This window comes from Triticum urartu, chromosome 1 (assembly GCF_003073215.2).
Source record: "Triticum urartu cultivar G1812 chromosome 1, Tu2.1, whole genome shotgun sequence".
In the NCBI taxonomy this organism is placed as follows: Eukaryota; Viridiplantae; Streptophyta; class Magnoliopsida; order Poales; family Poaceae; genus Triticum; species Triticum urartu.
In genome coordinates, this window is record NC_053022.1 from 410,432,960 (window position 1) to 410,504,876 (window position 71,917).

Here is a 71,917-nt window from a genome sequence, read left to right on the forward strand (position 1 = left end):
CCTATACTGATGCATAGCCTGTCCTTGCTACTACTGTTGTTACCTTTACCTGCAATCCTAATGCTTAGTATAGGATGCTAGTTTATCATCAGTGGCCCTACATCCTTGTCCGTCTGCCATGCTATACTATCGGGCCGTGATCACTCGGGAGTTGATCACGGGTATATACTATATACTTTATACATGATACATGTGGTGACTAAAGACGGGTCGGCTTGAGGAGCACCCGCGAGTGGATCTTTGAGGCGGAGCGACAGGGCAGGTTCCGACCACCTAGGAGAGAGGTGGGCCTGGCCCTGGTGACGTTCGCGGATACTTAACACGCTTAACGAGATCTGGGTATTTGATCTGAGTTTGGCCATTTGGTCTATACGCACTAACCATCTACGCGGGAGTAGTTATGGGTATCCCGGCGTCGTGGTATCAGCCGAAGCCTTCGTGACGTCAGCGACTGAGTGGCGCGCGCCGGATTGGAACGTAAGCCTGCTCTTGTATTAAGGGGGCTAGTTCTGCTTCCGGCCGCGTACGCAACGTGCAGGTGTGCTAAGGGCGATGGGCCCAGACCCCTGTGCGCTTAGGTTTAGACCGGCGTGCTGACTTCTCTGTTGGTCTAGGTGGGGCTGCGACGTGTTGATCTTCCGAGGCCGGGCATGACCCAGGAAAGTGTGTCCGGCCAAATGGGATCGAGCGTGTTGGGGTATGTGGTGCACCCCTGCAGGGAAGTTAATCTATTCGAATAGCCGTGATCTTCGGTAACAGGACGACTTGGAGTTGTATCTTGACCTTATGACAACTAGAACCGGATACTTAATAAAACACACCCTTCCAAGTGCCAGATACAACCGGTGGTCGCTCTCTCACAGGGCGACGAGGGGAGGATCATCGGTTAGGGTTATGCTATGCGATGATACTTGGAGGACTTCAGTCTACTCCCTTCTACATGCTGCAAGACGGAGGCTGCCAGAAGCGTAGTCTTCGAAAGGATTAGCTATCCCCCTCTTATTCTGGCTTTCTACAGTTCAGTCCACCGATATGGCCCTTTACACATTTACCCATGCATATGTAGTGTAGCTCCTTGCTTGCGAGTACTTTGGATGAGTACTCACGGTTGCTTTCTCCCTCTTTTCCCCCTATCCCTTCTACCTAGTTGTCGCAACCAGATGTTGGAGCCCAGGAGCCAGACGCCACCGTCAACGACGACTCCTACTACTCCGGAGGTGCCTACTACTACGTGATGCCCGCTGACGACGACCAGGAGTAGTTAGGAGGATCCCAGGCAGGAGGCCTACGTCTCTTTCGATCTGTATCCCAGTTTGTGCTAGCCTTCTTAAGGCAGACTTGTTTAACTTATGTCTGTACTCAGATATTGTTGCTTCCACTGACTCGTCTATGATCGAGCTCTTGTATTCGAGCCCTCGAGGCCCCTGGCTTGTAATATGATGCTTGTATGACTTATTTTATTTGTAGAGTTGTGTTGTGATATCTTCCCGTGAGTCCCTGATCTTGATCGTACACGTTTGCGTGTATGATTAGTGTACGATTGAATCGGGGGCGTCACAAGATGCCCTTAAGTAACATGGCCATGTTGCAACTCGATGGAAGAGATAGCAAGAAATCAAAACATCTTGAACGATAAGTTAGCACTCATCGATGCTCTTGAATTATTCATTCCTGTAGATTCTTCCTAAAATTAGATAGGTTCACAAATTGCAATTTGGGAGGAGGCACATCATATCTCAAACCCGAACATGGCATTTGAATCCCAACATCAAACAGATTAACTGGAATTGAATGAATGTGTGTAGAAAAATAACCTCATGTAGTAAATCTTTCTTACCCAAGTGAATAATTTGAAGCATGAGGAGAGAACAACAGTCGGATTTACTAGCTTTCCAATTAGTACCATGGCATGAGGTAGTGGACGTAGGTTGAAACCAGGATGGAAAGGGCAAAACAAACCTGTTTTCAGTTTTCCTATTGCTCGTAGGGAAACCCTACGATGCACCATCGCCCACCTATGGTGGAGGCAAAGTACGTACAAGAGGGTGGCACCACACCCAAAGGCCAAAGGCGCACATACGTCAGACGGCTGCGACAGGCCTAGGAAGCAGATACGTCGCGCTGTCGGTGACGGCGTGGAAAAAGGAAAGGCACTAGACGGTTGAAAGATGAGAGACGTTGGGAGCCTATGACCATCGTTCATGGCCTTTCAGCTAGGTTCATGAGAAGACATCTAGGTCGATTTGCGGAGCAACGACCCAATTAATTTGGGTTGCGGTCTAGCATGGAGTTATGGGTGATAAAGGCCCTACATGACGCCAAGAGGATATGGGACGTGAGATGGGATGGTTATAAAAGAACAATTAGCTGCGAGCAGGTGTGGGTGGCTCAGCTTTACTATTTTGTAATTTAAGAGATGAGATTGATACTCCCTCTATTCCCTTATACAAGGTCACTGTGAAAAATACATTTTTCATGTATACAAGGTCACTAATAGTAATCGAGGTAAAAATTAATGATGTTTTCTCGAACTAGCAACATGTTTAATATTTGCATGCATCTAGTCATAATGACATTGTGCTAATTCCTTCTCATTCCTTCCTTATATGCATGCAGACATATTAATGATCTCGGTTAACAAGAAGAAAAGTTGGCTTGCAAAGCAGTCATTAAATTTTATCTTGGTATATGTAATTTGAGTTTGTGGCTGTAACAGCCACGATGCGGCTATATCTCCCATGTGTCGGAGCACGACTTAGAGGCATAACCGCATAGTAGGCATGTCGCAAGAGGGGTAACCTTTACACATCCCATGTACTGAATAAGAAAGAGATAAAGAGTTGGCTTACAATTGCCACTTCACACAATACATAAATATAGCATTACATCATCCAGATACAATCAAGGTCCGACTACGGAACCAAAATAAAGACAACCCCAAATGCGTAGGTCCCCGATCGCCCCAACTGGGCTCCACTACTGATCGAAAGGAAACGAAACAACCCAACGAACACGATCTTCATCGAGCTCCCACTTGAGCTTAGCTGCGTCATCTGCACTGGTATCAATGGCACCTGCAACTGGTTTTGGAAGTAAACTATGAGTCATGGGGACTCAGCAATCTCACACCCTCGCGATCAAGACTATTTAAGCTTATGGGTAGGGAAAAGGTAGTGAGGTGGAGCTGCAGCAAGCACTAGCATATATGGTGGCTAACTTACGCAAATGAGAGCGAGAAGAGGAGCAAAGCACGGTCGAGAAGCTATACAGATCAAGAAGTGATCCTAAAACTACTTACGTTCAAGCATAACACAAGAACCGTGTTCTCTTCCCGGACTCCGCCAAAAAGAGACCATCACGGCTACACACACTGTTGATTCATTTTAATTAAGTTGAGTGTCAGGTTTTCTACAACCGGATATTAACAAATTCCCATCTGCCCATAACCGCGGGCACGGCTTTCGAAAGTTCAAAACCCTGCAGGGGTGTCCCAACTTAGCCCTTCACAAGCTCTCACGGTCAACGAAGGATATTCCTTCTCCCAGGAAGACCCGATCAGACTCGGAATCCCGGTTACAAGACATTTCGACAATGGTAAAACAAGACCAGCAAAGTCGCCCAATGTGCCGACAAATCCCGATAGGAGTCGCACGTATCTCGTTCTTAGGGCACACCAGATGAGACATCCTACGAGTAAAACCAAATCTCAAGTTGCCCCGAGGTGGCCCCGCAGTCTACTCATTTCGGACCAACACTCAGAGGAGCACTGGCTCGGGGGGGTTAAAATAAAGATGACCCTTGAGTCTGCAGAACCCAAGGGAAAAAGGCTTAGGTGGCAAATGGTAAAACCAAGGTTGGGCCTTGCTGGAGGAGTTTTATTCAAGGCGAACTTTCAAGGGGTTCCCATTATAACCCAACCGCGTAAGGAATGCAAAATCAAGGAACATAACACCGGTATGACGGAAACTAGGGCGGCAAGAGTGGAACAAAACACCAAGCATAAGGCCGAGCCTTCCGCCCTTTACCAAGTATATAGATGCATTAAAGTAAATAAGATATAATAATGATATCCCAACAATAATCATGTTCCAACAAGGAACAAACTCCATCTTCACCTGCAACTAGCAACGCTGTAAAAGGGGCTGAGCAAAAGCGGTAACATAGCCAAACAACGGTTTGCTAGGCAAGGTGGGTTAGAGGCTTGACGTGGCAATATGGGAGGCATGATATAGCAAGTGGTAGGTATCACGGCATAGCAATAGAGCGAGCAACTAGCAAGAAAAGATAGAAGTGATTTCAAGGGTATGGTCATCTTGCCTAAGATCCCGCAAGGAAGAGGAGCGAGTCCATGAAGAAGACAAATGGACGTAGTCGAACGAATCCTCACAAACGCGACGTTATCGGAACTAACCCGAAGAAGCAACACCGGAAAGAAGCAAACAACATAGTGAACAACCATCACATAAACATGGCATGATGAACAATCAAGTATGATGCATGTCCGGTTTAAATATGCATGGCATGGCAAAGTGCACAAACAAAACTACAAGTTAAGTGGAGCTCAATATGCAACGAGTTTCATATTGACGAAACACCACATCAATTATTTAGTTCTCTCCCGTTTATGTACCCAACAATATTAAATGTTGTTAAGCATGGCAAGAGGTGAAGCATAACAAAACTATACCATCTAAACAATTTAAATGGGGCCGGATATAACAAACAACAAATTCGGTAAATCCCCATATGCATTTAGCAAATTAATACAAACAACAAATTAAACATTCTTGATGTTATTATCATGATGCGGATGACATTTGTAAGTTTTATGCAATTTTATGAAAATGTTGATATGAACATAGATATGAAGCATTTGTCGCCATGGCGGAAGGAAAAGGGTGCCACGGAGGCGAAACAGAAATGTTACCATGGCAACATATCGGTTCCGGTAGCTCATGGAGATACCGGTGTAGAAGGAAATGTGACGTGAGCGTGTCATGCAAGATGGTGGGGTGATCCCAGTAACCGGGTTCCCACGGGTTAGCGGCAAACGAGGAGGACCGAGCAAGTGACCACTCGGACACGGTGAAAACAACGGGTGCATCTCATACAACACATGCAATTATTCTCGGACGGTCATCTCAGGGTTATACCTTCGAAGCATGCGTTTCGGAGCGGATCGGTTCGTAGAGGAAGTAGTCGTTCACGGGTCGTTGAGGGAAGTAGTGGTTCATGTCCGTAGATGTTCGGGGTCACGACACGGAACTTGACGTCCACGGGGTCTTCAGCAATGGTAGTGATACATGTTTCGTAGACGTTCGGGCGGCGGTAGTGGGACACGTTTTCATAGAGGGACTTGACGAAAAGCACGTCGATGGTAGAGATACAGACGTTCTCGGGGTTACTTGTCGGTCTGGTCTTGACGGTCTCGTTTTTGCGACGATAGTCATACTAGTCGGCGGTAGTGGAACTTGACGGATCCGAGGACTCCCGGCGTCGTGGTACTTCGCAACAACCGGGGCGGTCTTGACGCATTCGACCCGAGGGACTTGGCATGTCCAAAACGTAGCAGCATAAATGTCTCAGTCGGGAGCACTTGTTCTGGTGTCATTGGTCTTGCGGGTCATGGTACTTGGCGGTCTTCGTGATTCCGGAGACGTGGTGGAGGTACTTTCCGCATCATCGTGTAGCCATATTCGGTGTCCTCGGGGCATCGGCTATAGACTTGGTGTTTGGCATTCAACAAACTGTTGACCAACAACGTGAACAGGAGACGAAGAGGTCTCTTGCGGTCTTCTGGTCAACGTGAACAGGAGGCCAGATCTGGCAAAAGGAAGGGTAGGCGGCCCCGACCCATGGACCTGGCGTTTGACCGGATTCGAGTCCACGGGGACAAGCTGGCAAGCTACTGCTACTGTTCAAGATGAAGCAGGGGCGCGGGTCAGTCGAAGCGGAGGCAGCGGCGGCGGGGCTTGGGGCTCACGAAGAGGATCCTGGCAAGGGCAACGTTCTCCAGCGAGGTGGCGACAGACTTGGGGTGCAGGGGTGCTGAGGCGCTGAGCTGCAGCTGTTCCCTGCAGAGAGAGGCAGCCAGGGGATGCGAGGAGGCCAGGAAGACGGGGAGGTCGAGGACGGTGGCGCTGCAGCATGGCGGCACGGCGGCCGGATGTCACGGCGGAAGCTAGTCGCCGACAGGGGCGGCTGGAGTTGGCCTCCAGTGGCGCGGGGAGGCACGGCGCAGAAACGAGAAGGGCGGTGCTGCAAGGTCGCCGGTCCGGCAGGGCCGCGGCGAGGGAGCGAGGCGGTGGAGATGGATGTGGGCGCGGGTGGCAGAGAGAGGGAGAGGAGTGAACGATGGAGAGAGGCTTCGGGCGTGGGTGATGTAGGCGAGCAAGAGGAGGGAGGAACGGGCGATGGGGCCGCCGGAGTTGGCTTCCTGGAGGACGAGTGGGGAAGGGCGAGGAGAGGGGCTTCTCTGGCGGCGTGAGGGGAGAAGGTGAGGAAGGGATCGAGCAGAAGGGAGAGGCGGTGCAAGGGAACGAGGGGTGACGCCTAGGGTTAGATAGGCAGGGCCGGCTGGGCCTTGGCCTTGGGCCGAATGGGCCGGCCTAGCTGCAGGTTGCAGCTGGCGCAATAGTAGGGAGGCCCAGCTAGCTTATGGGCTCTCTTCTCCCTCTCTTACCCTTTTCAAAACAGCAGAAAAAGAGGAAGAAAATGGAAGAAAAGAAAAGGGGTATAGAAAGTTTTCGGGCACGGGGATAATTTTTATGGACTTGTAAAAATGTGCACGGTCCGAGAAAATAGAAAAGGTCAAGTTTGAAAGATTAAATTCAAATTCCTTTGAATTTAATTCAAAAGGTTTGAACTAGGATAGGTTTTTCAAAGTGCCCAAAAATGTTGAGAATTTAGGTGGAGCTCCGGAAAATGACGAAAGAACATATGGCAAAGTTAGAGGCCAAGAGTTGTGATGACTAAAGCATTGGGATTTTTGCAAGTGTGTTATGGGTGATTCCAAGTTAATGGAATATTTTATAATAGCTCCCTAAATATTAGGAGGATATGTTATAAAGAGAAACCACCATGTGAGTTCCCTCAATTTAAATGGATCGAAGATCCATATGGTTTATTTAGTTGAGTTGGAAAGATTAAAGACATGATACCATGCACATGATGCAATGATGAATGCAACAAGCAAAAACAAATCACACAACGATTCTCGGAAACCCTGGAAGGAATCTGAACCTCCGGTCTTGGGGCGTCACAACACTCCACCACTATGAAAGGATCTCGTCCCGAGATCTAGGATGGCACCGGAGGGAAAAGGAAGAGAAAAAGGAAGGGGTAAAACTAAGTTGCTTCTTTGACAAACGAGTGAAACCATGAACCTTGAGATGTTAAACAATTTTGAGAAAAGAATACAATGTAGATGAACAAAGTTGAAAACAATCCGTTAGAAAAGAGGAACAAGGAAGAACAAATTCGGGTAGCACTCCAGTTGAAAAGAGATGCAAGACTTTATAAGGCGAAAAGAACTTGAGCAAAGGGCACTACACTCCGGTTAAATGGATAAGCACGAAAAGAACACGATCCTCACAATTCGAGATGATTAGAGAAAAGAGCAACATCACAATGCCTCCGAAAGAAAGAAAGACTGGAAAGAAATGAACGGAGGGAAACAAGATTTTGAGAGAGGACGTTTGCAACAAATGCTAGAACGGAGTTGTTGGAAAATCAACAACGAAAATAGTAAGCTTGATGTGGGCTTAAGGAAGACATCTCAAAATTTGAGGTGAAATTCTGCCACCAACGGAAACAAAAGATTGGATTGATATCAACAAGAAGACGAGAAGCTTATTTCACCGGGAGGATAAATGAAGAACTTGGGTCATTTATGAGCACCATAAATAGCAACAATCCTTAGGGAAGGCTTTAGGTGAAACATGACACAAGATAACTCCAACGAAGAGATTGGTGGATTTTAAATATCTCATTCTTGACAACATGTGAATCATGAAACACGAGCTTAGATTGTCAAGAATGGCATAACACCACTTCAAAAGATAAGGTAGAAAGAATAGCACTTCGGAACGCAAGAAGAAGAATAGTTGAGCTCCTCTGAAAAGAATCTTGATGAGCACTTCGAGAAGGAATTTAAATCCTTGGTGAACCACCATGTGGAACCTCCATGAAGAACTCCGGTAACAAAAGAATGATCAAACGAAATGAAGGATGAAAAGAATAAGGTTGAAGCCTTGCAATGATTAGATGGATCTTTGTGATGATGAGAGCTTGGAACTCCGGGAAAGTATGAAGCACTTGAACCGAGAATTTACTCATCGTGAACAAACTCTGGAAGATGAGTCCATTGCTTGGATGAAGCAAGAATAAGAATTACCTTATGCTTATCCTTCACCAATTTAAATTGATGACAAGTAGCGTATTTGGCATACTACTTATTCCCGTTGCAAAGGATTGAAGAGAGATATAGCACAGACTTGCGAAGGTCTTCACGGAACCACCGGTAGGACTGAAACAACGAATAAATTAATATGATAAAGAAGGAAGAGAAAAATCTTGAATGAACCACCATAAGAATTAAAAATGAAAGTGGCAAAGGCACAAATCACCGGGAAGAATTGGAAAACGAATGACGATACTTGAGGGGATTTAGGTACAAGTGAACGAAGATATCGTGAACTGATTAGATAATACTTGAATGATGCACCGGTAAGATTTCAAGAATGAGAGCTGAAAGCTAGAATGAATAATTCTTCTGAAATGATGGGCTCCGGAGGAAAGAAATGAAAACAACTCATGAAATACTCCGGATGGATGAAAAGAATTCTCACAATCAAAACAATTATGAGAGGATGGCATCACGCTTGAACTGAGAATCCTCGAAAGAAGGCACAAGATTTAGAGGAAAACACTTCTTTAGTCTTCAAATCCGAGAATGACGACGAGAAACACCAGCAAGAATTGTTGAGGCACTCCAGAATGAAGATTAGAAATGTTGAACCAATGATGAAAAGAATTTGAAAGATCTTGGAGAAAGACATATGACTGATGACAACTCATTCTTATGTCAAACTTTGAAAGATTTGAGAATAACTCCGGTAAAATTATAAGAGTCAGGTAAGATCCTGGAAAAAGACCTGTGGGTTAGGGCCCACTCAAGAGAAACACCGTTGAAATGATTTAAAAGAGAGAATGTGCCGGTTGAATTAAATGGCTTGAAAGAGATTACAACCTCGAGATAGCTTGAACGGTTTAGGAATGAAAACACGAATCTCCTAAGATATCTTCGGCACTCCGGAACAATTGAATAGCGAGAAGTGGATGATTAAGAGGTGCACCGGCATGGGAAAGCATTTGAAACAAGGAAAGGATAAGATCAACACCAAAATCTTGATTTGAATCCACCGGAGAAGAAAAGAATGAAGAATAATGAGCTTGAAGCTTCCTTAGCATCTTCTTGAGAATCACCGGATAAGAACATTGAAGGAAAATAATGAAGAGTCTTCACATCAATAACATGATAGTTGGTTAAGAAATCCGAATCCTTGAAGGAAAAGGGTGGTAGGGCGGGAAAACAAAGGAAACTTGGGGCGAATGAAATGAACATCATTGAGAAGAACTGATCATCGATCTTGCGGATGTTGAAATGATCGGATCCACTTGAAGAGAAACATGTCGGTTGAAAAGGATGGACATGACAATCTCGATTAACAAGAAGGATTGGTATTTACATAGGAGTATAAGAACACCATTTAGGAAAGGTATGGAATCAACACTTGACTTCGAAGCAACTCGAATACCACAAACCAAAGCGAAAACAAAGGATTGACTTAGGAAATAAGCCGGAAACAAACATATGATAGATCCCATATCGTATCATGTGTCTGTTGGAAAGATATCCTATGTGATACTTTAATTCCCACTTATAAACTCCCAAAACTTTCTGGTTATGCAATTAGGTGTTGGGGATACAGGGGAAGCATAATATCTCACCCAAAAGTAGCAAATCCTACATCCAATTGTATCCATCCTTCAACACATAACCAAGAAACCTTCGGAAATCATATACATCAACCTTCGAAAAGCATCCGTTATACGAGTTATGGCAATACTCCCGAACTCCCGCCCCAGTACTGGGTGGCGTCGAGGTTATCCGACCAACAACTGCATAAAAGAGATTTTCAATGTCGGCGAACTCAGGTATTCCAGAACTGCAACGATAAAATTGTGACGACAACACCTCGGAGCACAACTCCCCGGGACACTGCCACAACCCCTAAATGTCAGGAGGCACCAAGAACAATGTTCTCGTCACAAAACCATCGGAATGATTCCAAGATACCTGCGTGATCCTAGAAAAAATCATGAAATTTGAGGAGAGAAGAGTCAAAACTCTACGCCATGAGGCCTCACCAGAGCGATGAAGGGACTGAGGAGTAAAAAGAATCCTACTCTCCGATATATATAATCCTAAGACTCAAAACATTTTGTTCTAGACTCAACAATGTCAGCGATTCGATCAAGCAGGGTGCTCCTAAGTCGGGGAAGGCTCTGATTACCAACTTGTAACACCCACGATGCGGCTATATCTCCCACGTTGTAACACCCCGGATGTATTTTACCTTATCTGTACTCCAACTCTTGCCGTTTCCGGCCTAAGTTATTTTATTTTCTCCGTTGTCGGGTTTTTGTCTTCGTGTGTTGTTGCCTTTTTCATGCATCTCATATCATGTCATCATGTGCATTGCATTCGCAAACGTGTTTGTCTCATGCATCCGAGCATTTTCCCCGTTGTCCGTTTTGCATTCCGGCGCTCCTATGTCCTATGGTGGTCCTTTCTACCTCTTTTCGTGTGTGGGGGTTAAACATTTCCGGATTGGACCGAGACTTGCCATGTGGCCTTGGTTTACTACCGGTAGACCGCATGTCAAGTTTCGTGCCATTTGGACTTCGTTTGATACTCCAACGGTTAACCGAGGGACCGATAAGGCCTCGTTTGTGTTGCAGCCCAACACCCTTCCAATTTGGACCAAAACCCACCTAAACCCTCTCCATCGTCTAGAGTGTTCGATCACGATCGAGTGGCCGCAAACCGCACCTCATTTGGAGCTTCTAGCTACCTCTATGCCTATAAATAGATCCCTTAACAAAAAATCCCGGATCCCCTCCTTCCAAACCCTAGCTTTTCACCTCGTGCGCCGCCGGACATGTCCGAAGCCGCGCCGGACAGATCCCCGCCGCCAACCGCCGCCTGACACGTGGCGTCCACCGCCCCACATCGCCGCCAGCCGTGCCAGCCCGCGAAGCCCGCGGGGAGCACCTGCGGCCCATCCCCGCCGACCCGCGCCCGAGGCGCCAGGGACTCGCTCCGCCGCCCGCCTACCTCAGCGCGCCGCCGCCTCCATCCAACTCCGGCGCCGCCGCACGCCATTGCCGGAGACCTCCAGCCGCCGAAGCTCGCCGTGGTCGGCCACGAGCTCCACCCACCGCACCGGTCTCCTCCTCCAGCGTCGTTCGCCGCCCGAGACCGCCGCCCTCCGCTGCCGTCCTCCTCCCCGCCGTCTCGCCGGAACCGGACCGGCCGGCAACCTCGCCGTCCCTGCCGGCCGTTGCCTCTTCTTCCCCGATGTCGCCGACGATCCTCGTTTTCCGTGCCCTGCTACAATAACCGCCCGGATCCAGATCTGCATCTGGGAGACGGTTGACTTTTTATCCCTGAAACCCTAATTTTTGACAATTTTCATCATGTCGTAACTCTGCATCCATAGCTCCTATTTGGGCATGTAGCATATCAAAATGTTCGTCTCGATGAGTACATCATTCCATCTCATTGCATCATTTTCATTTGAGCTCATCTTGATGCCCGAAATGCTATTGGAAGAGGGCTATGTGATGAATTTGTCAGATCTGTTTCATCAAATAGCTTTTTGTCATTTTTGCCATGATTAATGTGTGCATGCTATGATCCTGAGCTCTACATGAGTTTTGTTATATGCCATGCCATCTTTACAGAGGTGCTTTCCATATATTTTTTTTGATATTTGTGGTGACTAGCACAAGCTTGCAAAGTAGCGTAATCGGTATTGCTGATTTCAGGGACTTAGAATTTCACAAAGTCCTTGTCCTGATTTTGTTGCTATGCCATATGTTCATGTTGTTTCCTAGTGATCCGTGCCTCTTTGAGGATGATCAGTAAGGATGTTTTGTTAACATTGTGGTGCTCTATCCATCCATGTCTTTGTTTGCATTTATGGAGCACCCTAGCTTGAGTCAATCGAGCTCTACTTTGGCTATAAATTAATCCTGGCGGATAGTTGACATGTTTAGCAATTTTGCCGAGGATGTTGCTATTCATCCGTGCATGCTATGTTGTTGTTCTTTCCATGCCTAGCTTCTATGCCATGTATTCTTGATGGGTGTATTCTTAGTTTGTCATGGCATGCTCTGTAGTGAGTGCATCGAGCTCGTAAACATGCCTACTCGTTAACTGATTTGCATGCTCCAGTTTTTTGCTAAGTCTGGAATCTGTTTATGTTTTTGCTATGTTCACATGCTTGCAATTGTATTTTCTGGTCCCTTTTGGCTCAAGGTCACTAAGGGACTTTTGTTAAGTGCTTTGAGTAGCTTCATTCCATGCCTTGCTTTGCCATGTTTAGTTCCTGTAGCATGTAGTTTTCATGCTCTAAAGTGTGCTTCCTGATGATAAATTCCAGAATTGTGTTAATTTCACTAAGTCTGAAACCTATTATCATTTCCATTTTTGCCATGCTTGTTTGAACCTGTTAATGGATGAATTAGCCATAGCTCAGTGTTCATCTTTTGTCAAGCTTCACGAGTGGATCCCTACCATGTATTTTGTTGTCATGTTTGAGTGCTGTAGCATATTTATCTTGATGCATTTAGTTGGTCACTTGTTGATTATCACAGACCGGTGCCATATTTGGTTTGCTTGCCATTTCCAAACCGTGCATCCGATTCCGGTGATCTTTATATTGATTTCAACCGAAATAACCTCACCTTTCCAGTGGCACTCTTGGATTTCCAAGTTGAGGCCAGGTTCAACCATTCCTTGTCAAATCTTGCATATGCATCACATACCGCATCTCGCATATCATACCATGTTTGCATCATGTTGTTTGAGCATTGCACGTGGTTGATTGTGTTCCGTTTGCCTGTTGTTCTTGTTTGGGTAGAGCTGGGAGACGAGTTCGTGAACGAGGAGCCCATTGAGTTCGCTTATGAGGATCAAGTCAACTCTGACAACTTTACAGGCAAGATGATCATACCCTCGAAATCACTTCTATCTTTGCTTGCTAGATGCTTGCTATTTTGCTATGCCTATGCTACGATGCCTACCACTTGCTTATCATACCTCCCAAATTTCCATGTCAAACCTCTAACCCACCATGTCCTAGCACCGTTGTTTGGCTATGTTACCACTTTGCTCAGCCCCTCTTATAGCGTTGCTAGTTGCAGGTGAAGATTGGAGATCGTTCCTTGTTGGAACATTGTTTATTGTTGGATATCACTATATTATCTTGTTATCTTAATGCACCTATATACTTGGTAAAGGGTGGAAGGCTCGGCCTTTTGCCTAGTGTTTTGTTCCACTCTTGCCGCCCTAGTTTCCGTCATATCGGTGTTATGTTCCCGGATTTTGCGTTCCTTACGCGGTTGGGTTATAATGGGAACCCCTTGACAGTTCACCTTGAATAAAACTCTTCCAGCAATGCCCAACTTTGGTTTTACCATTCGCCACCTAGCCTCTTTTTCCCTTGGGTTCCGTGGACTCAAGGGTTATCTTTATTTAAACCCCCGGGCCAGTGCTCCTCTGAGTGTTGGTCCAACCCGTCAGCTGCCGGTGGCCACCAGGGGCAACTCTGGGCTGGCCTATCGGAACCTTGGACAATCTGGTGTGCCCTGAGAACGAGATATGTGCAGCTCCTATCGGGATTTGTCGGCACATTCGGGCGGTGTTGCTGGTTTAGTTTTACCATTGTCGAGGATGTCTTGTAACCAGGATGCCGAGTCTGATCGGAATGTCTCGGGAGAAGGAATATCCTTCGTTGACCGTGAGAGCTTGTGATGGGCTAAGTTGGGACTCCCCTGCAGGGATTTGAACTTTCGAAAGCCGTGCCCGCGGTTATGGGCAGATGGGAATTTGTTAATGTCCGGTTGTAGATAACATGAAACTTAACTTAATTAAAATGAATCAATCGCGTGTGTACCCATGATGGTCTCTTCTCGGTGGAGTCTGGGAAGTGAACACGGTGTTGGAGTAATGCTTGACGTAGGTTGTTCTTGGATCACTTCTTGATCATAGTTGTTCGTCCGTGCTTTGCTTTCTCTTCTCGCTCTCTTTTGCAAATAGGTTAAACACCATATATGCTAGTCGCTTGCTGCAGCTCCACATCATACCTTGCCTTACCTATAAGCTTAAATAGTCTTGATCGCGAGGGTGCGAGATTGCTGAGTCCCCGTGACTCACAGATTACTTCCAAACCAGATGCAGGGACCGATGATACCGCTCCAGACAATGCGCTTGAGCTCAAATGGGAGTTCGATGAAGACTCTCGTCGTTACTATGTGTCTTTCCCAGATGATCAGTAGAGGTGCCCAGTTGGGGCGATCGGGGACTTTGTCGCATGTGGGGGTTGATCTTTATTTTGGTACCGTAGTCGGACCATGAGTGTATTGCATGATTGTAATGTATTCATGTATTTGTGTGACGTGGCGAGTGTAAGCCAACTATGTATCCTTTCCCCTTTTTATCTATTTACATGGGTTGTTGTGAAGATTACCTTACTTGCGACATTGCTTTCAATGCGGTTATGCCTCTAAGTCGTGCTTCGACACTTAGGAGATATAGCCGCATCGAGGGCGTTACAAGTTGGTATCAGAGCCTTCCCCGACCTTAGGAGCCCCCTGCTTGATCGAATCGTTGGCATTGTTGAGTCTAGAAAAATGTTTTGAGTCTTTTAGGAATTATATATATCGGAGAGTTAGGAATTCTTTTTACTCCCCAGTCCCTTCATCGCTCTGGTGAGGCATCTTGACGTAGAGTTTTGACTCTTCTCTTCTCAAATTTCACTAAAAAAATTTAGGATCACGCGGGTATCTTGGAATCGTTCCGATCGATTTGTGACGAGAACATTGTTCTTGGTGCCTCCTGTCATTTAGGGGTTGTGGCAGTGTCCCGGGGAGTTGAGCTCCGAGGTGTTGTCGTCACAATTTTATCATTGAGATTCTGGAATACCTGAGTTTCGCCGACATCGAAAATCTCTTTTATGCAGTTGTTGGTGAGATAACCTCGACGCCACCCAGTACTGGGGCGGGAGTTCGGGAGTATTGCCATAACTCGTATAACGGATGCTTTTCGAAGGTTGAGGTAAATGATTTCTGAAGGTTTCTCGGTTATGTGTTGAAGGATGGATACAGCTGGACGTAGGATTTGCTAGATTTGGGTGAGATATTATGCTTCCCCTGTATCCCCAACACCTGATTGCATAACCGGAAAGGTTCGGGAGTTTCATAGGTGGGAATTCTTGTAGCTCTAGTTCTTCTTCCGCGGATATTTGGTTTGGGATTGGGTAATCCTCACCAAGTATTCGGTCTTGTTCGTACCTTGTTGGTTTTATTCTTCTACCTCAAATTTTAAGTGGTTTCTCAATTTATGGATATGTGACCGTTTCAATTGGAATGCATTCGTTCATTTTGTTCGGATGTGAAGACTATATGTTGCAATTTCAACCCCTTTGATTCAGCTTAAATAATTGTCTGTCAAGTTTCTAATGGATGTCAACCTCTTCAGGATGGCTCCTCCAACACGCACGACTCCGAATCCTGATCCGCCACCATCACCTCCACCTCCGAAGGCATGGCAAGCTATGATGGCCGCTACCAATGCAAACACGCAACTGATCATGCAACTTCTTCAAGAGCACAACCAAGGGAACCAGGGTCATGGCAACAATCAGAATCAGTTTGCTACACTCAACCAGTTCCTTGCTAACCAGCCAAAGACCTTCAGCAATTGTGTTGAGGCAACAGACGCTGATGATTGGATCGTGGACATATGCAAGCATTTCGAGTGCAGTAATGTCAGGTCTGAGGACTTTGTCAAGTTCGCCTCCTTCCAACTCAAAGATCAAGCAGCAGAATGGTTTTAGCAGTACAAAGATTCTAGAGGAGGCCGTGTGATTACCTGGGATGAATTCCGTCAAGACTTCAAAGCTCATCATATTCCTCAGAGTGTGGTTGAAAGCAAGCGTGAGGAATTCCGCAACCTAAAGCAAGGCACTATGCCTGTTTACCAGTACAACAAAATGTTTCAGAAGCTCGCCCGTTTTGCTAAGCAAGACGTCCCTGACGAGAAGAGTATGATATACTAGTTCAGGGGTGATCTCAGAGAAGAAATCCAGCTAGCTCTCGTCCTCTTTGAGCCCAAGAGGTACGATGAGTTTTACAACATGGCAATGAAGCAAGAGACTGCTCAACTGAAGTGTGATGCTTCCAAGAAGCGAGTCAAAGATGCAACTCCTTCTTCCTCAACTCAAGTGGCTAAGCAGCAGAAGTATTGGCTTCCTCATCCTCCGTTTCGTCGGCCTTATCAGCAGAAGAGCAAAGGTGGCAGTGGATCTTCCCACCCACCCAACCCTGGCTTTCAGAACAAGACTTCGTCTCAAGCTCCAAGATCAAGTGCTCCGTATCACCGTCCGCTTTTAGAGGTCACGTGCAACAAGTGCCAACAAAAGGGTCACTATGCCAACAAATGCTTCAATCAGAGGCGTCTCCCTCCTCCTCCTCCTGTGAGATCGGCAAGTACAGCTGTGGTCAAGCATAACCCCAAGCACGCCAAGGTCAACTTGATGAATGCAGCTCAGGCAGAGGACTTGTCAGATGTCATCATGGGTAACCTTCATGTTAACGATATTCCTGCAAAAGTTCTTTTTGACACTGGTGCATCACATTGTTTCATCTCAAGACCTTTTATATCTAAGCATGAGTTGGCTTTGCAAGTTTTTCCTAGACCGATAGCAGTTGTCTCTCCCGGTAGGCGCATGAATGCTAACTCCATTGTTCCGGATGTTACTATCACTTTGGGTGACTACAAGTTTCTGTCTTCTCCTACTATTCTTGGTGACTTGGATATTGATCTTATTCTCAGAATGTATTGGCTTTCTAAGCACAAGGCTCAGCTTGATTGTGCTGCCAGGCAGATTCAATTGACTCATTCGTCTGAGGATGTAATTGTCTTTGCCACTAATGACGATACCATCCGTCTGTTTTCTCTCAATGAGAAGGGTGAACTGGATGCCATCTCTCAAATTCCAGTCGTTTGCGAATATCAAGACGTCTTTCCAGAAGAGCTTCCAGGAATGCCTCCGCACCGGCAAGTTGAATTTGTCATCGATCTTGAGCCTGGTATGGAACCTGTTTGCAAATGTCCTTACAAGCTGGGACCTAAAGAGTTGAAGGAGCTGAAGAAGCAACTCGATGAACAAGAGCGTATGGGTCTCATCTGACCTAGTTCTTCTCCGTGGGGTTGTGGAGTTCTTTTTGTGAAGAAGAAGGATGGAACAGACCGACTTTGTGTTAACTACCGTCCATTGAACAAGAAGACTATAAAGAACAAGTACCCACTTCCCAACATCAACGAGCTGTTTGAACAACTCAAAGGTGCTCAAGTATTCTCCAAGCTTGATCTCCGTATGGGCTATCACCAGATCCGAATTCGTGAGCAAGATATCCCCAAGACGGCATTCAGAACAAGCTATGGTTCATATGAATACACTGTCATGTCTTTTGGCCTCGTCAATGCTCCTCCGACTTTCTCTCGCATGATGAACTTCATCTTCAACCCCTACACAAATGACTTCGTCTTGGTCTACCTCGATGACATTTTGGTCTTTTCCAAGAACAAGGAAGATCATGCGAAGCACTTGCGTTTGGTGCTCGATAAGCTCAGAGAACATCAGTTCTACGCCAAGTTTTCAAAGTGCGAGTTTTGGCTCGATGAGGTTCTCTATCTTGGGCATATCATCTCTGCCAAGGGCATTGCTGTGAATCCTGAGAAGGTGTCTGCAATTGTGAATTGGGAACCACCTCAGAACGTGAAGCAACTCCGCAGCTTCCTTGGGCTCGCAAGCTATTGTCGAAGGTTCGTTGAGAACTTTTCAAAGATCGCGAAGCCTCTTTCCAACCTTCTCCAGAAGCACGTGAAGTACGTTTGGTCTCCTGAATGTGACATCGCTTTCAACACCTTGAAAGAGAAATTAGTCACTGCTCCAGTTCTGACTCCTCCTGATGAATCCAAACCGTTCGAGGTCTTCTGTGATGCCTCTCTTCAAGGTCTTGGTGCAGTGTTGATGCAAGAGAAGAAAGTTGTGGCTTATACTTCTCGCCAGTTGAAGCCCAACGAGAAGAACTAGCCCACTCACGACCTCGAGTTGGCGGCAGTTGTGCATGCTCTTTTGACTTGGAGACATCTCTTATTGGGAAGAAAAGTGGACATCTTCACTGACCACAAGAGTCTCAAGTACATCTTCACTCAGCCTAATCTCAACCTCACGTAGACTCATTGGGTCGAAATGATTCAAGAATATAATCCGAGTATCGAATATACTCCAGGCAAGGCCAATGTAATTGCTGACGCATTGAGCAGGAAGGCTTACTGCAATAGTCTGATTCTCAAGCCTTACCAACCTGAGCTTTGTGAAGCTTTCCGCAAACTCAATCTGCAAGTTGTTCCTCAAGGTTTCCTCGCCAACCTTCAAGTCTCTCCTACTTTGGAAGATCAGATTCGCGAGGCTCAACTTCTTGATGCTATGGTGAAGAAGGTGAAGATTGGGATTGCCAAGAGTCAATCCAAGTACAAGTGCTATCGTCTTGATGACAAGGATACTCTCTTCTTCGAGGATCGCATTGTTGTGCCTAAAGGTGACCTTCGTAAAGTCATTATGAACGAGGCTCACAATTCACTCCTCTCCATCCACCCTGGGAGCACAAAGATGTACAATGACCTCAAGCAGGCGTATTGGTGGGCTCGAATGAAGCGCGAGATTGCTTAGTTCATGAATGAATGTGATGTGTGTAGAAGAGTGAAGGCAGAACACCAACGACCAGCTGGTCTCCTCCAATCTCTTGCCATTCTAGAATGGAAGTTTGACCACATTGAGATGGACTTCGTGACGGGATTTCCAAAGTCCAAGCGTGGCAATGATGCTATATTCGTTGTCATCGACAAACTCACTAAAGTGGCCCATTTCCTGCCTATCAAAGAGTCTATCACAGCAGCTCAATTGGCGGAGCTTTATACCTCTCGGATTGTCTCTCTGCACAGCATTCCGCAGTTGATCTCTTCAGACCGTGGCAGCATCTTTACCTCCAAGTTTTGGGATTCTTTTCAGAAGGCCATGGGCACCAACATCCGTTTCAGCACAGCTTTTCATCCTCAAACTAGCGGCCAAGTCGAGCGTGTCAATCAGATTCTGGAAGATATGCTCAGGGCTTGCGTTATCTCTTTCAGTATGAAGTGGGAAGATTGTCTTCCATATGCCGAGTTCTCCTACAACAACAGCTTCCAAGCGAGTTCGGGCAAGGCCCCATTTGAAATTCTCCATGGCAGGAAGTGTCATACTCCTCTCAACTGGTCAGAGACGGGTGAACGTCAACTTCTTGGAAATGACTTGATCACAGAGGCAGAGGAGATGTGCAAACTCATTCATGATAACCTCAAAGCAGCGCAGTCGCGCCAGAAGAGCTACTATGATAGTAAGCATCGTGATTTGGCTTTCGAGATCAGAGACCATGTTTACCTCCGTGTATCTCCAATGAAAGGTACTCGTCGCTTCAGTATCAAAGGGAAGCTTGCCCCTAGATACGTGGGTCCTTTCAAGATCGTCAGCAAGAGAGGCGATCTCGCCTATCAACTCAAGCTTCCCTCCAACTTTGCAAATGTGCACGACGTGTTCCATGTCTCTCAGCTCCGCAAGTGCTTCAACTTCGAAGACATTGAACTCCAAGAAGACCTTTCTTATCGTGAGCACCCCGTTGCTATTCTTGAAGAGACTGAGCGCAAGACTCGCAACAAGTCAATCAAATTCCTCAAAGTCAAGTGGTCACATCATTCCAACCGTGAAGCCACCTAGGAACGCGAGGATCACCTCCGTTCTGAGTACCCGGTGTTTTTCCAGTCCTAGATCTCGGGACGAGATCCTTTCGTAGTGGTGGAGTGTTGTAACACCCCGGATGTATTTTACCTTATCTGTACTCCAACTCTTGTCGTTTCCGGCCTAAGTTATTTTATTTTCTCCGTTGTCGGGTTTTTGTCTTCGTGTGTTGTTGCCTTTGTCATGCATCTCATATCATGTCATCATGTGCATTGCATTCGCATACGTGTTCGTCTCATGTACTCGAGCATTTTCCCCGTTGTCCGTTTTGCATTCCGGTGCTCCTATGTCCTCCGGTGGTCCTTTCTACCTCTTTTCGTGTGTGGGGGTTAAACATTTCTAGATTGGACCGAGACTTGCCATGTGGCCTTGGTTTACTACCGGTAGACCGCCTGTCAAGTTCCGTGCCATTTGGACTTCGTTTGATACTCCAACGGTTAACCGAGGGACCAATAAGGCCTCGTTTGTGTTGCAGCCCAACACCCTTCCAATTCCACCCAAAACCCACCTAAACCCTCTCCATCGTCTAGAGCGTTCGATCACGATCGCGTGGCCGCAAACCGCACCTCATTTGGAGCTTCCTAGCTCCCTCTATGCCTATAAATAGACCCCTTAACAAAAAATCCTGGATCCCCTCCTTCCAAACCCTAGCTTTTCACCTCGCGCGCCGCCGGACATGTCCGAAGCCGCGCCGGACAGATCCCCGCCGCCAACCGCCACCTGACACGTGGCGTCCGCCGCCCCACATCGCCGCCAGCTGCGCCAGCCCACGAAGCCCGCGGGGAGCCCCCGCGGCCCACCCCGCCGACCCGCGCTCGAGGCGCCAGGGACTCGCTCTGCCGCCCGCCTACCTCAGCGTGCCGCCGCCTCCATCCAACTTCGGCGCTACCGCACGCCATTGCCGGAGGCCTCCAGCCGCCGAAGCTCGCCGTCATCGGCCGCGAGCTCCGCCCACCGCGCCGGTCTCCTCCTCCAGCGTCGTTCTTAGTTTGTCATGGCATGCTCTGTAGTGAGTGCATCGAGCTCGTAAACATGCCTACTCGTTAACTGATTTGCATGCTCCAGTTTTTCGCTAAGTCTGGAATCTGTTTATGTTTTTGCTATGTTCACATGCTTGCAATTGTATTTTCTGATCCCTTTTGGCTCAAGGTCACTAAGGGACTTTTGTTAAGTGCTTTGAGTAGCTTCATTCCATGCCTTGCTTTGCCATGTTTAGTTCCTGTAGCATGTAGTTTTCATGCTCTAAAGTGTGCTTCCTGATGATAAATTCCAGACTTGTGTTAATTTCACTAAGTCTGAAACCTGTTATCATTTGCATTTTTGCCATGCTTGTTTGAACCTGTTAATGGATGAATTAGCCATAGCTCAGTGTTCATCTTTTGTCAAGATTCGCGAGTGGATCTCTGCCATGTATTTTGTTGTCATGTTTGAGTGTTGTAGCATATTTATCTTGATGCATTTAGTTGGTCACTTGCTGATTATCACAGACCGGTGCCATATTTGGTTTGCTTGCCATTTCCAAACCGTGCATCCGATTCCGGTGATCTTTATATCGATTTCCACTGAAATAACCTCACCTTTCCAGTGGCACTCTTGGATTTCCAAGTTGAGTCCAGGTTCAATAATTCCTTGTCAAATCTTGCATATGCATCACATACCGCATCTCGCATATCATACCATGTTTGCATCATGTTGTTTGAGCATTGCACGTGGTTGATTGTGTTCCATTTGCCTGTTGTTCTTGTTTGGGTAGAGCCGGGAGACGAGTTCGTGAACGAGGAGCCCGTTGAGTTCGCTTACGAGGATCAAGTCAACTCTGACAACTTTACAGGCAAGATGATCATACCCTCGAAATCACTTCTATCTTTGCTTGCTAGATGCTTGCTCTTTTGCTATGCCTATGCTACGATGCCTACCACTTTCTTATCATGCCTCCCAAATTGCCATGTCAAACCTCTAACCCACCATGTCCTAGCAAACCGTTGTTTGGCTATGTTACCGCTTTGCTCAGCCCCTCTTATAGCGTTGCTAGTTGCAGGTGAAGATTGGAGATCGTTCCTTGTTGGAACATTGTTTATTGTTGGATATCACTATATTATCTTGTTATCTTAATGCACCTATATACTTGGTAAAGGGTGGAAGGCTCGGCCTTTTGCCTAGTGTTTTGTTCCACTCTTGTCGCCCTAGTTTCCGTCATATCGGTGTTATGTTCCCGGATTTTGCGTTCCTTACGCGGTTGGGTTATAATGGGAACCCCTTGACAGTTCGCCTTGAATAAAACTCTTCCAGAAATGCCCAACTTTGGTTTTACCATTCGCCACCTAGCCTCTTTTTCCCTTGGGTTCCGTGGACTCAAGGGTCATCTTTATTTAAACCCCCGGGCCAGTGCTCCTCTGAGTGTTGGTCCAACCCGTCAGCTGCCGGTGGCCACCAGGGGCAACTCTGGGCTGGCCTACCGGAACCTTGGACAATCCGGTGTGCCCTGAGAACGAGATATGTGCAGCTCCTATCAGGATTTGTCGGCACATTCGGGCGGTGTTGCTGGTTTAGTTTTACCATTGTCGAGGATGTCTTGTAACCGGGATGCCGAGTCTGATCGGAATGTCACGGGAGAAGGAATATCCTTCGTTGACCGTGAGAGCTTGTGATGGGCTAATTTGGGACTCCCCTGCAGGGATTTGAACTTTCGAAAGCCGTGCTCGCGGTTATGGGCAGATGGGAATTTGTTAATGTCCGGTTGTAGATAACATGAAACTTAACTTAATTAAAATGAATCAACCGCGTGTGTAACCGTGATGGTTTCTTCTCGGCGGAGTCCGGGAAGTGAACACGGTGTTGGAGTAATGCTTCATGTAGGTTGTTCTAGGATCACTTCTTGATCATAGTTGTTCGTCCGTGCTTTGCTTTCTCTTCTTGCTCTCTTTTGCGAATAGGTTAAACACCATATATGCTAGTCGCTTGCTGCAGCTCCACATCATACATTACCTTACCTATAAGATTAAATAGTCTTGATCGCGAGGGTGCGAGATTGCTGAGTCCCTGTGACTCACAGATTACTTCCAAACCAGATGCAGGGACCGATGATACCGCTCCAGACGATGTGCTTGAGCTCAAATGGGAGTTCGATGAAGACTCTCGTCGTTACTATGTGTCTTTCCCAGATGATCAGTAGTGGTGCCCAGTTGGGGCGATCGGGGACTTTGTCGCATGTGGGGGTTGATCTTTATTTTGGTTCCATAGTCGGACCATGAGTGTATTGGATGATGGTAATGTTATTCATGTATTTGTGTGACATGGCGAGTGTAAGCCAACTATGTATCCTTTCCCCTTTTTATCTATTTACATGGGTTGTTGTGAAGATTACCTTGCTTGCGACATTGCTTTCAATGCGGTTATGCCTCTAAGTCGTGCTTCGACACGTAGGAGATATAGACGCATCAAGGGCGTTACACACGTGTCGGAGCACGACTTAGAGGCATAACCGCATAGTAGGCATGTCGCAAGAGGGGTAATATTTACACATCCCATGTACTGAATAAGAAAGAGATAAAGAGTTGGCTTACAATCGCCACTTCACATAATACATAAATATAGCATTACATCATCCAGATACAATCAAGGTCCGACTACGGAACCAAAATAAAGACAACTCCAAATGCGTAGGTCCCCGATCGCCCCAACTGGGCTCCGCTACTGATCGAAAGGAAATGAAACAACCCAACGAACACGATCTTCATCGAGCTCCCGAGCTCAGTTGCGTCATCTGCACTGGTATCAACGGCACCTGCAACTGGTTTTGGAAGTAAACTGTGAGTCACAGGGACTCAGCAATCTCACACCCTCGCGATCAAGACTATTTAAGCTTATGGGTAGGGAAAAGGTAGTGAGGTGGAGCTGCAGCAAGCACTAGCATATATGGTGGCTAACTTACGCAAATGAGAGCGAGAAGAGGAGCAAAGCACGGTCGAGAAGCTATACAGATCAAGAAGTGATCCTAAAACTACTTACGTTCAAGCATAACACAAGAACCGTGTTCTCTTCCCGGACTCCGCCGAAAAGAGACCATCACGGCTACACACGTTGTTGATTCATTTTAATTAAGTTGAGTGTCAGGTTTTCTACAACCAGATATTAACAAATTCCCATCTGCCCATAACCGTGGGCACGGCTTTCGAAAGTTCAAAACCCTGTAGGGGTGTCCCAACTTAGCCCATCACAAGCTCTCACGGTCAACGAAGGATATTCCTTCTCCCAGGAAGACCCGATCAGACTCGGAATCCCGGTTACAAGACATTTCGACAATGGTAAAACAAGACCAGGAAAGCCGCCCGATGTGCCAACAAATCCCGATAGGAGTCGCACGTATCTCGTTCTCAGGGCACACCAGATGAGACATCCTACGAGTAAAACCAAACCTCAAGTTGCCCCGAGGTGGCCCCGCAGTCTACTCGTTTCGGACCAACACTCAGAGGAGCACTGGCCCGGGGGGGTTAAAATAAAGATGACCCTTGAGTCTGTAGAACCCAAGGGAAAAAGGCTTAGGTGGCAAATGGTGAAACCAAGGTTGGGCCTTGCTGGAGGAATTTTATTCAAGGCGAACTGTCAAGGGGTTCCCATTATAACCCAACCGCGTAAGGAACGCAAAATCAAGGAACATAACACCGGTATGACGGAAACTAGGGCGGCAAGAATGGAACAAAACACCAGGCATAAGGCCGAGCCTTCCACCCTTTACCAAGTATATAGATGCATTAAAGTAAATAAGATATAATAATGATATCCCAACAATAATCATGTTCCAACAAGGAACAAACTCCATCTTCACCTGCAACTAGCAACGCTATAAAAGGGGCTGAGCAAAAGTGGTAACATAGCCAAACAACGGTTTGCTAGGCAAGGTGGGTTAGAGGCTTGACATGGTAATATGGGAGGCATGATATAGCAAGTGGTGGGTATCGCGGCGTAGCAATAGAGCGAGCAACTAGCAAGCAAAGATAGAAGTGATTTCAAGGGTATGGTCATCTTGCCTGAGATCCTGCAAGGAAGAGGAGAGAGTCCATGAAGAAGACAAACGGGCGTAGTTGAACGAATCCTCACAAACGCGACGTTATCGGAACTAACCCGAAGAATAAACACCGGAAAGAAGCAAACAACATAGTGAACAACCATCACATAAACATGGCATGATGCACAATCAAGTATGATGCATGTTCGGTTTAAATATGCATTGGCATGGCAAAGTGCACAAACAAAACTACAAGTTAAGTGGAGCTCAATATGCAACGAGTTGCATATTGACGAAACACCACATCAATTATTTAGTTCTCTCCCGTTTATGTACCCAACAATATTAAATGTTGTTAAGCATGGCAAGAGGTGAAGCATAACAAAACTATACCATCTAAACAATTTAAATGGGGCCGGATATAACAAACAACAAATCCGGTAAATCCCCATATGCATTTAGCAAATTAATGCAAACAACAAATTAAACATTCTTGATGTTGTTATCATGATGCGGATGACATTTGCAAGTTTTATGCAATTTTATGAAAATGTTGATATGAACATAGATATGAAGCATTTGTCGCCATGGAGGAAGGAAAAGGGATGCCACGGCGGCGAAACGGAAATGTTACCATGGCAACATATCGGTTCCGGTAGCTCATGGAGATACCGGTGCAGAAGGAAATGTGACGTGAGCGTGTCATGCAAGATGGTGGGGTGATCCCGGTAACCGGGTTCCCACGGGTTAGCAGCAAACGAGGAGGACCGAGCAAGTGACAGCTCGGACACGGTGCAAACAACGTGTGCATCTCACACAACACATGCAATCGTTCTCGGACGGTCGTCTCGGGGTTATACCTTCGAAGTGTGCGTTTCGGAGCGGATCGGTTCATAGAGGAAGTAGTCGTTCATGGGTCGTCGAGGGAAGTAGTGGTTCATGTCCGTAGATGTTCGGGGTCATGACACGGAACTTGACGTCCACGGGGTCTTCAGCGATGGTCGTGGTACATGTTTCGTAGACGTTCGGGCGGCGGTAGTGGGACACGTTTTCATAGAGGGACTTGACGAAAAGCATATCGACGGTAGAGGTACAGACGTTCTCGGGGTTACTTGTCGGTCCGGTCTTGACGGTCTCGTTTTTGCGACGGTAGTCGTACTAGTCGGCGGTAGTGGAACTTGATGGATCCGAGGACTCCGGACGTCATGGTACTTCGCAACAACTGGGGCGGTCTTGACGCATCCGACTAGAGGGACTTGGCGTGTCCAAAACGTAGCAGCACAAATGTCTCGGTCGGGAGCACTCATTCGGGCGTCGTTGGTCTTGCGGGTCATGGTACTTGGCGGTCTTCGCGATTCCGGAGACGTGGTGGAGGTACTTTCCGCATCATCGTGTAGCCGTATTCAGTGTCCTCGAGGCATCGGCTGTAGACTTGGTGCTTGGCGTTCAACAAACTGTTGACCAACAACGTGAACAGGAGACGAAGAGGTCTCTTGCGGTCTTCTGGTCAACGTGAACAGGAGGCCAGATCTGGCGAAAGGAAGGGGAGGCGGCCCCGACCCGTGGACCTGGTGTTTGACTGAATTCGAGTCCACGGGGACAAGCTGGCGAGCTACTGCTGCTGTTCGAGACGAAGCAGGGGCGCGGGTCAGTCGAAGCGGAGGCAGCGGCGGCGGGGCTTGGGGCTCACGAAGAGGATCCTGGCAAGGACGGCGTTCTCCAGCGAGGTGGCGATGGACTTGGGGTGCAGGGGTGCCGAGGCGCCGAGCTGCAGCTGTTCGCTGCAGAGAGAGGCAACCAGGGGACGCGAGGAGGCCGGGAAGACGGGGAGGTCGAGGACGGTGGCGTTGCAGCATGGCGGCACGGCGGCCGGACGTCACGGCGGAAGCTGGTCGCCAGCAGGGGCGGCTGGAGTTGGCCTCCAGTGGCGCGGGGAGGCACGGCGCAGAAACGAGAAGGGCGACGCTGCAAGGTCGCCGGTTTGGCAGGGCCGCAGCGAGGGAGCGAGGCGGCGGAGATGGATGCGGGCGCGAGTGCCAGAGAGAGGGAGAGAAGTGAACAAGGGAGAGAGGCTTCGAGCGTGGGTGATGTAGGCGAGCGAGAGGAGTGAGGAACGGGCGATGGGGCCGCCGGAGTTGGCTGCCTGGAGGACGAGCGGGGAAGGGCGAGGAGAGGGGCTCCTCTGGCGGCGTGAGGGGAGAAGGTGAGGAAGGGATCGAGCAGAAGGGAGAGGCGGCGCAAGGGAACGAGGGGTGACGCCTAGGGTTAGATAGGCAAGGTCGGCTGGGCCTTGGCCTTGGGCCGAATGGGCCGGCCTAGCTGCAGGTTGCAGCCGGCGCAACAGTAGGGAGGCCCACCTAGCTTATGGGCTCTCTTCTCCCTCTCTTACGCTTTTCAAAACAGCAGAAAAAGAGGAAGAAAAGGGAAGTAAAGAAAAGGGGTAGAGAAAGTGTTTGGGCACGGGGATAATTTTTACGGACTCGTAAAAATGTGCACGGTCCAAGAAAATAGAAAAGGTCAAGTTTGAAAGATTAAATTCAAATTTCTTTGAATTTAATTCAAAAGGTTTGAACTAGGATAGGTTTTTCAAGTGCCCAAAAATGTTAAGAATTTAGTTGGAGCTCCGGAAAATGACGAAAGGACATATGGCAAAGTTAGAGGCCAAGAGTTGTGATGACTAAAGCATTGGGATTTTTGCAAGTGTGTTATGGGTGATTCCAAGTTAATGGAATATTTTATAATAGCTCCCTAAATATTAGGAGGATATGTTATAAAGAGAAACCACCATGTGAGTTCCCTCAATTTAAATGGATCGAAGATCCATACGATTTATTTAGTTGAGTTGGAAAGATTAAAAACATGATGACATGATGCCATACACATGATGACATGATACCATGCACATGATGCAATGATGAATGCAACAAGCAAAAACAAATCACACAACGAATCTCGAAAACCCTGGAAGGTATCTGAAGCTCTGGTCTTGGGGCATCACAGTGGCCTTGTATAAGGCTAGCCATAGTGGGGATAACTTAGGTAGTAACTTAACACATCCCAAGGCAATTTTGCTGATGTGGCAACTATTTAATGAGGAAAGAGGTGCTTGTGGTAACATAATATATTACTATAACATAGCGCTTCCTGAGGCAAAATGAGTCTATGAAATAATAAATGAAGCAATCTATGATACTATTACTATATTACTTTGCACTATGAAGATAGTAATTTACCCTAGTGTCATATATATGACACTAGTCTAAATTACTCCTCACTATGACCAGACTAAGAAAATGGAGGGAGTACTTAGTTTAGGGGAAAAAAAGGTTGAATCAGAACGTTGAGCTGAAGAAATCATTCATGACGAAAAAAACTACTCCCTTCCTGGCTTTAAACAAGAGAAGTACTGAATGAAAATGAAAAGGAACCCAACCGGCCCCCCTCCCCATCGTTCGCCATAAAACCGCACCCCACCCCACCCCACCCCACCCCTCCCACGCGCGCGACCACAAACGCAACCAATACCCCTCACCCCCTACCTGTTCCGCCACGGGAAAAATACCCGAAAGAAAGGCTCCCAAGCAAGAAAAGGCAGACAAGGAGGGTCGGCCTAATCCGATCTGCGGTCTCGTCAAACCGCCGTAATAATTTCACTTTCTTCCGTTTTCTCCCCGTCGTGTGTTCTTGTTTCTCTCGGATGATTTTGCCTCCCTCCTCCCGATCGGCGCTAGATCGACCCGATCTAAATTATCGGCCACGGGCAGGGTTGGTAGGCAATAGCGCCGTTGATTGGCTAGGTTTTCTCGGCTCAACAGGATAATTTGGCTGCGGAGGGAGGGGATTTGGTTGCCGATCCGTTGTACGGTTAGTGGGGATTGGGGATTTTGATGGTCTCGAGGAAACTAGAGAGGAAAAACTCACCGGCTGCTGTCCTTGTCGGTGTTAAAATTATTAATTAAATAAAGAATCAATATGGATTGCACCAATCCTTTGTTGGTTCGAACGTATTTGATCTTTTTCACACGAGCGATCTTCTGTTGACTATCTTATTAAGAAGCGTGGCCTGGAAAGCATAGGACTGTAAGATCACCTAGGAGATATTAGCCTCTCCAATTCCGAATCTATGTTGTAGACATGAGTATGCTAAACCGTTGTTATACTTGTGGGCTACTTTGTTGTTTCCAGAGGTCATGTTGGGGTTGTTATGCTTATTTTCAAGGCTGCTGTCAACTCCTAGTGAGAAATGCTACATTGTCACTAATTTTCGTATTTCTACTTTTGATAGAAATCACAAGCCTGGGAAATTTCTGTTTTCATGTATAATGTAAATTCACATATTTGATTCCTATCTGTGCTAGCAGCCAAGTACTAATGTTTCAGTCAGTTATGAACTTATCCAAACAAAATAACTCCTTTTCCGGATGCTTTTTTATTCTACTTATTGGTTGTTATGTATTGTAGATTATGATCTTACGAGACTGATGGTTTAAAATTATTTCAGGATTTCTGTTGTGTCAATATTATCACAGCTCTTGACTTAGAAGCGTGCAGAACCTACGCCTGCTGCCTGTAGGTTATTGCTAACCCCTTCCCACAGTTTAATGAACTTACTTTTGTGCTTGAGACATCTGCTTTCAATTTTGTTCTGAAGGTGCATTTGTCTTAACCATCTGCTTTACTCATTTCTCATCCTTTTTGTAGTTGTCTTAATATATATATTTACATTTATTTCACTGCTGATAACTAATGTAACATTTTACTATAGAACTTTTCCTGTGGCAAATTACTAATTTTAATCTGTTGTGATTTGCCTTGTTTAATGCCGTCAATGTCTTGGAACAGTTTGTACGAAGATTCAAGCTAGTAATTCATATTTCACTATAACGCATGTTAGACAAGAACTATTGTACTGATGAAACTTTAGCTTCACGATGTTTATTTCTTAATGTCCAAAATCTTGAGAATGATTTTAGCTATTTACCATTTGTACCAGAACTTTCTAGAATTGTGATTAGTATCTTTGCAAGGCATGAGTTACTTTGCACCATGATAATCTTCTTAGTCCTTAGGGCTAACACTGATTTGGAAACTAAAATATGATCCCCCCAGATGATCTTAAAGCTTTAGTAAGACAGTTCCTTTTTCTTTGCCATTGTAAAAATGTATTAATGTTTAATTCGGTATTGCAATGAAATTATGTTTAGCAAGATAATGTTTTTCTTAATCTGTATAAATGCTCGACTTGAGTCAATTAATAATTCTTTCTTCAACAATTCTAACGATAAAGTAGATTCGTCACAGTTGATTTCAAGATGACAAGTAAGAAAAGTAACAGACCTACAGTCACATCATGCACTGCTCTGCATATGGAATGGGACAGGATTTCTTGCCCTATTTGTATGGAGCAACCACACAATGCTGTTTTACTTATATGCAGTTCGTACAAGAATGGCTGCAGAAGTTATATTTGTAACACAAGCCATCGACACTCTAATTGCCTAGACCGGTTCAGAGAAATGAATGGAGATAGTAAGGTCCGTGATTCACACTCAACCTCTTCGGTGCTTTCAAACTCCAATAACAGAACAGTCCAACCAAGATCTCACTATAGTACGATTTCCAGACATTTGTTGAGCCCAAGCCTCAGAAGACACATTGACAATGCTAATAACCAAGAATCTGCTAATTCAACACCATTCTTAGGAGAAAGTAGCATTATAATGCAAGAATGTCATGATGCTATGCAAATTTCAGTTGACATGAAGTGTCCTCTCTGTAGAGGATCAGTATCAGGCTGGATTCCTGCTGGAGAAGTCAGAAAGTATCTGGACGAGAAGTCGAGGTGTTGCTCCCATGATTGCTGCAAATTTGTTGGTAGCTATGAGCAGCTGCGTGAGCATGCTAGAACAGCTCACCTACGTGCAAAGTCTGCCCTTGTAGATATCTCAAGGAAAAGGTCTTGGGATCGCCTTGAACGTGAGCAGGAGTTTGGTGATGTGATTAGTGCAATCAGGTCACAGAATCCTGGTGCAGTAATAGTTGGTGACTATGTTATTGAGACTAGAGATGCAATGTCTCCTGATGAAGATTCTGGGGAAGAAAGTGGTGATGAGTGGTGGTCTCCTGCCCAAGACCAAGTAGAATCACCGGATAGACATCGTGCCCCTAGGCCCTGGCTGAATGGAAGGCTAGGATCACCTACCATTTGGCCAGATGGAAGGCATGCCTTCCCTAGGTTTCTGCCACAGCCCAGGCCATTCAGTGATAGGCGCAGCTCACGTGCAGATTGGCAGGGCATCCGACGGTCAAGCGCGCAAAGCTGGCTGCGCCAGGGTTTCTCGAATCGGCACTCTAGGCACACCAGCAGTTACCGCGGATATCGCCATGGCATCTTTGATCGCCGTTACGCTGGAAACAATCGTGCAGGTATTGATAGGAGGCAGGATGGCCCAACATTTCTGCCGGGAAGACGGCAGCGTTTGAGATACACGCAAAGAAGCCAGCATGATCCATGATCGGCCGAAGCAACACTACCTGTGCAGTATTTAGTTATTACAAACAGCCAAGCCATCCTTGTAAAATAGTTAGTGGTGGTTAAGAATAAATATCTTGGCCTATTTACTATTCGTGTATTATATCTGTTAGAAACGTTCTAGTGCAGATGCAGAACTTCCCTTCTAAATGTCTCTATTCAATGCCTTGTTCTTGGTAGTCTTTGTCTTTTTTTTTCTGTGTGAGGTGGTTCTGTGATTAAGTTGAAATGAGATATAACTGCATTTTCTCCCAGGGATTGGTTCATTCTTTCCCTTTCTCTTCGTTCTTCATATGGATTCTTTCATGCCCTGTTACTATGGTTACGCTGATGGCATTTATTGGTGCGAGAGCTATTTCATCATGGTGATATTTGAACAAATTTGCTCATGGAAATAACGGGGGAAGGGGAAACAAATATAAAATGAGCAATGTATTTTCCTGTGAAGTGTATCAAGGAGAATTGTGCATGACATCCATCTCCTTTTCCGCGAAGAGTTTCTAGTAGTTTTTTGCATGAAGAAATGATGGCTTTTGATTGCACAAGACTCGAGAGTTCATAATATTGCTGTTGCTAGGTTATTTTGACATGATGTGTGTGTGTTGGGGGGAGAGGGGGGGGGGGGTTCATTGTGGAAATCATTGCTGCTTATGTTCTGTTGTTTTAGTCTATAGGGATTGCGGAGTGCAACTCATTTAATTGTGCTATCGCCTGATAACTGTTGCATCTCCAAATATCTTGTAGAGCACTTTCTTTAAGTCGTCAGAATGATGTGGATGTCGTTGGGTGTATCCCAGAAAATGGCAATGACAGATTTTGACTAATTAGTCATGAGAAGATGATGATGATATAGCCAGACAAGAAAACTAAGGTTTATCTAGTATGATCGTTGTTTTGGATATTCAGCTGGTTTTGGGTACAGGTCTATCAAAACGTTAAAAAGGAAATTTGGCGTTCAAGTCCCACTCAAACCTTCTTATATGCATTAGTTTGACCATACATATAAGACCAAAACGTCTGGTTGCACTTGCACATGACAAACAAACAAAAGTCACGCCCTTGAGAAAGGTGACTGAGGCGGGTGACGGAGTAAACCCTAACTGCCACCCACCTTCCAACCCTCTTGCTGCCGCTAGGGTGTATCCTCAGTGTTGTGGATCCACCATGAGTTTGAGGGGGGGGGGGGGGGGGGGGGGGGGGGTACTGTTGTGGAAGCTCTGGAGGTACGACGAAGGACATTGCCATTGGTGAAACCGGCGGAGGGGGAGGGAGGGTGCTGTTGTGGAAGCGCTGGAGGGTTGTTGTGGTACGACGATGGACATTGACATTGGTGAAACCAGCGGTGGACTCGACATCAAATCGGACTAGTCGTACAACGGCATGAGTGTTTTTTTTCAGTTTCTCTTTAGAGATTCTTCGTGTTTGGTTTGGGGCGGCGAAGTGGTGGCGTTATCCAAGAGTAGGAATAATGTTCTCTCCGTCCTTTACCTGTTTCGTTGGTGTTTTTAACACCAATGGAGGATGTGTGGAGTCTTCGACGGGTCTTTCGGGATTCGATCGGTTTAGTTTTTCAGTGGATCCATCTGGATTTGGGCCGGCTTTTATGGTCTTCATAGTCTTTGGAGTCTTTACATGCCCTTATCGACGTATTTTTCTAGGGGGTGGCATTTGCTTTGTAGATTGCGGCCACCGGCGTCTCTTGGTCTGCATCGACGACTTCTTGGCGGATCGTTGTACCGATAGATGCATTTGCCATAGTTCCAGCATCACGGCAAACCCGTGTCAAGTATATAGCGGATTTGGGCACTCTAGCCAAAATGAATCCTTTTTCCGCTATGACCTTCTCCATTATACGGCCTTGAGTCTTCTTGAAAGAAAAAAAAGCGTCTGGATGCATATGATAAATATGTTTCTTTGCAAAGCATTTTTCTGTTATATTTCACCGTGTCACAGGAAGCGGAAGCGAGTGATCCAGGGTGTGTTTTGGCCATGACCACAAAATTTGGTTAGATGGCAACCAATTCTTTTGGCATGCCAATGCCTTTTTGGCTATCCTAGTTTATTTTTATAGCCAATGTTGGTCAGTTCATGGGCAACCAAAAGCTCCACCAAAATTTAGCCTAGGTAGGGCAAACCTAGGCTAAAACCAAACATGTCCTAATATGATCACCTATAAATTGTATCCTACAGGGCAATAGTCATACCCCGAATATGGCAATGACGTAATGAAAATCCGTAAGTCACGAAGAACATTACAAAGCTCAGTTTAGCAAACTAAAGAACACGGCACTAAACTAAGGAAATAGCAATTCAGGCAGCAAATAGAGCAAGAGGCTGCAACCAACCAACAGAGCATTTTATTGCTGGCAATAGCAATAATAACCATTTTTCGATATCCAGCTTTCAGGACGCATAATCTGGATTCTCAAACGTCTAAAATCTCAATACGGTTACAACAAGTTTTACCACTTCAAGCCAAAGTCCAACGGACAAATAAGACCTAAAAGTACTGTATATAATACATTTCTCCATTGTAGCTTTGTCTCAGGGCACACTCCACATCAATCGAGGCACGAACCAACAGTGAATGATGTTTTTTCTTCTGTCTTCAGCGAGCTTCGTATTGAACAACTGCCCAAGCAAGGAGACGGTTTAATCAGAGATTGCACACAGCACGCAGAGATTATATGTTGCGAACAAATTCAGTTTGAACTTAATTAAAATCTAATATTAAGTGGTATCATTGAGCATACATCAGATCTTTCTCAACCATAACAACCATGAGAGCATTTTTTTTTACTTCTTGTTAGTTCATGGTCAAAACAAAAACTAAGAAATAGACAATCACGTGCCTGCTTTGAACCTAAAACCAACTAATTCGTCGCAACCACTTTGCAATCAAACATCAGTAGGCCTCACAAAAGTAGCAAGATCGACCGTATTCCTAATTATCGATAGGTGGGCCAGGTGGCTGCATCTTGAGGATCCAAGGGATATGTCAAGTGCATTGTTTGTAATGTAAAATACGTATGTAACTGACATGTACCCGGTTATTTTCATTTAACACAAGTCAACATAGTTAGATTTAGTAGCAATAGTATTGGCTTTGAAGACAGAAAAAGGGGTAGCAACATTGGCTTTGACGACAGGAAAGAGGGGGGAGGGGGTTAAAGAAACAAAAGTGTACCTCTACAAACAGAAAAATATTACTAGAACACATAATTGCATAAACTGTGCTGCGGTATATATCCGTTAAAAAATTTGTGCTCATGGCATTTCAAAACGTTCAAGAGGCTATGTAAATCTTTCAAACTTTTATAGCTTGGCTAAGCCACAAAGTGTTGCACAAATCCGTACTCAATTGGTTTATAGTATATTAACAAGTTCAATAGTGGATGAAGTTATGAATAGAAACAAAGTAACAGATAGAAACAATCTGATTAATATACCTCCTTGTGAACCTTAAATACAAGTGGGTGAGCCAAACACATCATGTATTTAAGAAAGGCACAGAAGTTAAGTATTATGATCATTACAAAAATCAGGACTTGGTGTTCTCATTTTATAAACAAAAAAGATGGTTCAGCTAAAGTAATTGTTGACAAAGTTATAAGTAAATTGGTCCTTGAGAATCTCCAACCATTTATGTTTCAAAATTATTATGAAAATGCCTAGAAAACCATGTGAACTTTGGTGAAAAAACCCTCTTAATTGTGTTTGCACGAAACCTTGAGGTAGAAAGTTCGGTTTAAAACTTAATGGTGGTAAGCGGCTATTCCCTAAGTTCAAGAGGTTGTGTAGACTTCTCCAAACAATCTATTTCGGTATTGTTTTTAGAGTTAAATGCACTGGCAGTCCTAAAAGTTTCATCGGGGTGTCACTTTAGTCCTAATTCTTTCAAAATGCACCTTTAGGTCCTCATTCTTTAGTAAGTGGTTCATGCGAGGTCCTTTTTCCATGAGCGCTCATTGCCCTGCACGTGTGGCGCGTTGACCCACGCCACGTCGACAGGGGGCCCAACCGCCAGGCGAGAAAATTACACTGGAGGTCCTAAAAGTTTCTAGGCAGTGTCATTTTAGTCCTACTTCTTTCAAAATGCATGTTTAGATTCTAATTCTATAGTAAGTGGTTCACGCGAGGTCCTTTTTTGCACGATCTTTCTCTGACATGCTTGCGTGACGCATTGACCCATGCCATGTCAACTTAGAGGCCGTTGTGGTTGTTCTTTTTTTTTAGAGAAAGCCCCTTGTACCCTCCCCCTCTTGACATTTCCCACCTCTCTCTCTCTCTCTCTCTCTCTCTCATGCCCACACCGTCGCCATGGCTGGGGCAGCAAGCTCCTCGGCAAGGAAGCGAAGAGGAGCATTGCAGCAGCGTCGGCAGCGTTGCCTCCTCCACAAGCTATAGAATGATCGTGCGAAAAAGGACCTCGCATGAACTACTTACTATAGAATTAGAACGTAAACGTGCGTTTTGAAAAATAATAGGACTAAAGTGACACTGCTCATAAACTTTTAGGATCACCAGTGTATTTTCCTCGCCAGCCAGTTGGGCCCTCTGTCGACGTGGCATGGGTCAACGTGCCACGCGGGCAGGTCAACGAGCACTCGTGAAAAAAGGACCTCAAATGAACCACTTACTAAAGAATTAGGATCTAAAGATGCATTTTGAAAGAATTAGGACTAAAGTGACACCTTGATGAAACTTTTAGGACCTCCAGTACATTTAACTCTTGTTTTTAACTCTAGCTTGAGTAAGTGACAAACTATTGCAGGAGAAAATGGAAGCATGCACAAGGTACATATACACTTGAGTGACCATATACACCTGGCACATACTTGCATCCAATGTGCATTAGTATAATAAATTGTCCTAAATAAAGTAAGATTGGTCGAAGAGTACCTTCAATGATATATGTTCCATAGTTTCTAAAAAAATCTAGATAACCACTTGAATATTGGTGAAAAATCTGCATAACCTCATAAACTTCAAACCATATATTTTACCCCAGAAATTGTGTTTGCAAGCAATTTTGGGATAGAAAATGAGGTTTCCAATTTATTGGAGTTATGCAGCTTTTTCCCAAGATTCAAGAGGTTATGTAGACTTTTTAAACTTCCTATTTCCATATGGATCTTCATTCTCCTTGAGCAAATCAGAAACTAATGCACAAGTAAATGGAAGCATGTAGACAGCTTATAAGCACTTCCAGATCACCTAGAACTGGCACATACTTAGATCCACTGTGCATTAGTAACTATACAGCGGGAGATTACAATGATGAACATGTGGTGACCAACTATTTCCACCGCTAAAGGAGGATTGTGAACACTTCCAGGTTTACTGAAACTGAATTTCAATGTTTCAGATGCATATTATATCTTGTTTTCTAAACGTAATTGCACAGTAATGATTTTGTGTGTTTGTTTGAGGTGGTAGTCAGGGAACTATGTTCACTGGCTCAACTAGATCAAGAAGGACATGTCAACAGCACAAGGCACAAGCAATTTATAACCTATCAGACAGATTAAGAATGGGTGGAGTGAATAAAGAGAAGGGGCCATACTCCTGCGGGTGCGCTTCTTGTAGAGGATGCGGTAGCCACACTCACGGCACTGGATCACATCCCCTGTCTTCAGCGTGTTCTCAGCTCCGCAATCTGTAGGAACGCATACACATAATCGTTGAAAATATGAAGGGGGAATCAAATTATCTATACGAGAAATCCAACGGGGAGCTCAATGATAATTGTGAGAGGCACAGGCAAGTCAGATCGGCACAACGCCGTGCTTCTGTTCGTGGTCGACAAATCGAATCAACGCAGGGCGCGTAACATCTGGGCGAAAAATAAACGAGAGAGAGAGAGAGAGAGAGAGAGAGAGAGAGAGAGAGATCACCTCCGCACAGATAGCTGACGGGTTCCGGCTGCTGTGGATCCATCGGGGAGACCAGTAGAGGGTCGCAAAGAGGATGGAGTAGGGTTTAGAAAAGTTAGGTTCGTGAGGGGCGGCGCCGCGAGCGGGGTGAAATAGGGAAGGCAACGCTTAACGGGCTGGCCACTTTTCTCTGGGCCGTTAGATCAGCAACTTTATCATCTAGAGAGGGGGAGGATGGTCGGGGTTCGGGCGGCGATAGGAGATCAGAGCATCTCTACCTTTTTGGGGTATGACTTTTGCTCTGATAGTTAAGATCCCGTAAAAGTATTCAATGGTTCCAGCAAAATTATATAAACCCTCCAAAAACATCCGCTAAATTATAATTGGGTTCATCTTCCTCGCCACATCTCCCCATCCGCAGACGAGGCAGGAGCAGCGGCGGAGGTGCCGCAGCGCGAGAAGGAGCACACGTCTTGCCGATGACGACGACGCTGTGGAGCAAGATGAGGAGCGCGGGGACGGACGCGAGGAGCAGGCAGCAACAGCTAGCTAGCGGCGGCGGCGGCGGCTAGCTAGCTAGAGTAGCCCACGGTCGCAGTTCATAGGGCGGCGGCGGCAGCTAGCTAGCTAGAGTAGCCCACGGTCGCAACTCACGGGGCGGCGACAACTCGCGGGGCGGTAGCTAGGGTCTAGTGGTTGCCGGTATCAACGCGTTCCAGCGAGATCGCGCTCGGGGAAGACCGTGGCGGGAGCTGGAAGTTCTATTCCGCCAACCGTTTCCATGTTTTTAGTCCTGTAAAAAAGAGCTCAAATCCCGTAGATATGAAGGAAATGATCCCGTGGATTCAGTATCCCACAAAAAAAATCGGGACGGCCGAATTTGCGGGATCTATTCAGACCGGCAAAACGACCTTCGTCCCCGAACCGGCGGTTATTTTGCCGGATGGCCCGGTTTGCAGAATCTGCTAGAGATGCTCTAACGTGGACCCGCGATCTCCCTTACGTTGCCGCTTCTCGTCCTTTCCCGCGTGTGCTACTGTTCCGCTTCTTTTTTTTCGTTTTATTAGAGTGCGAAGGAGTAAGAGTATCTACATCCGAACTTGGAAAATCCAACCCCTTAAACGCCAGCGCATCCGCGGGAAGTGACCGGTCACGCCTCAAATATTTCATTCTACATCCGGATACCTCAAATTAGAAACCTCAAATCCATATTATTACATGCAACGTAAACCGGTCTTTAAGAGGGGCTCGTCCGGCTCCGCCATGCCCATGTCCGGCCGCCGGCTGCGTTCGCAAGAGTGTTGGTCCGGTCGCCGACAAGTTAGCATAGGGCATGGCACACGAGCCAGCTCACAGGACTCAAGGCGCCATCTCCCATGCCCTACTCTTCCTCGTCAGAGCCCGAAACCCGAACGGTGCCGATGGATGCCAGGTCGATGATGGATCCGTCTTGAGATGAGCCGACGACATCCACCATGACGCGGTTGCGGCGCCCGAACCGGTGCACCATACGGGGCGTCGGAGAATGCGACTCCACCTCGTCGACGTCCACTGCCGCGAGGACTGCCGTCGCCTCCCGCGCCCACTGCCTCGCTTGGCGGGCACGCCACGCCATGTTTGCGTCGGACGACGCCCATGGTGCGTCCATGGCCTCGGCATGCCAACAGAAGGTTTGCGCGTCCGCCATCGAAGTCGGATGCAGACGGTCTGCAACACCTCCAGTGAGGCAGCGATGGCACATCTAGCATGGGATCCATGTGCCATTTGGGCGAACGCAATGTATTCTCGACGGAAGGAGTCCGAGTGTTACCTCACACGGGCCTCCTCCCGAGAGTGGCGAAGCGCAGGCCAGACGACCATCTCCTCCTCGAGGGTCGCGTGGGATGAGCTCGGGTTGGATGGATCTGAAGGTGTAGGACTCAGATCCACTACCCGCCATGCCGGAGAAGGTAAGAGATCGCCGGACAGGAGCATGGGGGGTAGAGGGGAGTGAAGTGAAGTGGCTAGGGTTTGGTCCGGCGAGCGTGTGGGGAGGAATATATGTGGGGTCGCGCGGGCCAGCATGGGCCAGGGACGACGTGGCGGACGTGCTCGGGCGCCGCCATATCCGCCCCATATTTAGGCTGGATATGGGGGGCGCTCAGCCCGTGCATTTGAGGCGCCCGTCTAGGTCGCATTTTTGTGACCGAGTGGTCTGGCCGGGCATTTCAGGCGGGTTTGGGGCGTCCGGCTGCAGATTCTCTAAGAGTATCTACAACCGTCACGGTGGAGGCGGCACCGACAGCCTGGGACGTGGAGGCGGCTTCGGTAGCCCCGCGAGGCGGCACTGGAGGAAGCCCTCCGTGCATATATAGCCGAGAAGCGGCGAAGGAAGGCAGGGAAGGCGATGGCAAAAGACCAAAGGAGGACGGGTCGTGCCATCGTCGGACTGCCCCTCGAGAAGGAGAAGGATGAAGACGGTGACGGATCAGACTGCTCCAGCAGTGAGCAGATTCGCCTCGATCTGTTCACCGTATTCGAATGCTACTCCAGCATGGAGGACGGGAAGGGTAAGGGCAAGGCCGACCACGCACTTTTTCTAATGTCCTTTCATTCGTAGTTAGTAGAGCATGTTTTTTGGTATTCCCGATGACATGTATTCAATTGCGTATGTACGTTGCATGAGATTAATATGGATTTGAGGATTTGGTTTGATGGATCCGGTTGTGGAGGAGCAATTTTATGTGTTGTCCAATCACTATCCACAGACGTTTGGGGCCGGATTTTGCTACTTGTGGTTGTAGATGCTATAAGGGTAACTCCAATGTCCCTAAATGTTCAAGCCGTGGTACGGGCATTTTTCTGCCATCAACACTGTAAATTGTAATCAAACGTCGGCAATGTGGGTGGTATAAAAAAATTCCTCTAAATCAGTAACAAACATGGCGAGGTTCAGGGGAATACAGACATTCAGATTTGATACTTATTTGATGTCTCTGTTTGGATGACCAGCTCCTCTACCGGCTACCGCTATCCATGCGAATGTCCGATGTGTTTGTTTTGGTGCATGTCATTGGAGTTGCCCTAAGTGAGTGAAGGGGTGGACGCGGGGCGAAATCAGTCGAAAACCATGGCAACCACTTAGACGAGGGGCTTTCATTCTTCCATCTCGCTCTCTCAGACTCTCTCACATACACGTTGTAATCTCTGATTCATACACAAAACAAAGAAAGCCTTTTCAGAGCACGAGGCGTAGGGTTATTATCTCCATTGTAAGAGGCCTGGACTAATGAAAAACACTTGCGTCACCCGTTTGCACCTTGATAGATCATGCGGGAAAAGTGAAAAACACTTGCGCCGCCCGTGGAGGGGAATTGACAAAGAGCGGATAGTGAGCTAGGGTTTGGTCCAGGTGAGGGTTTTACTGGGGACAGAGTGGCGTCCAAGCCGCTTGAGGAGCCGAGTTTGGTTAGCAAAAAATGACCGGTCGGCTAGTAACCCAGCTGTAGAATCTCTTAGATGATACACTGTATGGAGATACAAGGATGACATTTTGCACATCCAGAATTTTTAGGCAAAGTATATACAAGAGGAAACCGCACATGGTGTGCGAGGAAACCTGCAAAAGCAGAACGCAGCAAAGATCGCGTCTGGCCTTATAGTTTTAGGCTGCAAGCACAAACGTAGCAATGGCGAGATGTTGGAATTTCATTGAACCCAGATTTGCAAGAAAACACAGACCCACTGAGAAACCAACCCAGGATTTGTTCCAATGCATGAAAAAGAAGCTCATTCGACATTGCCTCAGGTCTTTGCTAATACAGAGCAGCTCAAAGTTCACACACATGACCACCAAACGTTACAACTCATGTATTCCCATGTAAACAAGGAAAAACTGACATAATATCACAGGCTGGGCCCGGCTAGTTCGTCAGTTCCATGATAGCACTGACTATGTCACCGTCAGCAGATTTGAGCGCCTTCACAGCCTTGGGCCTAGGCACACCGGCCTGGGTCATCACCAGTTCAATGTCCTTAGGCTCAACTCCAGTCTCATCACAATCCTCGTCATCCTCCTGAACAGCTGTAGAAGCCTCAGGGTTTGAGATGACGCTGCTAAGATCAGGCGCTTTGAATTGCTCGGCAGCCTGGGACTGCAGCTGTGAGCTCAGATCCTCAATCTTAGCCTCACCGAAAATGACATAGGTGTCAGAGGCAGGGCTCTTGAATACATCTGGCTTGGAGATGACAAACAGGATCTGGGAATGAAACAATAGTTAGCAGCAAGAAATTAACCAAGAAAAGTTGTGAAGACGAGATAAGAGCACTCGGCAGCTCACATTCTTGCTCTTCTTGACAGTTACACGGCTCACGCCAGTGATAGTCTTCATGCCAAGCTTCAGCATGGCCTTCCTGCTCTTCTTCTCACTCCTACTCTGCTTAGATCTTCCACTTGCATCAACTCCTGCTCATCATCAGATAGTAAACAATTAAATTTGATAACATAGACCAAGCATCAACAAGTTTGAAGTATGCAACAAAACAGCTTCATGGGACCATAAATTACACAATCAGTAATTCACAGTTTGCAATGCTGAAGTGTGAAAGCATCAAGACATGTACAGTAATAGCATAGAAGAACACCATCAATATGTCTTGGCCTCACATCATAAGTTGCAACAACTCATTGGCAATTGAAAACCATGAACACAAAATGGAAAAAACATCAATTGATCGATGGTGGATACAGAAACAATGGATATAATAGAATATACTGCAATTTTCAAACCAGTATTTCAATCAAGCTGTTAAGTACTACTGCACTATATGTCAGGGAGAACATGTCAACAACAATTTTACTGTAAAAAAAGCTGTCATGTTTGAGAACAAACACACAAAAACTGAACAGATTATGTGAATGCAAATAGCACTAAAATGAACCTAAAGGACCAGTAAATACACATGGTACTTATCACTCAGACAGATATGCGGACTTTAAATGATTTGTTGACAAAATTAACCTAACCTTGCTACCATTTTGTAATTTTTCAATTAGTCGATACAAACTTTCATGCAAATAAATAACTAAGGCATATATTTAATATTGAACACGCATACGATCAGCCAAAAGTGTGTAAAAAAATACTAAGAATTTCTTCATACCCTCAACATCATCATCTTTGTCATCCTCGTCATCATCATCCTCATCTTCCTCATCATCATCATCCTCAACTACGGGCTCGTCTCCCTGGAAGCACAAATTATTTCAACCAGTTTAGATTACCTGACAAGCAGTGACAAGTAGAGAAACAAAATCTGACCAGATCCGATAAATACAACAAATTAATCTGGATGCATGAAACCAAAATACAATAAACAGTCCTTGTTGCCATTGATCAAATAGCACAGCATGATCATTGGTGGGCAGACTAACAGGAGGCCAAGTAGTCACCCTGATCTAAATGCTCTTATGTCTTTACAGAGGGAGTAGCTTTTTTAGTCAGGATCTATAAATAATTCTATTGCCAAAGGAAACAGAAGTTCATAGTCCTAATTCTATAGTGGTTCTCCCGACAGAGTATCAATAGCTATACCTGTTCTAGATACTACTGTATCTAGTAAGGCTAATACGACGGGAAAAAAAGACCTTAAAATCATCTGAATAAGATTCAATATTGAAGTTAATTTAGTGGTTAGCACGTCCTATTTCCGCATGAAGGATCCAATTACTAGCATCCCAAAACTTTAAATCCACCGTTCAACGCAAAGGGCGTTTGGTCCGTGACCATCTAAGAAAAACATCACCAACCTTGTGAAACGGAGGAACCACTACATATCCCGTCAAACCGTATCGCGTGCGAGATCTAAGAAAACCTTCCCCGCATATAATCCCCAAGCACGCCTAACAACAACAAAAACGCATCCTGGCGCAGCAGGCAGGCGCGATCCGGCCGAGCGGAACGCGAAGCACGGGCCGATCCGAACAGAGGAGACAGGCGAGGGGGGGGGGGGGGGGGGGGGGGGGGGGGGGGGGGGGTCAGAAGGGTTAGATCATCACCTGCGCAGCGAGCTTCTGCTCTTCCAGAACGGCGCGGAGCAGCTCCGCCTGCGTCGCGGTCTCGGCCGTCATGGTGGTTGGGTTTGGGTGGGCGGGTGGAGGCGCCGGCGCTGCTGGAGAAACCCTAGAACCCTAAGTTGGAAAGTGGGGGCTGTGGAGGCGGAAGCAAAGGGGAGTCACTGCGACGGAGACGGCGCAAGGACGCGTGACGTTTTATACAAGTGACCTTAGGTCTGAATGGGCCTGTAGGGTTTTCGGCCCAATGTCAACATGACGCGGCTACAGTCCGAGGTTTAACTTTTCTTTCCTCGAGGTTTACATTTGTGGAGAGCTCCTATTTGACGCGCGTAGACGTCAAACAGGCTTTTCTTTTTCCGTAAAAACAAACAGCTTTTTTTTCCGTCAAAAAAGCAGCTTTTTTTTTAGACAATCTCGCGAGGCTTTTTATTAACTTGGAACGTTTATAGGTATGAGAGAAATGTCACCCGGGGTGCCTAACCAAACATGATGGCCAACCCCTAACTTCAAAACATACCTCGCCAAATTGTGAGCCTTGATATTCGAGCTCAACTCATGGGCAAAACTACAACTTATGAAAGAAGAACTATAGTCTAATTTCTTGTAGAATTGCGTCATAGCTTGTCAGATTTCAATGGTTGATATCATCCACCACGACCTTGCAATCAGTTGCCACATGGATACCGTGCAAGTTGAGATCTTCGGCAGGGCTAGAGCCTCCCGAACCGCTAAAGCTTCAAGGGTTGGGGGGGGGGGGTCATGGATTCCTTTAAAAAGGATAGCCGAAGCCCCTGGAAAGCTCCAGTGTGATCACGGCAGTTAGCCGTTGCCACCCCTCGTCCCCGATTTTGTGCTACATCAACATTGGTGTTAATTTAAAACTTCAGTTATGGTGGCTGGATCCGTCGTCATGGACGGGGGACTGCCTGCTTGACAGTTTCCTTCATTGGTCCCTCGAGGGTGTTTAAATCTGCTATATATGTTTTGATAAACTGGTCTGTCGAAAGAGGACTCTAAAATATTCCTTCATATATTGCCTTCTAGCTCTCCACACAGCCCAGAGTGTGGTCACCGTCAGCACATACTCTTCCTGAGATAGCACCTCATGCATAGCAAAGATCCAGTTTTTTGCATTTATATCACTGTTCAGGCTCATCCGCTCCACAAGTTCTTCGTTAGACCATGCCGAGATGCATCTCGACATGGTACAGTCTAGTAAAGCATGCCTCCGTGAATCTTCACACCCGCACAACGCACATAAGTTGGTGTTGGCCATGTTTCGGTGATGTAGCAGGTCCATCGATGGCATCGAGTGCCTAGCCAATCGCCACATGAAAACCTTAAGCTTTGACGGGACCTTGGTGTGCCATAAAGTTGTCCATGCCTTACTGTTGGAATTCAGCGTTGAAGCCCCCGAATGTTCCTCTATCCAGTTTACCCGACGTTCCCTCGTATGCATCACCATCATGTACGCTGATCTGACAGTAAACTTGCCGCTTCTCTCAGCGGACCATGCCCAGAAATCTTCAACACTTCTTGCGCATATTGGGAACATGATGGTGTCGGCATCAAAGGGTAGGAAGTTGGTTCGGATCATATCCTCCCTCCATGTAGTTGTGGTACCATCAATGAGCTCCGACACCATCGTGGGTGGGTCGGCAGTAAGTGCTGCTATAGGGCGCATTGGGTCAGTCCTAGGTAACCAATTGGACTCTCATATTTTCGTGTTTTGCCCATTTCCAATGTGTTCGATTGCCCCTTGTTTCATGATCTCCCTACCATCTAGCATTGCTCTCCATATTTGTGATGGATGACTGCCCAAATCAGCTTCTAAGAAGGTTGAGTTCGGGTAATAAGCTACTTTCAGTATCCTTGCACTAAGAGAATCAGGTTCGACCAGTAATCTCCATGCTTGGCGAGCCAACAAAGCAAGGTTAAAGATTTCCATGTCCCTAAAGCCCATACCTCCTAGGTATTTTGGCTTAGCCATAATGTCCCACGAAACCCAAGCTGGTTTCCTTCTCCCTTGTTTACTACCCCACCAAAACTGTCGAATTATCGAAGTAATATTCTCACATAGCCCACGGGGTAATCTGAAACAAGCCATAGAGTAAACATGTATAGCCTGTGCAACTGACTTGATAAGTACTTTTTTCCCGCTGTCGACAAGAGTTTCTCCATCCATCCCCTTACTTTCTCCCACACTCTGTCTCTGAGATATTTGAATGTCCCCATCTTTGACTGGCCAACATCTGTGGGCATGCCCAAATACCTGTCACTCAAAGTTTCATTGCTCACATTTAGAATATGTTTGATATTATCCCTAACACTTTGGGGGGCAACCTTTGCTGAAATGAATGGATGATTTAGCATGGTTGATTCTTTGACCCAAAGCATTGCAATACGTCTTGAAAGTGCAACTATCCCTAGGTGGTTTTGGTAATTCATAACAACATATAGCTCATTAAGCTAATGCTATTCCAAGATGACTATTTCAGGAAAGCTCAATGATTGGCATGGCATGGATGTGAAAGTGGAACCCTCAAAATGCTAAGGACAAAGGATTGGCTCAAGCTCAAAAGCTCAAGACTCTTCATTTTATATTTTAGTGATCCAAGATCACATTGAGTCTTTAGGAAAAGCCAATACTATCAAGGAGGGATGAGGTGTTGCTTAATGAGCCTCTTGCTTCATGTGCTTAGTGATATGCTCCAAAACCCTCAACTACTTTCCCATATCCACATATGACCTAAACCCTAAGCCAAACTCGGTCCTACCGATTATTTCTATCCGGCGCCACCGAGTTTCACTTGTCATAAGCCACTGCCAAACTCTAGCAATTCGGTTCTACCGATAGGGATCTCGGTCTCACCGAGATGGGATTGCAAACTCTCTGTTTCCCTTTCGTAACTTTTCGGTCTCACCGAAAGAGCGAATCGGTCCCACCGAGATTGCAATGTAAACTCTTTGTTTCCCTTCTGTAACTTTTCAGTCTCACCGAAAGAGCAAATCGGTCCCACCGAGTTTACCTGACCAACTCTCTGGTTAGCTTATTACCAAACTCGGTCTCACCGAGTTTGTGTAATCGGTCTCACCGAGATTACGTTATGCCCAAACCCTAACCATATCGGTCCTACCGAGTTGCATGTCAGTCCCACCGAAAATCTCTAACGGTCACTAGGTTTACCTTTTCGGTCCAACCGAGTTTGTTGATTCGGTCCCACCGAGATTGGAAAACTGTGTGTAACGGTTGGATTTTGTGTGGAGGCTATATATACCCCTCCACCTCCTCTTCATTCGTGGAGAGAGCCATCAGAACACATACACAATTCCAACTCATATGTTCTGAGAGAGAACCACCTACTCATGTGTTGAGACCAAGATATTCCATTCCTACCATATGAATCTTGATCTCTAGCTTTCCCCAAGTTGCTTTCCACTCAAACCTTCTTTCCACCAGATCCAAATCCTATGAGAGAGAGTTGAGTGTTGGGGAGACTATCATTTGAAGCACAAGAGCAAGGAGTTCATCATCAACACACCATTTGTTACTTCTTGGAGAGTGGTGTCTCGTAGATTGGCTAGGTGTCACTTGGGAGCCTCTGACAAGATTGTGGAGTTGAACCAAGGAGTTTGTAAGGGCAAGGAGATCACCTACTTCGTGAAGATCTACCGCTAGTGAGGCAAGTCCTTCGTGGGCGATGGCGATGGTGGGATAGACAAGGTTGCTTCTTCGTGGACCCTTCGTGGGTGGTTGCTTCTTCGTGGACCCTTCATGGGTGGAGCCCTCCGTGGACTCGCGCAACCATTACCCTTCGTGGGTGGAGCCCTCCGTGGACTCGCGCAACCGTTACCCTTCGTGGGTTGAAGTCTCCATCAACGTGGATGTAGGATAGCACCACCTATCCGAACCACGGGAAAAACATCCGTGTCTCCAATTGCGTTTGAATTCTCCAAACCCTTCCCTTTACATTCTTGCAAGTTGCATGCTTTACTTTCTGCTGCCAATATACTCTTTGCATGATTGCTTGAATTGTGTGATGATTGCTTGACTTGTCCTACAATAGCTAAAATCTGCCAAGAACTAAAATTGGGAAAAGGTTAAGTTTTTATTTGGTCAAGTAGTCTAATCACCCCCCCTCTAGACATACTTTCGATCCTACACGTCTCCAATAGGTTTGATGCCTTTGTCGCTCCCTCAACATTTGACTTGAAAAGTAACAGACTATCATCTGCAAAAAGGAGGTGGTTAACTGCCGGGGCCGTTGGCGCCACCTTAACCCCTTCAAGAGTAGACGGCTGAGAACTGGATTTCAAAAGGCACGAGAGGCCCTCTGCTGCAATCAAGAAAAGACAAGGAGAGATGGGATCTCCCTGTCGGATACCTCCGGTAGGTGTGAATTTCTCTAACTTCTCACCGTTGAACAGGACTGAAAAAGAAACTGACTGTACCATTCCAATCTCTGTGTTGATCCACGAGTGTGCAAAACCCAACTTCTCCATTGTGGCACGTAGGTATGGCCACTCTAATCTATCATATGCTTTCATCATGTCCAGTTTCAAAGCACAGAAACTATTTGATTTTGCCTTACTTCTCTTCATAAAATGCAAACATTCATAAGCACATATGATGTTGTCAGTAATCAACCTGTCTGGTACGAACGCCAATTATTCCTCTGATATGATTTCTGGAAGGATAACCTTTAGTCTGTTTGCAACAACTTTGGATGCAATTTTGTATATTACATTGCATAGGCTTATGGGGCGAAACTGAGAAAGTAGGGTTGGATTCAAAACCTTTGGGATGAGGACTAAAACAATGTCGTTAACACACTCTGCACCTTCTTCGCCTCTAACAATTTTCAAAACTGCCTTGGTCACTTCGTCTCCACAAATGTTCTAGTGTCGCTGATAGAAATGAGCTGGGAATCCATCCGGCCTCGACGCCTTGGTCGGGAACATCTGGAAAAGTGCAGTTTTGACTTCCTCATTAGTGTAAGGTGAAGGAAATATGCCCTAGAGGCAATAATAAAGTTGTTATTTATATTTCCTTATATCATGATAAATGTTTATTATTCATGCTAGAACTGTATTAACCAGAAACTTAGTACATGTGTGAATACATAGACAAACAGAGTGTCCCTAGTTTGCCTCTACTTGACTAGCTCGTTAATCAAAGATGCTTAAGTTTTCTAGCCATAGACATGTGTTGTCATTTGATGAACGGGATCACATCGTTAGAGAATGATGTGATGGACAAGACGCATCCGTTAGCTTAGCACTATGATTGTTTATTTTATTGCTATTGCTTTCTTCATGACTTATACATGTTCCTATGACTATGAGATTATGCAAATCCCGAATACCGGAGGAACACCTTGTGTGCTATCAAACGTCACAACATAACTGGGTGATTATAAATATGCTCTATAGGTATCTCTGATGGTGTTTGTTGAGTTGGCATAGATCTAGATTAGGATTTGTCACTCCGTGTTTCGGAGAGGTATCTCTGGGTCCTCTCGGTAATGCTCATCACTATAAGCTTTGAAAGCAAAGTGACTAATGAGTTAGTTGCAGGATGATGCATTACGGAACAATTAAAGGGACTTGCTGGTAACAAGATTGAACTAGGTATGATGATACCGACGATCGAATCTCGGGCAAGTAACATACTGATGAAAAAGGGAACAACGTATGTTATTATGCGGTTTGACCGATAAAGATCTTCGTAGAATATGTAGGAACCAATATGAGCATCCAGGTTCCGCTATTGGTTATTGACCGGAGATGTGTCTCGGTCATGTCTACATAGTTCTCGAACCCATAGGGTCTGCACGCTTAACGTTCGATGACGATTTATATTATGAGTTATGTGATTTGATGTACCGAAGGTTGTTAGGAGTCCCGGATGAGATCACGGACACGACGAGGAGTCTTGAAATGGTCGATACATAAAGATTGATATATTGGACCATGTTATTTGGACATCAGAAGTGTTCCGGATGGTTTCGGGTAAAACTGGAGTGCCGGAGGGGTTACCGGAACCCTCGGGGGAACTAATGGGCCACCATGGGCCTTAGTGGAGAGAGAGGAGGGCAGCCAGGGCAGTTCGCCCCCTCCCCCTTGCAGTTGAATTGGACAAGGGAAGGGGGGCGGCACCCCCTTTCCTTATCCCTCTCTCCCTCTCCTTCCTTCCCCCTCTCTCCCTCTTGGTGGAATCCTACTAGGACTAGGAGTCCTAATAGGACTCCCCTCCTTGGGTGCCCCCTTAGGGCCGGCCGGCCTCCTCCTCCCCTCCTTTATATACGGGGGAGGGGACACCCCATAGACACACAAGTTTGTCTTTAGCCGTGTGCGGTGCCCCCTCCACAGTTTTACACCTCGGTCATATTGTCGTAGTGCTTAGGTGAAGCCCTGCGTCGGTAACTTCATCATCATCGTCACCACGCCATCATGCTGATGGAACTCTCCCTCGACCTCAACTGGATCAAGAGTTTGAGGGACGTCACCGAGCTGAGCGTTTGTAGATCGCGGAGGTGCCGTACGTTCGGTACTTGGATCGGTTGGATCGCGAAGACATTCAACTACATCAACCGCGTTACTAAACGCTTCCGCTTTTGGTCTATGAGGGTACGTAGACACACTCTCTCCCTCTCGTTGCTATGCATCTCCTAGATAGATCTTGCATGATCATAGGTAAATTTTTTGAAATACTGTGTTCCCCAACACTGGCATCCGAGCCAGGTCTATGCGTAGATGTTATTTGCACGTGTAGAACACAAAGAGTTGTGGGCGCTAATAGTCATACTGCTTACCAGCATGTTATACTTTGATCCGGCGGTATTGTTGGATGAAGAGGCCCAGACCGACATTACATGACCACGTTCATGAGACTGGTTCTACTGTCGTGCTTCGCACACAGGTGGCTAGTGGGTGTCTGTTTCTCCAGATTTAGTTGAATCGAGCTTGACTACGGCCGGTCCTTGTTGAAGGTTAAAACAGCACACTTGACGAAAAATCGTTGTGGTTTTGATGCGTAGGTAAGAACGGTTCTTGCTAGAAGCCCGTAGTAGCCACGTAAAACATGCAACAACAAAGTAGAGGATGTCTAACTTGTTTTTGCAGGGCATGTTGTGATGTGATATGGTCAAGATGTGACGATATATAAACTGTTGTATGAGATGATCATGTTTTGTAGAAGTTATCGGCAACTGGCAGTAGCCATATGGTTGTCACTTTATTGTATGAAATGCAATCGCCATGTAATTGCTTTACTTTATCATTAAGCGGTAGCGATAGTCGTAGAAGCAATAGTTGGCGAGACGACAACGATGCTACGATAGAGATCAAGGTGTCAAGCCGGTGACGATGGTGATCATGACGGTGCTTTGGAGATGGAGATCAAAGGCACAAGATGATGATGGCCATATCATATCACTTATTTTGATTGCATGTGATGTTTATCTTTTATGCATCTTATTTTGCTTAGTACGACGGTAGCATTATAAGATGATCTCTCACTAAATTTCAAGGTATAAGTGTTCTCCCTGAGTATGCATCGTTGCTACAGTTCGTCGTGCCGAGACACCATGTGATGATCGGGTGTGATAAGCTCTACGTTCACATACAACGGGTGCAAGCCAGTTTTGCACAAGCAGAATACTCAGGTTAAACTTGACGAGCCTAGCATATGCAGATATGGCCTCAGAACACTGATGTGACGCCCCCGATTCAATCGTACACTAATCATACACGCAAACGTGTACGATCAAGATCATGGACTCACGGGAAGATATCACAACACAACTCTACAAATAAAATAAGTCATACAAGCATCATATTACAAGCCAGGGGCCTCGAGGGCTCGAATACAAGAGCTCGATCATAGACGAGTCAGCAGAAGCAACAATATCTGAGTACAGACATAAAGTTAAACAAGTTTGCCTTAAGAAGGCTAGCACAAACTGGGATACAGATCGAAAGAGGCGCAGGCCTCCTGCCTGGGATCCTCCTAACTACTCCTGGTCGTCGTCAGCGGGCAGCATGTAGTAGTAGGCACCTCCGGTGTAGTAGGAGTCGTCGTCGAAGGTGGCGTCTGGCTCCTGGGCTCCAACATCTGGTTGCGACAACCAGGTAGAAGGGATAGGGGAAAAGAGGGAGAAAGCAACCGTGAGTACTCATCCAAAGTACTCGCAAGCAAGGAGCTATACTACATATGTATGCATTGGTATCAACTGGAATAAGGCTATTATATGTGGACTGAACTGTAGAAAGCCGGGATAAGGGGGGATAGCTAGTCCTTTCGAAGACTACGCTTCTGGCAGCCTCCGTCTTGCAGCATGTAGAAGAGAGTAGGCTGAAGTCCTCCAAGTAGCATCGCATAGCATAATCCTAACCGATGATCCTCCCCTCGTCGCCCTGTGAGAGAGCGATCACCGGTTGTATCTGGCACTTGGAAGGGTGTGTTTTATTAAGTATCCGGTTCTAGTTGTCATAAGGTCAAGGTACAACTCCAAGTCGTCCTGTTACCGAAGATCATGGCTATTCGAATAGTTTAACTTCCCTGCAGGGGTGCACCACATAACCCAACACGCTCGATCCCATTTGGCCGGACACACTTTTCTGGGTCATGCCCGGCCTCGGAAGATCAACACGTCGCAGCCCTACCTAGGCACAACAGAGAGGTCAGCACGCCGGTCTAAATCCTATGGCGCAGGGGTCTGGGCCCATCGCCCTTTGCACACCTGCACGTTGCGAACGCGGCCGGAAGCAGAACTAGCCCCCTTAATACAAGAGCAGGCTTACGGTCCAATCCGGCGCGCGCCACTCAGTCGCTGACGTCACGAAGGCTTCGGCTGATACCACGACGTCGAGTGCCCATAACTGTCCCCGCGTAGATGGTTAGTGCGTATAGGCCAGTAGCCAGACTCAGATCAAATACCAAGATCTCGTTAAACGTGTTAAGTATCTGCGAACGCCGACCAGGGCCAGGCCCACCTCTCTCCTAGGTGGTCTCAACCTGCCCTGTCGCTCCGCCTCAAAGTAACAGTCGGGGGCCGTCGGACCCAGGCCCACCTCTACCGGGATGGAGCCACCTGCCCCTTTAGCCCCCATCTCCGAACAGTATCATAAGTAATGTAAGTAAAGTATATAGTATATGCCCGTGATCACCTCCCGAAGTGATCACGGCCCAGTAGTATAGCATGGCAGACGGACAAGAGTGTAGGGCCACTGATGGAACACTAGCATCCTATACTAAGCAGTAGGATAGCAGGTAATGGTAACAACAGTAGTAGCAAGGACAGGCTATGCATCAGGATAGGAATAACGGAAAGCAGTAACATGCTACACTACTCTAATGCAAGCAGTATAGAGAAGAGTAGGCGATATCTGGTGATCAAAGGGGGGGCTTGCCTGGTTGCTCTGGCAAGAAGGAGGGGTCATCTTCATGTAGTCGAACACACGAACATCGGCAACGGTCTCGAAGTCTACCGGAAAGGAGTAACGGAGGGGGAAACACAATAAATAACAGAGCAATCAAATGTAACACAAAGCAAGACGCGGCAATACGTTGTGCTAGGGGTGACCTTAACGTAGGGATAGGCGATACCGGCGAAGAGGGGAATATCCGGGAAAGTATTCCCGGTGTTTCACGATTCCGGACAGATGAACCGGAGGTGAAATGTTGCAGGTTCCCTATGCTAGGGATGCGTGGCGGACGAACGGGCCGCGTATCTGGATTCGTCTCGTCGTTCTGAGCAACTTTCATGTACAAAGTTTTTCCATCGGAGTTACGGTTAATTTTTTATAAGTTTCCAAAGTTTTATAATATTCTAGAATTTTGTGTTTAATTTAAATCTGAATTGACCAAGTCAATGTGACTAGTCAAAAGGAGAGGTGGTGGCCCACATGTCATGGACATAGGTGTAGATTACTTAGGCTAAATTAATTTAAACTAGGGGGCCACATGGCATTGTTTATATAGACTAATTAGCACTAAATTACATCCTACCTAAACTAGCCCTAATTAATCCTAGCCTAATTAAACCATGGGCCGGCCGGTGGCATAGTCAGCCGTGGGTACACACACGCAACACACATAGCTAGGGGTTACTTTTGTTCCAACAAAGCATTTTGTGATTTTTGTAGGATTTAAACCATGCATCAAATGAATTTGGTCCAGTGGAGTAATATGAAGTTTGTCAAGTGTACATTCTACTCATACTTATTTTTGGCCTGTTAGTAGTTGCTTAACCGGAGTTTAGGGGCTGCCGAGGGGGTTACCCGATGTAATATTTGTAAAGCTAACCATAGTAGTAGCTAAAGTAGTTAGTAGTAATAGTAGGTTCAGTAGAGCAGCAGCGTAGTAGTAGGATGCAGCAACAGGTCCATCAGCGGTTAGCAGCGCTGCGGGCAGCAGCAGGCGATGGCGAGGCCACACACGGGCGTGCGGGCAAGGGTGCGTTGGGCGCGGCTACGGCGGTCAGCGGCAGGGGGAGGCGCTGCGTGCGGACGAGCAGCAGCAGGTCAGCCGGGCGGCAGAGAAAGCAGCAGCGGCAGCAGAAGGCCATAGTGGGCGGGCGGCGCGGCGTGGTCCCGGCGACCGCGGGCGCGAGCAGAGGCAGGGGACGGTGTGCGCGGGTGTGTGCGGCGACGTGCAGGGAATGAGCGACGCGACGGTCAGAGTGGCGGCAAGGGTGGACCCAGGGCTAGAGGGCGCTGCAAGGCGAGCGGATGGGCTCGTCGGCCTCCTGGCAGTGCCAGGAGCACACTGCGAACACTGGTTCGGGCAGAGGAGCGCGGGGTACTCGACCCCCGTCGGCCACGCGGACGGCGGAGTTCGGTGCTCGCGGACGCAGTGATTCGGCATGAATCCGAGGGGAAGCAAAGGGGAAAGGAAGAAGGCCTCACAGTGAGCCTGTAGATGAGCAAGGTGGGCTCGGGGAGGGCTCGAAGTAGCCGGAATCGATGACGAAGTTCGTTGGGGCCGAGGAAGAAGACGACATCATAGGGCTTGATGCAGGGGCTCCCAGCTCCAATAGGTTGATGTGGATGACGAAGCAGTCAACGACGGAGCCGGCAGACGCGGTGGCTTGTTGCGGGGTGCTCTGTGGCTACACGTGCGGCATGGCGGCGACGACTGCAGAAGCGTCCATGGCGGGAGAAGATGCAACAACTCGTGGGGGAGGGGAAGAAGATCTCGGAAGTATCCAATGCGTCGATGCTGGCGTTCTTATCCACCCCGCCGCATCTGTAGCGACGCGGGCGACGAGCTGGCATGGGCGCGCTCGGTCGTGTTCGACAGGTGGAGGAGAGATGAGGAGGGCGTCGCTAGCTGGGTTGGCCGACTCCTATGGACTAGGGCCCAGTTGGACACTAGGATTTGTTCCTTTTCATATTTATTTATTTATTTACTTAGCTACTATTTTGTAATTTCTTTTTACATCAATTACTTTTGTAAAATGTAAAACCTTGTCATATAATTACTATGCATTATTTTACTCTGCCACAAAAGTTTGGGTTCGAAATAATTTATTAAGCTTGAGTTCATATTTAAATGGGATAAAAGGTGTTGTTGGTCCATTGTTTTAATATCGAGAGGCAATTTTATATTTTGCAAAATGTTAATTCTTTCATGACAAATTGTTAGTGAATATTTGCAACCTACCGAACATTTTTGTTTTACCGTTTCCAGAAATAATAATTTGACTTGTTATTTAAAATTTTGAATTGTTTTTGAACCTTCGCGAGATTAATAATAGTAATCGTAATGACGTGGCATCATTAGCAGAGATTCACTGTAGTTTAATTATCCGGGCATCACAATTCTCCTCCACTACAAGAAATCTCGTCCCGAGATTTAAGAGGTAGTGAAAGGGGGAAAGGTTTGGTAACGAATCTAGTGGGTGTTTATCCTGGCTTGCTCTTCTCGAAGAGGCCGGTCCAATACATTGATGTATTCATTCCACTGCCTTAGGTTATCGTGATGAAATCGGCATTCTTCCTTCGGGAATTCCAACGTACTTACGAAAGAATAAAGGGTGGGTATTCCGGGAGAACGGACCTCTGCAAGGTTGACTATCTGGTCAATAACATCGGGGAAGGTAGCGGAAAGTAACTCTCGAATTGAAACATTAAGAAAATATCCAGAGCAATGTAAGGAGGTATCATGGGAAGTTTCAAACGGATAGGAAATCGCTCGATGTCTGAAGCAACATGCGAAAGGGGTCCAAAGCAACGAGATTGAATATTGCGTCGGTTACCAGAATAGATCACTAGGACGGTGGCCCGTGAATTACATATGAGGCCACGCGCGAGGAATAACTTTGGGAATAGGGGTTGTACAGGAGAGTCAGGTTTCGATCCTGTGGAACTGTGGGTTATGGGCCCACCATGTGGTTTTTTTTAAGGAGCAGTGACATCTTGCACGGTCATGATAGCAAGGCATGTCAGAGAGTACCATGTCAGTTATGTCGGCAACAACGTTGGTACCAAGGGCGAGGGACGAAGAGAACCATTTTCCTGCTCGTTGAACGAGGCGGACTAGTAGGCAAAGTTCTCGTCCATCGGTAGTTACCGAAATGTCATCAACAAAAGTAACAGGGTCTTTCTGACAGAATCGTGCACCGAGTTGGTTACATAAGCAGGGAATTGTTACTGCTTAGATCATATTGGTCGCAAGAAAGGTTAAAGAAAACAATGGAAAGGAAAATGTGTTTAAACACATATTTCAGGGGTATATCCTTTCCAGGATAAGCAGAGCATGATATCCATGACATGATATAATGTAGAAAACTCTTTAGGTAAGGGGAGAGAGATTTCATGGCATTACCCATACAACGGTGTTTGGAGAATTGAGCAGGAAACATTTAGCATTGGGCTTTAAATGTTCTTGTTGAAAATCGAAGTACCATAGACATGCTTCGAGATAGCATTGACATAGTCTTCAAGCAAAGGTCGTACTTTGGATACACCAAGGATTCATCAGGAACAACTTATAGAATAAGTCTTGCAATTTCCTCATGGAAGAATGGATAACCCTTGCTAATAAGAAAACTATAACAGTAGGTCCTCCGGCCAGGTGTGCTGGCATGACATCACCTTACCAGGTCATATGAGGATCAATGTTATAACTCTTGAAAGTATGTTCCAACCATCATATCTGACCGAGATTCAGATCTGATCGGTGTTGAAACCTCAGACTCAAGATGCCTGAGAAGAAAAGGTGCAAGACAAATTGACGAGACGACATTGTAAGATTCTCGGGAATTGAACTGTGGAAGCAAGTTCCGAATCATGAGTTCATATTAAATCAAGGAGAATGAGGAGGGCTGATGGAATCAGCAACATTCATCGAGATTTCCAAAAGATGGATTTCCACAATTAAGTGAACAAGGAGATAACATTTGTCAGATCAAATGATATAAGGAAGTATGCTCACGGAAAACATACACAATTAAACATTGGTTGAAAGGTGCGCCCAAAATATGGGTTGGGTTGCACGACCAATGTCAGAATGGTGATTCAATAATCAATAGTCTAAGAACGAACGGCCGACCATTAACTTCAAAGCAATAGGGTTGCTAGAAGTGCAGAATCCAAACAACACCGTTCACTTGTTGGTACCCCGGTTGGAATCAACACGAGGACCAAGAAAGAATGGTGATGGTGAGAAGTATCACGATACCAAGAATTCTTAAGAGGTGGTGAAATTCTCACAACATTCTTGACATAAAAGATGGTAATACTCCAAGGTAAAGGAGAACAAATGCTGGATAGCAAGGATCTCAAGGTATAACACAAAACACGAACAAGTTTGTGTTGAACGGAAGGCAATCGAGTGGTCGATGATAACACAAATCATCGAGGGCAAGGATGGTATTTCTCATCAGGAATTCAATTGATATCCTTGAGGAGCTCGAAATGTTGATGATGATCATGACAATTTCTGTCGAGAGGTTTCATGGAGATGTAATCGGTCGGCGATGACATCAAGTCAAACGAATGATGAAGCGAAAGGTTATTGGAACCATGGGTACGACACAAACTTGAAATCAAGTTTGTTGTTTGAGGTGAAACATAAGACAAGGAAGATCGACGTAAGCTTAGCCCATCGTCGAAATTGTGCTCCGGAAAGAAGGACCAGGTAGCACAGTTAAAATTTGGCACGATAATGATATAGCCGAGTAGGCTCGGAATGACGTGATCGAGTTCAGACTCGTAAGTAATGAAGGTTACCAAGAGTTGTTGAATCGTAGTGCGGACTCAATTCAGTTGTCGGTGTCCTTGAGGGGTTCTAACAACTGAGAACCCGTTGGAAAAATGGAATCGGCAAGAATATTAGTTGATGAAGAACTCATAAGAAGTTATGTATCCCGTGGTATCCTCGAGATACCAGGGGGTAATACTCGACGACAGATCAAAGTAGAGGTTGGACTGGGGTATTGCTCTGCAGAAGACAAGTGCTTAAACTTGCACGAGAAACGGTACCTAAAAGAGAACATGGTCGAAACCACGATTGCAAAAGGCCAGATCCCAGATATAATATGAACTTATACCAAGGGAGTAATTAATTTAAGAGAAGCTTTAACTGATAAGATCTACATCGTGTCCATGGGCATGAACACAAAGTTCAAGGTCGACTCCCACTTCTTCAATGCATAACCTTACATTTACCTCCCCTTTTCGAAGTTGTAGTGTTGAAAAGTTATCTGACGAAGCGTCAGCAGGGTATAACCCGCATAAATTCGAGGTCACACAAATTAAGGAAGGCATAGGTTCAACCCGTCAGGGTATCGTGGAAACATATACCACAAGCTTTGAGAGTAAATATTACCAGCTCGAAAGCAGAGCATGGTTGGCAAAAGGAGAGGATACAAATTACCAAAGGCATTATGTATCGGAGAAAGAACTCACAAGGTGATTAATTATGAAGGACATTGTCGGATAATAATCCAACAGTGGATATGGTGATCCACAATGGAGCTGATGTGAGTATCGATACCCAATCAGAGGAAGAAAGAATGCAAATGCATCGTTTTACAGAAACATCTGAATAATTCAACGTTTAAATAACAAAGGAATTATGATTTTCAAATCAAGGGATCAGGAGCAAACGCTCTGATCAAGGACGGACAAGTTGAATAGACTTAGGGGTACAATCGATGGCAATCTGATTGGCCGAGGACCAGCTCACGTTTTAAATGACATCTGAGCTGGAAGGATGAATTCTATGATCTGAGTGAGGATTGCGAGAATTCGCAACATATTGAGTCAATGGACTCAAATGATATTGACAAAGGTTGCCAATAAGATTACTATACTTATGGGATTAACCATAATGCAAGCAAGCAAGAATTTCAGGAGCAATAGGTTGCTCAGGATTTTCGGAAGACCGAATGGTATTTCGAAGAATTTTGTGAACTGCATGAATATCTGGGGATGAGCGGATACTCGATAAATGCGAGTAATTATCCGTAGTGGTATGCATGTGGCAAAGAACTGCAAGGCAGTAGGCACAAAGTATTCTCGGGGTATCTTATAATAACAAGATCGACTGGGAATAAAAGTAAGCACGACGGGTCTAAATACTTATCCATAGGGATATTTCGGTGGTAGGGAATTGTAAAAGCAACGGCATAAGGTTTCGGGAGAGCATCGGAGAGTATTGTCAGAATCTTCTGTTGAAGCAGTCGATCATCTGTAATGAAGGGGCTCATCGGCAGGAAGTGGGAACGAGAACCTAGAGGTAGATTTTAGCAAAATTCAATTTAACCCGAGAGGAGAGAGTCAGATCCCAGAGTAATAGACGAGGAATAAAAGATCCTAATTACCACCCAGATGGCGACGTGGGCCCGTAAGGCACACAGCCATGTAGTAAAAGTGCAATGACTAGGACTCGACTTTGGCCAAGGAGTTGGAACGGGATTCCTACAGGCGTCGGCTCTGATACCAACTTGTGACGCCCCCGATTCAATCGTACACTAATCATACACGCAAACGTGTACGATCAAGATCAGGGACTCACGGGAAGATATCACAACACAACTCTACAAATAAAATAAGTCATACAAGCATCATATTACAAGCCAGGGGCCTCGAGGGCTCGAATACAAGAGCTCGATCATAGACGAGTCAGCGGAAGCAACAATATCTGAGTACAGACATAAGTTAAACAAGTTTGCCATAAGAAGGCTAGCACAAACTGGGATACAGATCGAAAGAGGCGCAGGCCTCCTGCCTGGGATCCTCCTAACTACTCCTGGTCGTCATCAGCGGGCAGCACGTAGTAGTAGGCACCTCCGGTGTAGTAGGAGTCGTCGTCGACGGTGGCGTCTGGCTCCTGGGCTCCAACATCTGGTTGCGACAACCAGGTAGAAGGGATAGAGGGAAAGAAGGAGAAAGCAACCGTGAGTACTCATCCAAAGTACTCGCAAGCAAGGAGCTACACTACATATGCATGGGTAAATGTGTAAAGGGCCATATCGGTGGACTGAACTGCAGAAAGCCAGAATAAGAGGGGGATAGCTAATCCTGTCGAAGACTACGCTTCTGGCCACCTCCATCTTGCAGCATGTAGAAGAGAGTAGACTGAAGTCCTCCAAGTAGCATCGCATAGCATAACCCTAACCGATGATCCTCCCCTCGTCGCCCTGTGAGAGAGCGATCACCGGTTGTATCTGGCACTTGGAAGGGTGTGTTTTATTAAGTATCCGGTTCTAGTTGTCATAAGGTCAAGGTACAACTCCAAGTCGTCCTGTTACCGAAGATCACGGCTATTCGAATAGATTAACTTCCCTGCAGGGGTGCACCACATATCCCAACACGCTCGATCCCATTTGGCCGGACACACTTTCCTGGGTCATGCCCGGCCTCGGAAGATCAACACGTCGCAGCCCTACCTAGGCACAACAGAGAGGTCAGCACGCCGGTCTAAATCCTATGGCGCAGGGGTCTGGGCCCATCGCCCTTGCACACCTGCACGTTGCGATCGCGGCCGGAAGCAGAACTAGCCCCCTTAATACAAGAGCAGGCTTACGTTCCAATCCGCTGCGCGCCACTCAGTCGCTGACGTCACGAAGGTCTTCGGCTGATACCACGACGTCGAGTGCCATAACTGTCCCCGCGTAGATGGTTAGTGCGTATAGCAGTAGCCAGACTCAGATCAAATACCAAGATCTCGTTAAACGTGTTAAGTATGCGAACGCGGCCGACCAGGGCCAGGCCCACCTCTTCTCCCTAGGGTGGTCTCAACCTCTGCCTGGTCGCTCCCTCAAAGTAACAGTCGGGGCCGTCGGACCCAGGCCCACCCTACCAGGATTGGAGCCACCTGCCCCTTCAGCCCCCATCTCCGAACAGTATCATAAGTAATTGTAACAGTATAAGTATATAGCATATGCCCATGATCACCTCCCGAAGTGATCACGGCCCAGTAGTATAGCCATGGCAGACGGACAAGAGTGTAGGGCCACTGATGAACACTAGCATCCTATACTAAGCAGTAGGATAGCAGGTAAAGTAACAACAGTAGTAGCAAGACAGGCTATGCATCAGAATAGATAACGGAAAGCAGTAACATGCTACACTACTCTAATGCAAGCAGTATAGAGAAGAGTAGCGATATCTGGTGATCAAGGGGGGGCTTGCCTGGTTGCTCTGGCAAGAAGGAGGGGTCATCTTCGATGTAGTCGAACACACGAACGATCGGCAGGTCGAAGTCTACCGGAAAGGAGTAACGGAGGGGGAACACAATAAATAACAGAGCAATCAAATGTAACACAAAGCAAGATGCGGCAATACGTTGTGCTAGGGGTGACCTTAACGTAGGGATAGGCGATACCGGCGAAGGAGGGAAATATCCGGGAAAGTATTCCCGGTGTTTCACGATTCCGGACAGATGAACCGGAGGTGAAATGTTGCAGGTTCCCTATGCTAGGGATGCGTGGCGGACGAACGGGCCGCGTATCTGGATTCGTCTCGTCGTTCTGAGCAACTTTCATGTACAAAGTTTTTCCATCGGAGTTACGGTTAATTTTTTATAATTTTCCAAAGTTTTATCAATATTCTAGAATTTTGTGTTTAATTTAAATCCGAATTGACCAAGTCAATGTGACTAGTCAAAAGGAGAGGTGGTGGCCCACATGTCATGGACATAGGTGTAGATTACTTAGGCTAAATTAATTTAAACTAGGGGGCCACATGGCATTGTTTATATAGACTAATTAGCACTAAATTACATCCTACCTAAACTAGCCCTAATTAATCCTAGCCTAATTAAACCATGGGCCGGCCGGTGGCATAGTCAGCCGTGGGTACACACACGCAACACACATAGCTAGGGGTTACTTTTGTTCCAACAAAGCATTTTGTGATTTTTGTAGGATTTAAACCATGCATCAAATGAATTTGGTCCAATGGAGTAATATGAAGTTTGTCAAGTGTACATTCTACTCATATTTATTTTTGGCCTGTTAGTAGTTGTTTAACCGGAGTTTAGGGGCTGCCGAGGGGGTTACCCGATGTAATATTTGTAAAGCTAACCATAGTAGTAGCTAAAGTAGTTAGTAGTAATAGTAGGTTCAGTAGAGCAGCAGCGTAGTAGTAGGATGCAGCAACAGGTCCATCAGTGGTTAGCAGCGCTTCGGGCAGCAGCAGGCGATGGCGAGGCCACGCACGGGGCCCGCGGGCAAGGGTGCGTCGGGCGCGGCTGCGGCGGTCAGCGGCAGGGGGAGGCGCTGCGTGCGGACGAGCAGCAGTAGGTCAGCCGGGCGGCAGAGAAAGCAGCAGCGGCAGCAGAAGGCCATAGTGGGCGGGCGACGCGGCGTGGTCCCGGCGACCGCGGGCGCGAGCAGAGGCAGGGGCCGGTGTGCGCGGGTGTTTGCGGCGACGTGCAAGGGATGAGCGACGCGACGGTCAGAGTGGCGGCAAGGGTGGACCCGGGGCTAGAGGGCGCTGCAAGGCGAGCGGGTGGGCTCGTCGGCCTCCTGGCAGTGCCAGGAGCACACTGCGAACACTGGTTCGGGCAGAGGAGCGCGGGGTACTCGACCCCCGTCGGCCACGGCGGACGGCGGAGTTCGGTGCTCGCGGACGCAGTGATTCGGCATGAATCCGAGGGGAAGCAAAGGGGAAAGGAAGAAGGCCTCACAGTGAGCCTGTAGATGAGCAAGGTGGGCTCGGGGAGGGCTCGAAGTAGCCGGAATCAATGACGAAGTTCGTTGGGGCCGAGGAAGAAGACGACATCATAGGGCTTGATGCAGGGGCTCCCAGCTCCAATAGGTTGATGTGGATGACGAAGCAGTCAACGACGGAGCCGGCAGACGCGGTGGCTTGTTACGGGGTGCTCTGTGGCTACACGTGCGGCATGGCGGCGACGACTGCAGAAGCGTCCATGGCGGGAGAAGATGCAACAACTCGTGGGGGAGGGGAAGAAGATCTCGGAAGTATCCAATGCGTCGATGCTGGCGTTCTTATCCACCCCGCCGCATCTGTAGCGACGCGGGCGACGAGCTGGCATGGGCGCGCTCGGTCGTGTTCGACAGGTGGAGGAGAGATGAGGAGGGCGTCGCTAGCTGGGTTGGCCGACTCCTATGGACTAGGGCCCAGTTGGACACTAGGATTTGTTCCTTTTCATATTTATTTATTTATTTATTTACTTAGCTACTATTTTGTACTTTCTTTTTACATTAATTACTTTTGTAAAATGTAAAACCTTGTCATATAATTACTATGCATTATTTTACTCTGCCACAAAAGTTTGGGTTCGAAATAATTTATTAAGCTTGAGTTCATATTTAAATGGGATAAAAGGTGTTGTTGGTCCATTGTTTTAATATCGAGAGGCAATTTTATATTTTGCAAAATGTTAATTCTTTCATGACAAATTGTTAGTGAATATTTGCATCCTACCAAACATTTTTGTTTTACCGTTTCCAGAAATAATAATTTGACTTGTTATTTAAAATTTTGAATTGTTTTTGAACCTTTGCGAGATTAATAATAGTAATCGCAGTGACGTGGCATCATTAGCAGAGATTCACTGTAGTTTAATTATCCGGGCATCACAACTGAGACCGAAAGGTCGAGCGTGAATCATATAGTAGATATGATCAACATAGTGATGTTCACCATTGAAAACTTATCCATCTCACGTGATGATTGGACATGGTTTTGTTGATATGGATCACGTCATCATTTAGATGACTAGAGGGATGTCTATCTAAGTGGGAGTTCTTAAGTAATATGATTAATTGAACTTTAATTTATCATGAACTTAGTACCTGATAATATTTTGCATGTCTATGTTGTTGTAGATAAATGGCCCATGCTACTGTTCCTTTGAATTTTAATGCATTCCTAGAGAAAGCTAAGTTGAAAGATGATGGTAGCAACTACACGAACTGGGTCCGTAACTTGAGGATTATCCTCATTTCCGCACAGAAGAATTACATCCTGGAAGCACCGCTAGGTGCAAAGCCTGCTATAGGAGCAACTCCAGATGTTATGAACATCTGGTAGAGCAAAGTTGATGACTACTCGATAGTTCAGTGTGCCATGCCTTATGGCTTAGAATCGGGACTTCAACGATTTTTTGAACGTCATGGAGCATATGAGATGTTCCGGGAGGTGAAGTTAATATTTCAAGCAAATGCCCGGATTGAGAGATATGAAGTCTCCAATAAGTTCTACAGGTGCAAAATGGAGGAGAATAGTTCTGTTAGTGAACATATACTTAGAATGTTTGGGTACCACAACCACTTGACTCAACTGGGAGTTAATCTTCCTGATGATAGTGTCATTGACAAAGTTCTTCAATGACTACCACCAAGCTACAAAAGCTTCATGATGAACTATAATATGCATGGGATGGATAAGACAATTCTCGAGCTCTTCGCAATGCTAAAGGGTGCGGAGGTAGAAATCAAGAAGGAGCATCAAGTTTTGATGGTCAACAAGACCACTAGTTTCAAGAAGAAGGGAAAAGGGAAGAAGGGGAACTTCAAGAAGAACGGCAAGAAAGTTGTTGCTCAAGTGAAGAAGCCCAAGTCTGGACCTAAGCCTGAGACTGAGTGCTTCTACTGCAAAGGGACTGGTCACTGGAAGCGGAACTGCCCCAAGTATTTGGCGGATAAGAAGGATGGCAAATTGAAAGGTATATTTGATATACATGTTATTGATGTGTACCTTACTAATGATTGTAGTAGCGCCTGGGTATTTGATACTAGTTTTGTTGCTCATATTTGCAACTCAAAACAGGGGCTACATATTAAGCGAAGATTGGCTAAGGACGAGGTGACGATGCGCGTGGGAAATGGTTCCAAAGTCGATGTGATCGTGGTCGGCACACTACCTCTACATCTACCTTCGGGATTAGTTTTAGACCCGAATAATTGTTATTTGGTGCCAGTGTTAAGCATGAACATTATGTCTGGATCTTGTTTGATATGAGACAGTTATTCATTTAAATCAGAGAATAATGGATGTTCTATTTATATGAGTAATATCTTTTATGGTCATGCACCCTTGATGAGTGGTCTATTTTTATTGAATCTCGATAACATATTCATAGTATTGAAGCCAATAGATATAAGTTTAATAATGACAGTGCAACTTATTTGTGGCACTGCCATTTAGGTCATATTGGTGTAAAGCGCATGAAGAAACTCCATGCTGATGGGCTTTTGGAATCACTTGATGCTTGCGAACCATGCCTCATGGGCAAGATGACTAAGACTCCGTTGTCCGGAACAATGGAGCGAGCAACAGACTTATTGGAAATAATACATACTGATGTATGCAGTCCGATGAGTGTTGATGCTCGCGGCGGGTATCGTTATTTTTGACCTTCACAGATGATTTGAGCAGATATGGGTATATCTACTTGATGAAACATAAGTCTGAAACATTTGAAAAGTTCAAAGAATTTCAGAGTGAAGTGGAAAATCATCATAACAAGAAAATTAAGTTTCTATGATCTGATCATGGAGGTGAATATTTGAGTTATGAGTTTGGTCTTCATTTGAAACAATGTGGAATAGTTTCACAACTCACGCACCTGGAACACCACAGCGTAATGGTGTGTCTGAACATCGTAACCGCACTTTATTAGATATGGTGAGATCTATGATGTCTCTTACCGATTTACCGCTATCGTTTTGGGGTTATGCTTTAGAGACGGCTGCATTCACGTTAAAATAGGGCACCATCAAAATCCATTGAGACGACACCTTATGAACTATGGTTTGGCAAGAAACCCAAGTTGTCGTTTCTTAAAGTTTGGGGCTGCGATGCTTATGTGAAAAAGCTTCAACCGGATAAGCTCGAACCCAAATCGAAGAAATGTCTCTTCATAGGATACCCAAAGGAGATTGTTGGGTACTGTTACGTCTCCGTCGTATCTACTTTTCCAAACACTTTTGCCCTTGTTTTGGACTCTAACTTGACTGACGCTGTTTTCAGCAGAATTACCATGATGTTATTTTATGTGCAGAAAACAAATATTCTCGGAATGACCTGAAACTCCACAGGAGGTCTTAGGAAAAACAATAAAAAATCCTTGCCAAATATGAAGACCAGGGGTCCCACACCCTTTCCACGAGGGTGGGGGGCGCCCCCCTACCTTGTGGGCCCCCTGTTGACCCTCCGACGCCAACTCCAACTCTATATATTTGCTTTTGGAGAGAAAAAAAATCAAAGAGAAGAAATCATCGCGTTTTACGATACGGAGCCGCCACCAGGCCCTAAAACCTTTCGGGAGGGCTGATCTGGAGTCCGTTCGGGGCTCCGGAGAGGGGGATTCGTCGCCGTCGTCATCATCAACCATCCTCCATCACCAATTTCATGATGCTCACCGCCATGCGTGAGTAATTGCATCGTAGGCTTGCTGGACGGTGATTGGTTGGATGAGATTTATCATGTAATCGAGTTAGTTTTGTTAGGGTTTGATCCCTAGTATCCATTATGTTCTGAGATTGATGTTGCTATGACTTTGCTATGCCTAATGCTTGTCACTAGGGCCCGAGTGCCATGATTTCAGATCTGAACCTATTATGTTTTCATCAATATATGAGAGTTCTAGATCCTATCTTGCAAGTCTATAGTCACCTACTATGTGTTATGATCCGGCAACCCCGAAGTGACAATAATCGGGACCACTCCCGGTGATGACCATAGTTTGAGGAGTTCATGTATTCACTATGTGCTAATGCTTTGTTCCAGTTCTCTATGAAAAGGAGGCCTTAATATCCCTTAGTTTCCAATAGGACCCCGCTGCCATGGGAGGGTAGGACAAAAGATGTCATGCAAGTTCTTTTCCATAAGCACGTATGACTATATACGGAATACATGCCTACATTACATTGACGAACTGGAGCTAGTTCTGTGTCACCCTATGTTATGACTGTTACATGATGAACCACATCCGACATAATTATCCATCACTGATCCGGTGCCTACGAGTTTTCCATATACTGGTTTACGCTTATTTACTTTCCCGCTGCTACTGTTACAATCACTACAAAATACCAAAAACATTACTTTTGCTGTCTTTACTTTTGTTGCCGCTACCACCACTATCATATTACTTTGCTACTAAACACTTTGCTGCAGATACTAAGTTTCCAAGTGTGGTTGAATTGACAACTCAGCTGCTAATACTTGAGAATATTCTTTGGCTCCCCTTGTGTCGAATCAATAAATTTGGGTTGAATACTCTACCCTCGAAAGCTGTTGCGATCCCCTATACTTGTGGGTTATCAAGACTAATTTCTGGCACCGTTGCCGAGGATCATAACTCTATTCTTTGAGTCACTTGGGATTTATATCTGCTGGACACTATGAAGAACTTGAGAGATCCAAAAACCAAGATCTATCCCTCAACTACGAGGGGAGGTAAGGAACTGCCATCTAGCTCTGCACTTGATTCACCTTCTGTTATGAGTAAATTTGCGACACCTACGCCTGCTTCTGCTATTCGTTCTGATATGTCGCATGTTATTGATGATGCCACTTCTGCTATGCATGATACTTATGATGAAACTGCTTCTATGTATGATACTACTATGCCCCTTGGTGAATTTCTTGATGAACAAATTGCTAGGGCTAGAGAAAAAGAAATTATTGAATCTGAATACGATGATGATAGTGATGATAAAAACATGCCCGTTATTCCTAAAGGTTATCTTTTTGATAGAGAATCTTCTGCTGCTATTTTCGTTTGCAAAGATAGATATGAGCTTAAGAGGTTATTAATTAAATGGAACAAAGAATCACTTAGAGATAGAATGAGACCTGACCCTGCTTTTGCTACTTCACCTATATGTGTTCCTGATAAAGATTATGAATTCTCTGTTGATCCTGATATAATTACTTTGGTTGAATCTGATCCATTTTATGGCTATGAATCTGAAACTGTTGTGGCACATCTTACTAAGTGAAATGATATAGCTGCCCTATTCACTAATAATGAGAGATCACGTTACCTCTATTTACTCAAAATATTTCCGTTCTCATTAAAGGGTGATGCTAAGATATGGTTTAATTCTATTGATCCTGGTTGTGTACGTAGTCCCCAGGATATGATTTATTACTTCTCTGCTAAATATTTCCCCGCTCATAAGAAACAAGCTGCTTTGAGGGAAATATACAACTTTGTGCAAATTAAAGAAGAAAGTCTCCCACAAGCTTTTGGGAGGCTTCTCAAGCCACTTAATGCTTTGCCTGATCATCCTCTTAAGAAACCTGAAATACTTGATATCTTTTATAATGGACTAACCAATGCTTCCAGACATTACCTGGATAGTTGTGCTGGTTCTCTTTTCAGGGAAAGAACACCGGATGAAGCTGAAATTCTATTGAATAATATGTTGACAAACGAAAATAATTGGGCACCTCCTGAGCCAGCTCCTGAGCCAACTCCTGCACCAATTACTGAGCCTATTCCTAAACCAACTCCGAAGAAGAGAGGTGTTCTATTTCTCAGCCCCGAAGACATGCAAGAGGCAAAGAAATCTATGAAAGAAAAAGGTATAAAAGCTGAAGACGTTAAGAATTTACCTCCTATTGAAGAAATACATGGTCTTAATTCATCACCTGTTGAAGAAACCTATGATCTCAATTATTTATTTACTGAAGAACCTCCTGATCCCGATATCCCGTCACAGGTAGTAAAGGTAAATTCTCTCTATAGATATGATAAAGCTGAAGTCCCTCCTACTAAAATTGCTAGTCAATGCTTGGATGAGTTCGATAAGTTTATGTATAAGCAAGATGACTTCAATGCTTATTTCGGTAGACAATTAAAAGAAAATGCTTATATGATTAGACGCTTGGGTGATTATATGACTGATATTAAAGGTGAACTTAAACTTATTAGAAAACATGCTTCTATGGTTACCACTCAAGTAGAACAAGTACTTAAAGCTCAAAAATAAGTGCTTGATGAAATGAATAGTAAGAAAAATGATTATGCTGTTAGAGTGGCTACTAGAACTAGTAGAATGACTCAGGAACCTTTGTATCCTGAAGGCCACCCTAAGAGAATCGAGCAAGATTCTCAGAGAAATAATATTGATGTTCCTAGTTCTTCTAAAAAGAAGAAAAAGAAAAATGATAGAACTGTGCAAACTTCTAGTGACCCTATTGCTGAACCACCTGATAATCCAAATGATATATCTATGTCTGATGCTGAAACACAATCTGGTAATGAGACTGAACCTAATGAAAATGTTAATGCTGATTTTCATAATGATGCTCAACCTAGTAATGACAATGATGTAGAAATTGAACCTGCTGTTGATCTTGATAACCCACAATCAAAGAATCAACGTTATGAGAAAAGAGACTTTGTTGCTAGGAAACATGGTAAAGAAAGAGAACCTTGGGTTCAGAAACCCATGCCTTTTCCTCCAAAACCATCCAAGAAAAAGGATGATGAGGATTTTGAGTGATTTGCTGAAATGATTAGGCCTATCTTTTTGCGTATGCGATTAACTGATGTGCTCAAAACAAATCCTTATGCTAAATATATGAAAGATATCATTACTAATAAAAGAAAGATACCGGAAGCTGAGATTTCCACCATGCTTGCTAATTATACTTTTAAGGGTGGAATACCAAAGAAACTTGGAGACCCCGGAGTACCTACTATACCTTGCTCCATCAAAAGAAATTATATTAAAACTGCTTTATGTGATCTTGGAGCCGGTGTTAGTGTTATGCCTCTCTCTTTATATCGTAGACTTGACTTGAATAAGCTGACACCTACTGAAATATCTTTGCAAATGGATGATAAATCAACTGCTATACCTGTCGGTATTTGTGAGGATGTGCCTGTTGTGGTTGCAAACGTTACTATTTTAACGGACTTTGTTATTCTTGATATTCCCGAGGATGATAGTATGTCTATTATTCTTGGAAGACCTTTTCTTAATACTGCAGGGGCTGTTATTGATTGCAACAAAGGCAATGTCACTTTTCATGTTAATGGTAATGAGGATACGGTACACTTTCCGAGGAAACAACCTCAAGTTCATAGTATCAACTCCATCGGAAAAATTCCATCGATTATATTTGGAAGTTTTGAATTTCCTCTCCCTACTGTCAAGAAGAAATATGATATTCTTATTATTGGGGATGTGCATATCCCCGTTGAGGTAACTTAGTGTTATTCGAAATTTCTTCGGTTTCATGATCATCGGAATGAGTTTGTTAACAAGACTTGATCAACCTTGTTAGTGGATTCTTTTTGATGAGCATGAGATGGATGAAACTAGAAGCACAAACTTCTGTACTCCACTTTTACTTTCTGTTATTTATATTAAATAAAGTAAAAATAGTATTTTCTGTCTGTTGCCTGACTTATCCGTGCAATATAAAAATATCCTGAAAATAAAAGTCCTCAGAATGCCATGCCAATTTAATATGATTTTTCGGGAATATTTGAGGATTTACTGTGCAAAAATCACCGCGGGAGGAGATGCCACCTGGCCACGAGGGTGGTGGGCGCCCCCCCTATAGGGCGCGCCCCCTGCCTCGTGGGCCCACAGTGGCCCTCCTCCACTTATTCCAGCACCCATCTTCTTCCTCTATCTCACACAAACCCGAAAAACCAACTCAAGCACGAGTTCCAGCCACTTTTGCTGTGATTTTCGATCTCCTTGCTCAAAGCACCTCTCGCAAAACTGCTTGGGGAGACTGTTCCTTGGTATGTAACTCCTCCATTGGTCCAATTAGTTTTTGTTCTAGTGCTTTATTCATTGCAAATTTGTGCTGCATAGGTGACCATGTTCTTGAGCTTGCATGTCAAATTTATATGGTTCCAAGTAGTTCTAATGCTTGATATAGGCTCTAGGCACTTGTAGGAGTAGTTGCTATCAGTTTTATTGAGTTTGGTTTATTTTTATTTTGAAGTTACTAAAAATTTCAGATTGTTTCAGAAAAATGATGAGGAGATTATTGAGGGGCTCATCAAGCCAAAGCTCAAAGGAAAAGGCACCTAAGCCTAAGTATAATTTGCCACACACCGCGGAGATTCGGGCATGTGAATGGCCTTCTGAAGATTTTTTGAGAGCAGCCGGTATCTATGAAGATTTCCATGAATTGGCTCACAATGCAGGCCTCACCGCTTTCCTCCACGACCAATGCGACCAGTATCTCTTACTCACAAATACCTTTGTGCAAAACTTTTATTTTCTTCCTAGGAACTCACCACCTACGGCGGAATTTCATTTATATGATGAGCCTAAGGAGATGTCGCTTTATGATTTTTGTCGGATTTGTTTAGTCCCTTTTGAGGGCAAGACAGAAGAACCACATCATGATGATGTGGCTGGGTTTATTGATAATATCACTGTAGGAGAAACCAGGAAGGTTTCCGATGCATGAATCACTAGCATACATTTTCCTGTTTTGTGTTACTTTGGATTATTTGCTAGTCGTTGTTCAATTGGACGCGGAAATTCTGGAACCCTGAGTATCCCTGATTTAATTATTCTGCTCCAAGGTTTATATAGTGATAACACTTTTAGTTTGGGCGGTATTATTGCTAGACGGTTAAATATGAAACGTACTAAGGGCCCCATCTTTGGAGGCATCTATGCCACACGCCTAGCCGCACATTTTAACATACCTATTAGGCATGCTGAGAAGGAAGAAAAAGTGCTACCCCGTGTTTATCTAGATCGTAAAAGTATGGCGGCACATGATTTAATTGTTAAAATAGGGCAGGGGAGCTTAGATATCAATTGTTCTTTAATAAACATCATC

General features: G+C 45.7%; 3 protein-coding genes across 14 annotated transcripts; 1 reads left to right on the plus strand and 2 right to left on the minus strand.

Moving 5' to 3' along the window:
- The first annotated feature begins 28,672 nt into the window (after window positions 1–28,672).
- LOC125515096 lies at window positions 28,673–31,980 on the plus strand. 12 transcript variants are annotated; one of them, XM_048680554.1, is made up of 4 exons: window positions 28,683–28,835; window positions 29,696–29,767; window positions 30,632–30,728; window positions 30,818–31,980. In XM_048680554.1, the coding sequence occupies exons 3-4, from the start codon at window positions 30,715–30,717 to the stop codon at window positions 31,707–31,709; spliced, it is 906 nt and encodes a 301-aa protein (XP_048536511.1). In that variant the 5' UTR covers window positions 28,683–28,835; window positions 29,696–29,767; window positions 30,632–30,714; the 3' UTR covers window positions 31,710–31,980. The 12 variants fall into 12 exon arrangements, 10 of the variants coding, with proteins under 10 accessions (XP_048536477.1, XP_048536511.1, XP_048536529.1 ...); XM_048680572.1 differs by having other exon boundaries at window positions 30,974–31,980; XM_048680549.1 differs by having other exon boundaries at window positions 29,696–29,763.
- A 2,069-nt stretch (window positions 31,981–34,049) lies between these two features.
- Window positions 34,050–37,798, minus strand: LOC125515152 (DNA-directed RNA polymerases II, IV and V subunit 12). Its single transcript, XM_048680596.1, has 3 exons — window positions 37,624–37,798; window positions 37,293–37,385; window positions 34,050–34,357 (listed from the first exon to the last, which is right to left on the minus strand). Exons 1-3 carry the CDS (start codon window positions 37,664–37,666, stop codon window positions 34,335–34,337), a joined length of 159 nt encoding a protein of 52 aa, XP_048536553.1. The 5' UTR covers window positions 37,667–37,798; the 3' UTR covers window positions 34,050–34,334.
- Window positions 37,799–41,358: 3,560 nt separating this feature from the next.
- Window positions 41,359–43,836, minus strand: LOC125515162 (nascent polypeptide-associated complex subunit alpha-like protein 1). Its single transcript, XM_048680603.1, has 4 exons — window positions 43,640–43,836; window positions 42,745–42,829; window positions 41,922–42,046; window positions 41,359–41,840 (listed from the first exon to the last, which is right to left on the minus strand). The coding sequence occupies exons 1-4, from the start codon at window positions 43,709–43,711 to the stop codon at window positions 41,505–41,507; spliced, it is 618 nt and encodes a 205-aa protein (XP_048536560.1). The 5' UTR covers window positions 43,712–43,836; the 3' UTR covers window positions 41,359–41,504.
- Window positions 43,837–71,917: the final 28,081 nt, after the last annotated feature.

Excerpts from the sequence above, each read along its gene's own strand:
- LOC125515162 (XM_048680603.1), bottom strand. The coding sequence starts at position 43,711 with ATGACGGCCGAGACCGCGACGCAGGCGGAGCTGCTCCGCGCCGTTCTG. Across the intron at positions 42,047-42,744 it reads CAAAGATGATGATGTTGAGG|GAGTTGATGCAAGTGGAAGA; the intron begins GTATGAAGAAAT and ends GATGATGAGCAG. Across the intron at positions 41,841-41,921 it reads CTGTCAAGAAGAGCAAGAAT|ATCCTGTTTGTCATCTCCAA; the intron begins GTGAGCTGCCGA and ends TTTCATTCCCAG.
- LOC125515152 (XM_048680596.1), bottom strand. The coding sequence starts at position 37,666 with ATGGATCCACAGCAGCCGGAACCCGTCAGCTATCTGTGCGGAG. Across the intron at positions 37,386-37,623 it reads CGTCAGCTATCTGTGCGGAG|ATTGCGGAGCTGAGAACACG; the intron begins GTGATCTCTCTC and ends GCGTTCCTACAG. Across the intron at positions 34,358-37,292 it reads CAAGAAGCGCACCCGCAGGA|TTGTTCAATACGAAGCTCGC; the intron begins GTATGGCCCCTT and ends TTGCTTGGGCAG.
- LOC125515096 (XM_048680520.1), top strand. The coding sequence starts at position 30,507 with ATGACAAGTAAGAAAAGTAACAGACCTACAGTCACATCATGCACTGCT.